This window comes from Seriola aureovittata, chromosome 15 (genome assembly GCF_021018895.1).
Source record: "Seriola aureovittata isolate HTS-2021-v1 ecotype China chromosome 15, ASM2101889v1, whole genome shotgun sequence".
NCBI lineage: Eukaryota > Metazoa > Chordata > Actinopteri > Carangiformes > Carangidae > Seriola > Seriola aureovittata.
Window position 1 is genome coordinate 92,858 of NC_079378.1, and position 59,643 is coordinate 152,500.

General features: G+C 42.6%; 8 protein-coding genes and 1 long non-coding RNA gene across 16 annotated transcripts in view; 7 read left to right on the plus strand and 2 right to left on the minus strand.

Annotated features, from left to right (window-relative positions):
* The first annotated feature begins 689 nt into the window (after window positions 1–689).
* LOC130182635 (uncharacterized) lies at window positions 690–2,828 on the plus strand. Its single transcript, XR_008829733.1, has 3 exons — window positions 690–1,401; window positions 2,039–2,298; window positions 2,731–2,828. It is a non-coding gene; the product is annotated as an uncharacterized LOC130182635 (long non-coding RNA).
* Window positions 2,829–8,046: 5,218 nt separating this feature from the next.
* LOC130182600 (deoxycytidine kinase 2-like) lies at window positions 8,047–12,251 on the plus strand. Its single transcript, XM_056397634.1, has 8 exons — window positions 8,047–8,245; window positions 9,102–9,220; window positions 9,319–9,402; window positions 10,624–10,733; window positions 10,807–10,954; window positions 11,152–11,267; window positions 11,704–11,803; window positions 11,888–12,251. The coding sequence occupies exons 1-8, from the start codon at window positions 8,149–8,151 to the stop codon at window positions 11,912–11,914; spliced, it is 801 nt and encodes a 266-aa protein (XP_056253609.1). The 5' UTR covers window positions 8,047–8,148; the 3' UTR covers window positions 11,915–12,251.
* Window positions 12,252–13,950: 1,699 nt separating this feature from the next.
* Window positions 13,951–21,491, plus strand: oatx (organic anion transporter X). 2 transcript variants are annotated; one of them, XM_056396974.1, is made up of 17 exons: window positions 13,951–14,315; window positions 14,425–14,518; window positions 14,629–14,904; window positions 15,230–15,394; window positions 15,466–15,524; window positions 15,613–15,742; window positions 15,882–15,985; window positions 16,131–16,285; window positions 16,449–16,617; window positions 16,700–16,823; window positions 16,907–17,022; window positions 17,185–17,239; window positions 17,362–17,521; window positions 17,790–17,898; window positions 18,028–18,106; window positions 18,644–18,771; window positions 20,394–21,491. In XM_056396974.1, exons 3-17 carry the CDS (start codon window positions 14,878–14,880, stop codon window positions 20,542–20,544), a joined length of 1,731 nt encoding a protein of 576 aa, XP_056252949.1. In that variant the 5' UTR covers window positions 13,951–14,315; window positions 14,425–14,518; window positions 14,629–14,877; the 3' UTR covers window positions 20,545–21,491. The 2 variants fall into 2 exon arrangements, with proteins under 2 accessions (XP_056252949.1, XP_056252948.1); XM_056396973.1 differs by having other exon boundaries at window positions 13,951–14,311.
* Window positions 21,492–22,261: 770 nt separating this feature from the next.
* pwwp2a (PWWP domain containing 2A) lies at window positions 22,262–28,012 on the plus strand. Its single transcript, XM_056396972.1, has 2 exons — window positions 22,262–23,515; window positions 24,836–28,012. Exons 1-2 carry the CDS (start codon window positions 22,551–22,553, stop codon window positions 26,718–26,720), a joined length of 2,850 nt encoding a protein of 949 aa, XP_056252947.1. The 5' UTR covers window positions 22,262–22,550; the 3' UTR covers window positions 26,721–28,012.
* Window positions 28,013–34,267: 6,255 nt separating this feature from the next.
* slc23a1 (solute carrier family 23 member 1) lies at window positions 34,268–39,252 on the plus strand. The gene is made up of 14 exons (XM_056397874.1): window positions 34,268–34,309; window positions 35,267–35,440; window positions 35,520–35,677; window positions 35,910–35,998; window positions 36,082–36,149; window positions 36,391–36,572; window positions 36,796–36,916; window positions 37,033–37,189; window positions 37,548–37,695; window positions 37,779–37,884; window positions 38,022–38,151; window positions 38,260–38,403; window positions 38,503–38,598; window positions 38,986–39,252. Exons 1-14 carry the CDS (start codon window positions 34,268–34,270, stop codon window positions 39,243–39,245), a joined length of 1,875 nt encoding a protein of 624 aa, XP_056253849.1. The 3' UTR covers window positions 39,246–39,252.
* A 2,283-nt stretch (window positions 39,253–41,535) lies between these two features.
* prob1 (proline-rich basic protein 1) lies at window positions 41,536–46,778 on the minus strand. 2 transcript variants are annotated; one of them, XM_056398087.1, is made up of 6 exons: window positions 45,603–46,778; window positions 45,233–45,407; window positions 44,438–44,846; window positions 43,467–43,571; window positions 43,162–43,369; window positions 41,536–43,059 (listed from the first exon to the last, which is right to left on the minus strand). In XM_056398087.1, exons 3-6 carry the CDS (start codon window positions 44,801–44,803, stop codon window positions 41,540–41,542), a joined length of 2,199 nt encoding a protein of 732 aa, XP_056254062.1. In that variant the 5' UTR covers window positions 44,804–44,846; window positions 45,233–45,407; window positions 45,603–46,778; the 3' UTR covers window positions 41,536–41,539. The 2 variants fall into 2 exon arrangements, with proteins under 2 accessions (XP_056254062.1, XP_056254063.1); XM_056398088.1 differs by lacking the exon at window positions 45,233–45,407.
* A 145-nt stretch (window positions 46,779–46,923) lies between these two features.
* On the plus strand, window positions 46,924–50,050 carry mat2b (methionine adenosyltransferase 2 non-catalytic beta subunit). Of its 3 annotated transcripts, XR_008829758.1 has the most exons (8): window positions 47,108–47,507; window positions 47,784–47,978; window positions 48,228–48,342; window positions 48,499–48,651; window positions 48,727–48,920; window positions 49,152–49,265; window positions 49,451–49,717; window positions 49,762–50,050. XR_008829758.1 is itself a non-coding variant. In XM_056398091.1 (7 exons), the coding sequence occupies exons 1-7, from the start codon at window positions 47,047–47,049 to the stop codon at window positions 49,622–49,624; spliced, it is 975 nt and encodes a 324-aa protein (XP_056254066.1). In that variant the 5' UTR covers window positions 46,924–47,046; the 3' UTR covers window positions 49,625–50,050. The 3 variants fall into 3 exon arrangements, 2 of the variants coding, with proteins under 2 accessions (XP_056254066.1, XP_056254064.1); XM_056398091.1 differs by lacking the exon at window positions 47,108–47,507 and adding an exon at window positions 46,924–47,076 and having other exon boundaries at window positions 49,451–50,050; XM_056398089.1 differs by having other exon boundaries at window positions 49,451–50,050.
* Window positions 50,051–51,665: 1,615 nt separating this feature from the next.
* On the plus strand, window positions 51,666–55,695 carry pfdn1 (prefoldin subunit 1). 2 transcript variants are annotated; one of them, XM_056398077.1, is made up of 4 exons: window positions 51,666–51,820; window positions 52,716–52,882; window positions 54,531–54,615; window positions 55,544–55,695. In XM_056398077.1, exons 1-4 carry the CDS (start codon window positions 51,788–51,790, stop codon window positions 55,625–55,627), a joined length of 369 nt encoding a protein of 122 aa, XP_056254052.1. In that variant the 5' UTR covers window positions 51,666–51,787; the 3' UTR covers window positions 55,628–55,695. The 2 variants fall into 2 exon arrangements, with proteins under 2 accessions (XP_056254052.1, XP_056254053.1); XM_056398078.1 differs by having other exon boundaries at window positions 55,547–55,695.
* Window positions 55,696–55,786: 91 nt separating this feature from the next.
* The window catches only part of ttc1 (tetratricopeptide repeat domain 1), a 4,563-nt gene continuing 706 nt past the window's right edge, over window positions 55,787–59,643 (minus strand). The window contains exons 2-9 of one of the 3 annotated variants that reach the window (XM_056398076.1): window positions 59,138–59,210; window positions 58,191–58,817; window positions 58,046–58,106; window positions 57,842–57,954; window positions 57,692–57,719; window positions 57,076–57,224; window positions 56,639–56,693; window positions 55,787–56,005 (exon numbers count right to left, since the gene is read on the minus strand). In XM_056398076.1, the coding sequence (XP_056254051.1) occupies window positions 55,872–56,005; window positions 56,639–56,693; window positions 57,076–57,224; window positions 57,692–57,719; window positions 57,842–57,954; window positions 58,046–58,106; window positions 58,191–58,808 (1,158 nt within the window). In that variant the 5' untranslated portion in view covers window positions 58,809–58,817; window positions 59,138–59,210 and the 3' untranslated portion in view covers window positions 55,787–55,871. Of the gene's footprint in view, window positions 56,006–56,638; window positions 56,694–57,075; window positions 57,225–57,691; window positions 57,729–57,841; window positions 57,955–58,045; window positions 58,107–58,190; window positions 58,818–59,137; window positions 59,211–59,643 lie in introns of all 3 variants that reach the window. The other 2 variants (XM_056398074.1, XM_056398075.1) reach the window with 2 other exon arrangements.

Genomic DNA, 59,643 nt, shown 5'->3' on the forward strand with positions numbered 1-59,643 from the left:
AGCAACGCATAAAAAGTCATAGTATAGTAAAGTATAAAAAGTCATAAAAACGACATAGTACAGTAAGGTATAAAAAGTCATAAAAAGTCATAGTATATTAAGGTATAAAAAGTCATAAAAAAGTCATAGTATAGTAAGGCATGAAAAAAAAGTATAGCAAGGCATAAAAAGTCATAATATAGTAAGGCATAAAAAGTCATAGTATAGTAAGACATAAAAAGTCATAAAAAAGTCATAGTTTAGTAAGGCATAAAATGTCATAAAAACGACATAGTATAGAAAGACATAAAAGTCATAGTATAGCAAGGCATAAAAAGTCATAGTATAGTAAGACATAAAAAGTCATAAAAAAGTCATATTTTAGTAAGGCATAAAATGTCATAAAAACGACATAGTATAGCAAAGCATAAAAAGTCATAGTATAGTAAGGCTTAAAAAGTCATAGTATGGTAAGGTGTAAACACTCATAGTAAAGTAAGACATAAAAAGTCATAAAAAAGTCATAGTATAGTAAGGCATAAAAAGTCATAGTATGGTAAGGTGTAAACACTCATAGTAAAGTAAGACATAAAAAGTCATAAAAAAAGTCATAGTTTAGTAAGGCATAAAAAGTAATAAAAACGACATAGTATAGTAAGACATAAAAAGTCATAGTATAGTAAGACATAAAAAGTCATAAAAAAGTCATATTTTAGTAAGGCATAAAATGTCATAAAAACGACATAGTATAGTAAGACATAAAAAGTCATAGTATAGTAAGGCTTAAAAAGTCATAAAAAAGTCATAGTATGGTAAGGTGTAAACACTCATAGTAAAGTAAGACATAAAAAGTCATAAAAAAGTCATTGTATAGCAAGGCATAAAAAGTCATAGTATAGTAAGACATAAAAAGTCATAAAAAAGTCATAGTTTAGTAAGGCATAAAAAGTCATAGCATAGTCATAAAAAATTCATAGTATTGTAAGACATAAAAAGTCATAGTATAGCAAGGCATAAAAAGTCATAGTATAGTAAAGAATAAAGTCATAAAAACAACATAGTAAAGTAAGGTATAAAAAGTAATAAAAAGTCATAGTATATTAAAGGGGACATATTATGCTCCTTTTCAACAAGTTTGAATAAGTCTCAGAGGTCCCCATATCTTTGAAGCTTTTTGCTAAAAAATCCACTCCGATCCTATATTTCAGCATGCCTGTAAACCCCTCTTTTTCAGCCCTGTTCATGGGGGATGCCGTACAGGCTTCTGGAACCATGCTCTAATGTTTACGGTGACTGTGACAGGCAACCTGGCGTCGGTAGCGATTTGGTTCAACCACACAACTTTTATCCAGAATCTGAGCCAGAGGGAGAGGCTGCTGAAGAAGTTCAAACTCTACAACTGCAGCAGGACGTTTCTGAATGGTTGGTAACCAATTTTGTGTATTTTGACTTTACATTTTCAGTTTGTAAATGTGTGCTGGCACACAGTTACTAACATGTAGCTAGGTAGCTAATGCTAACTGTTACTGTCTCGTCATTACTGGGAGCTCTTTTGGTAAATAAGCACTATTGTGAATAGTGTAATGTAGTTATCTGTCATGCCTCCTTAGATATACTTTTACAGTCTATGAAAATGTTTGTTGTATTTGGACTGCTACAGGTGTTCAATGTCAGTACTAGTCAGATATTTTAATAGGTGCTGACAAAGTAAATCATGTTTCTCCATGTTTTGAGCAGAGATGCTCATCATGACATCTTCCTTTATGTAGTAAATGTATTTTGTGTATTACAATGAAAGCTGTAAATCAGCATAAACATGTCTGACAGCAACAGTAATCTTTAGTCAAAGACTGAACTGTGCAGTTTTCTACACTACACTGTTGTCAAGCTCCACATTATATGCAATAAGTGACATGTTATAAATTACCTCTGTTATATGCACTTGATATGTAGCCAAGCTTACTTCTTACCCACCTTAGCTCCACTGTCTGTCAGTGTTTGAATTTCACAAGCTTTATATTTTGGTGAATGTTTCCATTTTTCTCTATATTTTGGACAGGTGCTCCTGTGGAAACTGTGCAACCATGCCCACAGAAGCTGTTTGTAATCAAATTTGTTTTGATTACATTACATTAATAATAAACCATAGCATTTACCATTTGCAATTCACTGTAGGTTACCAGACGGCTATGGGAGATTAAGGAAGATTTATCATGTATGGTAGACCGTCCTGGGTTGGAGCCGCTCTGCCTCAATGTGTTCTGCCTGCAACATGTACCGCACTGACTATGGTCCTTTACGGTTGAGAGGAATACACCAGTACGTTTTGCTTCTTTGTTAAAACATAGTTTCAATCTGAATAAAAGATGTTAGACAGTCTTGTTTTACTTCAGTGCACATAATTTTACAATAGTAACAACACACCACAAATAGAGTAACACACCCTCAAATAAATGAGTTCAGCTGCTCTTTGATTTGTAAAGTTCTTCTATCAGCAGATAGTGTGCATATAATATATGAATCATAGGAGTCATTTCTTTAGTAACAATCAAGCATTTATTTACATCAAATGAGGCAGTTATAATCATTGATAATAAAAAAAACTGTAGGATTCACTGGATCCATAAAAAAAAATTGTGAGACACAACATAGATATATGTTTGCAAGACTAAATGCCCTGTCCAGTTGTTTTAGTCAGTACAGGTATCTAGCCTATAGGAGCTTTGTGAGCTGGTGCTTCCTTGGTTGCAGAATCTGGGTCGTCATTCCAGCCTGCGTGGTCCTGCGCATCCATGCCGTGTTTCCTGACGCCACAGGCCGGTACGTGGGTTTTAGACTGGCCCATGATAGAACCGGAACACAGAGCTGGATATGACCTCCTCCTTCTCAGGCCGCTCTAACTGTGCAGTGAGGTCCTCTGGGATGGGGATGGCCAAAGCAGCTTCTGTGTCTGGTCCCAGGTCAACAAAGACTTTTTCAAATATGAGGTCCACCACATTCCCTGTTTGATAAAACACAAAAGATTTTTTTTACATTTTTCACTTTTTTTTTTACAAAACAATGACTGAAAGTCTGTTTCTAAATACCTCCTGATATTTTCTTTACTTTATTTTGTTGTTGATGGAACTTTCATAACATTATATGAGCAATATTTAATACAATGTGTAGAAAACATTTTTTGGTTGAAAAATAAAATAATATAACACCTATAGAATGTCAGCCCAGTCTTAACTGGTTTAGCTCTGCATTCTCCCTTCATGGCTTTTGGAAATTGGACCTTGAACAGTGGTTCACCTTCTTTTGTTTGGGCTTGTGGTCGGTCAGCATTTTCATTGTAGTACGTGGCAGCCAGGTAGAGTCTGGAGGTACAGTAAAGAGAAAATCAAATATGTTAATGATGACAGAAACCTTAGCCTACACACTCTCACAAGTTCTAAGTAACCACAGCTTCATTTACCTTCACAGCATTCCAAGACTGATAAATGACTGTTAGGTTTATCATAAGTAGATGCACTTAAGATGGCTACAGACCTGTACTTCTGATGTGAGGCTGAAGAGTCTTCAAGGATAACTGTGTGCCTACAATGGGTCAGTCTGGCATGCAACATGTCTGGCAGTTTTCAAGTTTTTCATTCCGTTGTTCGGAGTTGATCTGGAGACGTTACTGATCCTCAGCGACTTTGTCTTTGTTAAAAACAAGTAGCTTTGTGTTTGGCGGCTCTCTTCTGTCACTCTGCGAATTTACATTTAAATAAACGGACACATTTTATGATGGAGGCCGAAAGATGAGCTTCCCCTCCTTATAAGACCAGCAGCCGCCACTGAAAAAGTCATAGTATAGTAAGGCATAAAAAGTCATAAAAAAGTCATATTTTAGTAAGGCATAAAATGTCAAAAAAACGACATAGTATAGTAAGGCTTAAAACGTCATAAAAAGTCAAATTATAGTAAGGCATAAAAAGTCATAGTATAGTAAGACATAAAAAGTCATAGTATAAAAGAGAATAAAAAGTCATAAAAAAGTCATAGTATAGCAAGGCATAAAAAATACATAATGTAGTAAGATATAAAAAGTCATAGTACATTAAGGTATGAAAAGTCATAAAAAAGTCATAGTATAATAAGGCATGGAAAGAAATAGTACAGTAAGTCATAAAAAGTCATGAAAAAGTCAAACCATAGGAAGCCATTTGAAGTCATATTATAGTAGGGCATAAAAAGTCATAAAAACAAAAGAATATAGTAAGGTATAAAACATCATAGGCGTAAAGAATAAAAAGTCATAAAAAAGTCATAATATAGTAAGTCATAAAAAAGTCACAATATAGTAAGCCACTTACACTTGGTAAGGCATAAAAATGTATAAAAAAGTGAAGTTGCAAGCCATTTGAAGTCATATTATAGTAGGGCATAAAAAGTAATAAAAACGATATAGTATAGTGAGGCATAAAACATTATAGTATAGTAAGGCATAAAAACTCATATTAATGTCATATTAAAGTAAAGCATCAAAAGCAAAAGTATAGTAAGGCAGAGTAACGACATAGCATAGTAAGGCATATGAAGTCATAGCATACTAAGGCACAAATTCAGTGTAGTGGCACCGCAAAGCACAGTGGATTACACAGGCGCCTGGGGCTGACATATGTTACTCAGCATGACGAGACAAGAACGTAGATACCCAACTTGTGGACTTTCGACAAATTTTTATGTTTCGAGATTACAACACAGAATTTAATGGTGCGCCACGGCAGCATATGATAGACTACCCATGGCGGCCCTTCGGAAGGGAGCTACACAGAAGGGTCTTGCTGACATATGTTACTCAGCGTGACGAGCCGAGTCCGTAGATACCAAACTTTTTGACTTTCCACAAACTTTTATGTTTCGAGGTTACAACACAGACTTTAACAGTGCGCCAAGGGCGGTCTCTCATATGCTGCCGCGAGACACGGTTAAATTCTGTGTTTTAATAATTTATAAAATATTTTCTCAAAAGTCCACAAATTTGGTGTCTACGGACTCGGCTCTTCACGCTGAGTAACATATGTCAGCCCCAGCCTTCTAAGTCGCTCCCTTCGGAAGGGATGCCTCGTTAAACCGCTTGCTGCGACGAAAGATTTTGTCAAAATTCCACAAATTCAAAATACGCTGCTAAAATATATATTTGTAAAAAAAAAAATGTTTGACTCCAGGTGTTGCACTTTAATGTTATTCGACATTTCACAATTTTACTAAGCCTGATATATTGTTCTGAAAAGAAAAAAAAATTAAATGTAACAGTTGTTAATGCCTTTTTAAAAGGTAGGTTTTAAGGTGCTGTTTTATACCCTAATAAATTGTTGGAATTCTGACAGGAACACTTTAGTCAAGAACCTTTTATTGCATGGATGATGTTTCTCTTGCACAATCATACATACATGGTTACAGTTCTACAGTTACATGTACACAACTATATCTGCACAACTGAATTTGCACAGTTAGTCTTTTGGCATGTCTTTGGGGGGCAGAACCTCTCAGAAAACACAGCTCTCTGAAAACAGGGCGTCTTGTAGTGATGGGTCATGCGCACAAGCATCGGCTCTGAGAGCCGGCTCTTTGTAGTGAATCAGAAGAGCCGGCTCGCTTCGAGTGAGAACCGGCTCCCAGTTTTTTGCCCATTCGCTGCTTAGGTTTCACTTTCAGTGCTCAGTCCCAGCTCTGGTTACGACAGAGCTTTGTTATGATTGGCCAGTATGGCGACCAGCATGCGGCATTCACGTGAGAATTAAGGATGTGTAAACAGAGAGGGGGGCGGGGCAGACACACCCCTTGACTCCACTGCAAGTGAAGATTTGTTTGAAATTTTTTTGTTCATTTGTCCAATAAAAAAGTTTAATTGAGGACATTATTAATGTTAGCTTGAGTTTGGTTCTGTTCTGTGGATTTGTTTGAAGTTTATTGTTAATTTGTGCAATAAAAAAGTTTAATTGAAATAAACAAATGTAATAGCGGTTTTGTCACAGAATAAATGCATAGAATTAGGCAATTATAAGATCTCTCATAAAAACACTGAAAGCAAAAGGGTTTTCAACACATAAACCATGATTATTTTGCAAAGTTAAGGTAAAATATAGGCTACAAAAGATCCTAAATAAAGAGCCGTTCAGGATTCGAAAGAGCCGGCTCTTCTTTGGGAGCCGAGTCAAAAGAGCCGAACTATAGATACTATTGATATAATACATTGTGTTCAGTTAATTTTTTCAAGTCCATGTAATTTAGTTTTTATAAGTATATTCAATCAAATCCTTTAAGTATGAGGAAGACATATATATTTAGTTAAGGAAATTAAAAAAAAAAAATTATATTAAACTTAGAATATAGATTAAGTCAACTGAACACATAGTTTTTTAAGTATAGTGTAACTCAAAAAATTTATCAGGATAACTTAAAAGTTCTTATGTAATCAGTTACGACAAAAATTTTGAGTTTTCTTAACTTATTCGGGTTTACAGTGTGTTTTGGGGACCTCTGAGACTTATTCAAACTTGTTGAAAAGGAGCATAATATGTCCCCTTTATAATCATGTTTAAAAACTTCATTAAAAAGTAATCATGTCTAAAATATTTATTCAAAAACAGTCATGTCTAAAACCTTTATTAAAAACTAAACATGTCTAAAATTTCTTGAAAAATAATCATGTTCAAAATCTTTATTAAAAACCAATCATGTCTAAAACCTCTATTAAAAAACAATCATGTTTACAATCTTTATTAAAAAACAATCATGCTTAAAATCTCTATTAAAAATTAATCATGTTTAAAACCTTTATCAAAGAGTAATCATGTTTAAAACCTTTATCTAAAAGTAATAAAAAATAATCATGTTTAAAATCTTTATTAAAAAGCAATTAAGCTTAAAATCTTTATTAAAAAGCAATTATGTTTAATATCTTTATTTAAAAGCATTTATGTTTGGATTTTTTGATAAAAAGCAATCATGTTTAAGAACTTTATTAAAAAGCAATCAATTATTTTAAATAACCTTGAGAAAATAATTATGTTTAAAAACTTTATTAAGAGGGATGTTAGGAGAAAGTGTATAGAAGTTTGGAGACTTGATTGTGAACTGAATTAGGGGGAACTTTAAACAACAGTGGAGACAAACATGATAGGAGATTCAACTGGTAAAAATCAAAATCTTGGAGTGATAAAAATGTACATAATGTGACTAGAATTCTTTATTTTTTGTCTGTGTGTATGTGTATATATATAATTTTGTGAGATATTGTATATTTTGATTAGTCTTGTGTTGCATGTAGATTGCTTTCAGCACTTATATCTTGGCACTTAAGAAAATCTAGGATATTGAGTACTATACCACTCCGAAGAAATACAACTACTTTTTGGATAACTCAAATATACCCCGGAGACACACATAAAAAAAGTCGCTGATGGAGAAAGGACCAAGGCCCAGGATACCATTGATGGAACATACACTGGAGAGAGTGTAATTAGGAGAAGAAAGAGGGTTTAAACAAATAAAAGGCTGCGTGCCCACTACCTGACCGAGAGGTCTGATCTTAAAAACATCTATTTTCTACACCTAACCCAACTCGAGGCTTTAAATTGGCAGTTAACAAACCAATGTGTGACGTCATGAAAGGTTGTCACTTGATTTTAACACTAGAAAGAAAGACAGAGTGGGACCTCTTTGTTTTTACTTTATAAACATCGGAGTAAAGTAAAAAGGAGGAGATCTCACTCTGTCCTTGTTTCTGAGTCAACCCTGAGACCTGTTTAGTCATATTTTAGAAATAAGGGGAAAGTGAAACATCTTTAGTCAAACAGAGTGAGACCTCTTTATTTTAACTTAAGGAACAGCAGAGTGAGAGCTCTTTAGTCAAACATTAGAAACAGCAGAGTGGGACCTTTTTATGTCAAAAACAACGAAAGAGTGAGAGATCTTTATTTTAATTTCAGAAACTGGAGCAGAGTGAGACATCCTCTCATCTGCGTTGTAATAAAATAGCTCTACTCCCGTTTAGTCCCGCCCCCGGAAAAGGAACTCTATTCGCGCGCGGGATTTAAGTGAAGAAGAATCTCGCGGTCTGTCAGGCGGTTTCCCTCCTTGCGGAGAACAAATAAAGATCTGTAAGTATAGATCAATAACTGTTATTAGACTGATTTAATGGCGACACCACTGAAGAGGCGATTCCGTGCCAGTCCGTTGCTGAGCGGCAGCTGCTCACGCAGACAGAAGAAGATCTCCATCGAGGGAAACATTGGTGAGTTCTGGTTCTAACCGGACGGATCAGCGGTGACTTCTCTACCGGCGGGGAGGTTAAAGATCGGAGGGGGTTTAAATCCGTTGGAGAACTCAGAGGTTCAGTGCCTTTGTGGAGCTGATTGGCGCCAAATGAAACACCAAAGACGAGATAATCAATAGCCTAATCAGAATTTGACATTTAATAATCAATAATTGGTGAAGTTTGTAGCTCCATGCAGGGCAGTAAACTTTCCAGATGTCAGTTTAAAGATCCTCCAGTTTAAAGTAAACACACATCAGTGACTATTGATCCATCAACCCTCTGATTAGATTCAGTCATTTTTAAAGGAAAAGGTCTAAATGTTACATATGGTTGAGTTTCTGGTTTTGTTTTTTTCTGACTGTAAACAACGAGTAAATAACATCTGTTGACAATCTCTGATATTTCTGCTGTAATCTGACGTTTTATAGACCAAACAATCTGGAAAATAAATCCTATTTGTCAGTTAACTAATGACTCATTAAGTAAAATGTATCTGAGTTGTGACGCTGTCAAATATTTGGTTTTTGTCCAAAACCCAAAGATCTTCAGTTAAGAATGAGAAGAGTTTTATGATTAATGATTATTGGTTATTAGTTTGTTTGTCTATAAAAAATGTTTGTGTTTGTGTCTCTGTTGGTTCAAAAGGAAATTCTTACAGATCCAGCCTCTCACCTGTCTGTCTCTCTCTCTCTCTCTCTCTGTCTCTCTGTCTGTCTCACCTGTCTGTCTCTCTCTCTCTCTCTCTGTCTCTCTGTCTGTCTCACCTGTCTGTCTCTCTGTCTCTCTCTCTCTCTGTCTGTCTGTCTGTCTGTCTCAACTGTCTGTCTCTCAGCTGCAGGGAAGTCTACGTTTGTGCGTCTCCTCCAGGGGGCGTCGGAGGACTGGGAAGTGATTCCTGAACCTATTGGAAAATGGTGTAACGTCCAGAATGACAGCGACGACATTTACAAGGTGAATAAAACACACCTGCAGTGATGATGTCACACAGTGGCATCGGAATACTTCCTGTCCTTTCAGAATAAAGTGCTGATTTGCCTGCATGTCTCCAGGAGCTGAGTTCCTCTCAGAAGAGTGGAGGGAACCTGCTGCAGATGTTGTACGATAAACCTAGCTGCTGGTCCTACACCTTCCAGGTGAGTTTGTCAGTACCTTTATTTATGTGACAACAACAAACATGAAACAACATGATTCCACTGTACAGCAGATGTTACAGAAACAAAGGGAGGAGCCTCAATTATTTGACTGTAATAAGAAAAGTAATTTAAACGTAGAGGACACTTTAGATAAAACTGTATTTCATTATGTTCAAACAACAAACAAGGATGATACTGTCCAATCACCTTAGGCTTCTGCTGTTGTTTACTCCAACATTACTCCAGTTCTACAGACATATCACTTGATGTCACTGTGGTCTTTGTTTTAATCATTTAATGACACTGAGATATTTAAAACCATCTCTGAATTTTCTCCAGTGAATACAAACTGTGGTTCACTAATATCTTTAGTTTTGTCACTAATATCTTTAGTTTTGTCACTAATATCTTTAGTTTTGTCACTGTTAGGGTTAAATCACTCCTGTGGTCTGTTGTTCATCTATTGTGTAACCGTCTAACTGATAACTGATATCCTCACAAAGATTTAACACTGTTAATAAATACATACATATTTATGACTAAATCCAGTAATTTAATAAATTTAATTAAATCCCTGCTTTGAACAGTTATGCTCAGAGTTTCCCTCCACACTGTAAAGGAAGAACAGACGGGCTCGTCATCACTGAATAGTCCAGACGTCTCTGTAACTGACCCAGTCGTCAGGAACCAGAATCATGTAGTGGTTTCGATGAACTCCTTCAAGACGTTGTCTCTGCTTCTTTTCCTGGTTTTATTTTTAGAAAAAACCTCCTTCATTTGTTGTTAACTAAAATTACCGTTGGACAGTGTTAAACACCAGATCTCAATTTCCTCCTGGGGAGTTCATGTTGTTGCTTCTTCTTCACTGTTTATTTTCTCAACTTTTTAGTGTTCCCGTCTTTCATGTGTCAACTCTCTGTTTAACCAGGAAATGTAAAAATGCCACAAACCTCCTTTATTTCATCCACTGACAGGTTACCTAGGTAACAACAACGTTTAAAGGTTTACAGGTATCATCAGGTGTCATCCATCATGTCACTATTTGTTTCCTCTAAACTCACCTGCTTCTCTTTATCCTATTTACCCCGGTGACTGAAGTTCAGCTGATCCACTGCTGGACTCCCTATATGTCTGTCTCACCTGTCTCTTTCTCGCCTGTGTCTCTCACCTGTCTCTCTCTCACCTGTGTCTATGTCACCTGTCTCTCACCTGTCTCTGCAGAGTTATGCGTGTCTCAGCAGAGTTCGTTCTCAGCTTCAGTCTCCGTCAGTCAAACTTCAGCAGGCTGAAAACCCTGTTCAGTTCTATGAACGCTCTGTTTACTCAGACAGGTAACTACACACCTGGGAGACCTCACACATACATGCAGTACTTTACAACACTAAGTGTGTACTGTGTGTACAGGTACGTGTTTGCGTCCAACCTGTTTGAGTGTGGTAACCTGTCGGACACAGAGTGGGCTGTTTACCAGGACTGGCACACCTGGTTACTGAACCAGTTTGAACCTGAGATCGCCCTCGACGGAATCATCTACCTGAGAGCCCAGCCACAGGTACTACTACTAACTATTACTACTACTAATACTACTACTAACTACTATTACTACTAACTATTACCACTACTACTAATACTACTACTAACTATTACCACTACTCCTAACTATTAGTACTACTACTAATACTATTACTAACAACTACTACTAACTACTATTACTACATGTGTCTGTATTGGTATAATACTGTTTTTCAGCGGTGTATGCAGCGGTTGCTCCGGCGGGGACGGGAGGAGGAACAAGGGATTCCTCTGGAGTATCTTGAGCAGCTACACTTCAGACATGAGGCCTGGCTCTACCACAGGAACCTCAGGTAACAACACACAGCAGTTGTATGTGTAATATATTTTCATTAAAGTCTGTGGCGTTTTCTGAAAAAGTTGACGTTCATTTATTTCTCATCGTCTGAAACAGAAACATGAAGTAAAACCTGAAACCTGTGACTGTTATTTTAAATCATTAGCTTTGCTTCAGAAAATGGATTTGGCTGAAAACAAGCACTTTAATCAACATTTCAGTTCAGGTTTAATTTTATAGTTGATGAACAATGATTTACATTAAAAGTCAAAAGGTTTAACGTCTCAGATGGTTTTACTTCGTGATATATAAATATCAGTTTTCATGGTGATGAACACATGAGTTTGATAAAAGATGAATTAGCAGGTGGAGTTTCAGATAAACTCAAATCTTTTCTGACTTGTGTTTGATCAATAGTATTAAATGTCAGTCACATTTACCTGACTGCTCAGGTTGGACTTTGATTACCTGAATAATCTACCTCTTCTGATTCTGGACGTCGACGACGACTTCAAGAATGATCGTATCAAACAGGAAGCCATCGTCGACAAGGTTCGTTTTTATTGTACTTTTATTTTTCTGTTGTTCATGAGTTTAATTTTTATTATCTGATCTGCAGTCTGTTTCCTCCTGCAGGTCAGAGCCTTTCTCACCATGCTGTAGATTCATCTACCAATCAGAGCTCAGGATGTGAGCGGCAGCTGCATCTGATTGGATGATGCAGTTACACTTTGTAAATGTTTCTCTGAATTTTTAATTTTTGTTTTTGTCCGAGCGTCGACTCAGGGCTCCTGTCAGCTGATGTTTCAGAGCTTCATTGGAAAACCTCAAGTTTGTAGCAGCAGTTTTAATCTTTTTCTTAACTTCATGTTAATTTTTATTTTTTATATTTTGTAGATACATTTTAAAATGAGTCAGTGAAGGCATCGTGTGTGTGTGTGTGTGTGTGTGTGTGTGTGTGAGAGTGAGTGTGTGTATTAAAACTATGTATTTACTTGAATTAGCTCAATATGCTTCAGTCTGGATCATTTTCTCTCATAAACACTTGGTGCTTGTTTTCACTTACTGTCAGTGAAGACACCATGATGCTTTCAGGGACTAACACTTGATGTTTTTCTCTGGCGGTCTCTGTAAATCTGAATGGGTGAATAAATGAAATCAGACCTCACTGTTTGTCTGAAATAATTTTACTTTCTGACTTGGATGTTATTAAACCAAACTTAAATTAGAAATCAACCACTTTAAATCTCCATCACATCAACAAATATCCAACATGTTAGTGAAACAAACACTGTACTACAGAGTACTGTGTGTACTGTAATACTTTGTTCTAACATGAAATAACAAAAGACAATAAAGGTTAAAATTTTGATTTTAAATTTGAAAGATTTCAATAGATCTTCATGATTCAGAGATAAACTGACTCACTGATACCACACAGATACATATGTGTGTCTATTGACCAGCAGGTGACAGTGATCAGTCATCAAGTTCCTAATGATTGTTCAAATAAAAGTGGATAGTTTTTACATAATGTAGAAAGAAACAGATAAAAACTTTGCAGTGGCATCAGGTAGATAAAGGGTTAATAAAACATGGGAACGGTTCATGTCTCAGTCCAGATGTGAATGGAGGACACTGTGTCATCATGCTAACAGCAGCTAACAATGATTGTAGCGTTTAACTTTGTAGAGTTAATGCTCAACATTGAAACATTTAAAGTCAAACTAACAACATGTTGAGTCATGACGAAGTTGTGTAACTGGCTAATCACTGACTGAAGATCACAAACAAAGATCTGAAACATCCTCGTTCAGTCACACCTGGACGACAACAGGTGACACTCAAACTCATCATGTGACACAGACACTTGAACTTTAGTTTGTGAGAGTAACTGAGTTCACTGTGAGCAGTTAGCATGTCACACACACGTATATTAAAATTCATAACTTGTTTATTTTTATTTATTGATTTTTTTATTTGTCTGTGAACTGTGTTTTTACATATATTTGTTTAAGACCATAAACCACAACATTAAAACCCATTACAGCCTGTCAGCTGACAGAGGTGGTGCTTCATATATCTGATAGCATCTGGATCAGCCCTGATATCAGACCGGGGGGGGGGGTAACCATGGGGGCTGGATGGGGGGGGGGGGCGTCTCATCACGTAACGAGCATCTGTGTGTTGAGTTTGTCGTTGTGAACCTGCTGAGACGTTTGTTGACTCAAACTCAGTCGGACGAATTCCAGGAGGGAAAAACTCAGTGAGGAGCGAGGACACGAAAACAAACTCAACTCAGAGCATGGAGAGACAAGGAGGAGGTCTGGAGAAGCCTGGAGAGTCCTGGAGGAGGTCTGGAGAGTCCTGGACAAGGTTTGGAGAGACCAGGAGGAGGTCTGGAGGAGGTCTGGAGAAGCCTGGAGGAGGTCTGGAGGAGGTCTGGAGAAGCCTGGAGAGTCCTGGAGGAGGTCTGGAGGAGGTCTGGAGAAGCCTGGAGAGTCCTGGAGGAGGTCTGGAGGAGGCCTGGAGAAGCCTGGAGAGTCCTGGACAAGGTTTGGAGAGACCTGGAGGAGGTCTGGAGAAGCCTGGGGGGGGGGGTCTGAAGTAGTGTGAAGGAGGCCTGTAGAGTTGTGAAGAATTTTTTTTTATATTTATGTGATGTTTATGTAAGTTTTCATTCTAGGTTTATGATCAATCATTTTTATTTTATTCTTTATTGTTATTTGATTAATCTGCCAATTACTTCAAAAATGACTTTTTTGATTCATTCAGACTGAAACGTTTCTTCTCAGAGAGAGAGGGAGAGAGAGGAAGAGACATCAACCATTAACCAAACAACAAATGATTGTAGATCCAAGAAAAACAGAAGGGGGGAGCATAAAAAAAAGAAAAAGACGACAGGAGAGAGAGAACGAGAGAGTTGGTGCTGACTTTTCTTTTTAAAGTTACTTATTAATGTTTAGTCATTTGTTTTCTGCTGCTCCACCTCTCCGTCCATCCATCCACCTGTTCATCCATCCATCTCTCCACTCCTCCACCTCCAGTCAGCTGCAGACCGTAAGTACGTTTTCACTGATTTACTGTGAAAATCCTCTTTCACTCTGTTTTCATTCAGCTGTAATCCTTTAAGAACTCTCACCAGACTCCATGCAAATATTTCACCTTTTTAGAGTTCACTGTAAAACGCTGCTGCAGCAGTCAGTAGTTCTAGAGATCACAGACAGATTTATGGAGGAACAACCCCACAATCCACAGTGACATGAGGTTTGGATCGTTTTAGTGTTTCAGTTTGACCTTTGACCCAAAAAGTTTTTTAATTGAATCTATGTTTTCAAAGAGAAACTTATTGAATAATTGTATTGTTCTGTTCTCAGGTTTTTTCTGAAGGAACTGAAGCTCAGACCTTGAAAACAAAAGACATCTGTTAATATTATTATCATTATTATTATTGTTGTTATTAAATGAACAGCTGTGTTCGACTGTGGAGCTGAAAACATGAACAAACTGTTTTAGAAAATATTTTCAGTAAAGGTTAGGGTTAGTGGAGTTAAAGTAGAAATATAAAAACGAGATTTTAGAGATCAGAGAGAAAGAGCGAGAGAGAGAGAGAGAGAGAGAGAGAGATGGGCTTCGCCGACCTGCTGGAAGAGGTGAGTTTATTACTGATAATTTTATTACTAGGTCACGTAGTCTGTTAATTTTGTCATGTAATCTGATAACGATGACATGTAAATGTAATTTGATTCCTTCGTCATATGTGATTGCTGGGTCACGTAATCTGATTATTGTGTCATATAATCTGATATAATCTGACTATAGTGTAATATACAGTGTATCACACTGATTACAATGTAAACTCACATCAGATGAACTCACCTGGCCAGGTAGACCAGATGTATGATTCAAGTATGTAACATTGCGTGTGTGTGCGCCCCCCCCCCTTTTTTCTTTTTTTTTTTTTCTTTTTTTGGTGAGGTGGGCGGGTTCGGCAGGTACCAGTGGCTCCATGTGACTCTGATCAGTTTACCTGGTTTGATGATGGCGAGTCAGAACCTGCTGAACAACTTCGTCTCAGGAATTCCTGCCCACCACTGCAGCCTGCGGGCCAATCACAGCTTCTACAACCTGTCTCACCACCAGGTACCCTGTCGCACCACCAGGTAACCTGTCTCACCACCAGGTAACCTGACGGATGTGATTGGTTGTTTCAGGTGCTGAAAGCTTTCATCCCCCTGGACTCTTCAGGAAATAGACTGGACCGCTGCAGGAGGTAACTCTCTTCCTTCTCTCCATGTTTTATTGTATCAGTGAATAAACTTCCTCTGACATCACTTCGTGTTCCACCTGTTGTTATGCAGGTATGTGGAGCCTCAGTGGCAGCTGTTAGCCGCTAACAGCTCAGCTAACATTAGTCAGCTACACACTGAGGGATGTGTGGACGGATGGACGTTTGACCGCTCTGAGTTCCTCGCCACCACCGTCTCCGAGGTAACGAGAAGAAAGCTTGACAGTGAGGTTAATGAATCTTAATTAAGTTAATGAATATTAATGAGGCTAATGAGGTGATGATTCTGTCCCTCTCCCTCTCTCTGAACCTGTCTGTCTCTCTGGACCTGCTGTCTCTCAGTGGGACCTGGTCTGTTCTCTGCGTCCTCTGAAACAGATGATTCAGACCATCTATATGGGTGGAGTCTTAACAGGAGCTATCATCTATGGCGGACTGTCAGACAGGTAAGTATCATCTATTCATAGAAACATTCAGTCCGTGGACCAGTGTGATGTCTTCATGAATGTGTCCATGTTTTAGTTTCACGTCCTCTGTCCCTGTGTGCAGTAAAGTCCAACCAGTTACAATCTGTCTCTCTTTGTCCCTCAGGTTTGGGAGGCGGTCTGTCCTTATTTGGTCTTATCTGCAGCTTGGCGTGCTCGGTTGTAGCTCCGCCCTCTCTCCCACATACTCCGCCTACTGTATTTTTCGGTTTCTGAGTGGGATGGCGGTGTCCGGAGTGATCCTCAACGGAGTCTCACTGAGTACCTGTCCATCTCTACACCTTTCTATCACCTGTCTACCTGTCTATCTCTATATCTGTCTGCGTACCTGTTTATCTGGTTCTGATGGAAACAAACTGATGATGTGTCCTCCGCAGTAGAGTAACTTGTCCGTCTACCTGTCTCTCTACCTGTCTGTCCTTAGAGGTAGAGTGGATCCCGACCAAAGCCAGGACCTTAGTGGGCACGCTCACTTCCTTCTTCTTCACTTTTGGTCAGATGATCCTGGCGGGGCTTGCCTATTGGCTGAGAGACTGGAGGAAGTTGCAGTTGGTCGTCTGTGCTCCTCAGTTCCTGTTCTTTGCCTACAGTTGGTCAGTGGAGACTCTCAACGAATGTCTGTCTGCTCTCTGATTGGTCAGGTGGTTCTTATCTGTCTGCTCTCTGATTGGTCAGGTGGTACTCAGAGTCAGCCCGTTGGTTGGTCCTGAACCGTCGCTCTGAGGACGCGTTGAAGAATTTACACAGAGTTGCTCGAATTAATGGAAAACCAGAGATGATCAACAAGTTAACGCTGGAGGTAACCTGTCTGTCTGACTACCTGTCTGTCTGTCACACGTATGAAGATGTGTGCAACTGTAATCAGGGTCATGTGACTTTCAGGTGCTGAACTCTCACATGAATAAGGAAATTGAGTCAAGTCGTTCGTCGTTCACAGCGTACGACTTGCTGAGGACAAGAGGGATGAGACGCATCTCGATCTGTCTGATCGTTGTGTGGTGAGTCACCTTTACTCACCTGTACTCTGTATTAATGAATTACCTGAATTCATTTCTTTATTCTTTTACTTATATCTATATATTTACACTTTTTCCAAAGTAACAACAAATAAGGTTCAGACATATATTTACCTGTCCACCTTTCTGTCTACCCACCTACAGGTTCTCCACCAGTTTTGCATACTACGGTTTGGCAATGGACCTGCAGAAGTTCGGAGTCAGTCACCTGATTAACGTCAATGCTAAATACTAGAACAGCCTCTGACAACTTCCTGTACACATGGCTTTCCTGTTCCATTTAGTTTAAACTCTTCTCCTGTTGGTTATTGGTTGTTTCAGGTGAGTATCTACCTGATGCAGATCATCTTTGGAGCTGTAGATTTTCCTGCCAAACTGTTGGCTCTGGGCATGCTCACTTACCTCGGGAGGCGGGTCTCTCAAGCTACCTGTCTCTTCCTGTCGGCCTTCATCATCTTTGCCAACATCTTTGTCCCCACAGGTGACAAGTATACACAAATACCCACATAAACAGTACACAGTATTACACTCACACACAAACAATACCACACAATAATATGCACACACAGTTAACAGAAATAGTCACTGATACACACAGGTAACAATACTAAAAACTGTAACACATGAATACACACATTACACACATACACAGGCACACATACACGTATACGTTTGTGTTTGTATATTTTGTGTGTATCCTGTGTCTTTAAACACTGAACCTGATTCTGACCCCCCCGACCCCACCACAGACATGCAGACCATCAGGACCACTTTGGCGTGTCTTGGTAAAGGTTTCACCTCGGCATCTTTCACCACGGTCTACCTGTACACTGGAGAGCTCTACCCCACCGTCATCAGGTGAGACTCACACTTCATATCCTGAACACAGGTACTGTGAAACTGGGCGCTGCTTATTCAAATCCTGAGCAATAACCCATTTCTGCTGCCATTTCTGTTGTGTGTGTGTGTGTGTGTGTGTGTTTTCAGGCAGACAGGAATGGGCTTTGTCTCCACCATGGCGAGAGTCGGCAGCATGGCGGCCCCTGCTGTCCTCATCCTGGACGAGGTGACATCACTCATACGAACCTTATTAAACCTAAGATAACACTCTTTTTAAAACTCTTTATTCATGTACATATAATTCAACCTAACCCTACAATGACAGAGTCACAGAGCTGTGGTTTAGTTACTGAGGTGGAGATCCATCACATCTGAGAGAGGATGAAAAAAAAATACATATGAACTGATCTATATTTAATTATTTAAGTTCTTACACCCTGAATCTGATCTGTGAAATCATACAATTTTCCAATAAAGGAGCTACGTGTGGAATAAAAATAAAAACAATCATTTAAATGGTGTTTACATGAGCCATCAGTAACATATCCGTGTCCGTCTGTTTCAGTCTTGGTCCTAAATGTGTAGTTCTGTCATTTCCACTAATATTTGTGTTGTGACACAGTTTTATTCTTTTACAACAACTGTAAGCGCTTGTACAAACCTCGAACATATATAACATCATGTCTTTGGCATAAAGTTTGGTCTCATAACAAACTGAGAAAACAGAAGATTACTGACCGTACTGATGGACTACATTTCCCAGGTTCTCCCTGCCCTGCCCAGTATTGTGTATGGGGGAGCAGCAGTGTTGGCCGGATGCTTTGCATGCTTCCTGCCAGAGACACTGAACGTCCCACTGCCCGACACCATCGAGGATGTGGAGGAGAAATGGTGAGCTAATGGCTAACGGCTTCATTAGCAATGTTAGCCTCAATAGCTTCATTAATGAAGGACAAGCCAGGGCCCAGTGTACCAGAAGCTTCCTCACTTACTGTCTTAATAAGAAGCAGAAACATGCTCCCTCTTTGCCATATCTATCATAGCCATGCAGACAGCAATGATTTATTTAGCTCTTTGACCTTATGATTGCAGTCCCATTGACTCTTTGTATCTGTGCCTTGAAAAAGTGACTGGCTGGATGCAACAAAACTTTCTACAATTAAGTAAAGACCAGACTGAGATTCTTCTGTTTGGGAACAAGGGTTGGGAACTAAGGCTGTAACTTAGTGAATACCTGGAGTCTAGAGCACTTGAGACTTCAACACATTTTAAAAATCTCAATGTGATTTATTTCCTTTATTTTACCAGGAAGTCCCATATAGATAAAAAAAAATCTCTTTTAGAAGAGAGGCCTGGATCATGGAGGGGTCATCTTAGTTTCAGTGACCACAATAAAGATATAAATAAATCTGCATTTTGGCATCACAAAAACAGCTAGGGTCAGAGACTGTGTCTAACCGAGACTTAGAGAAACTCATTCATGCCTTTATATCTTCCAGAGTCAATTGTCACAACACTCTCCTCATTGGTTCATAAAATAAGACCATTAGACAGATTCAATTTATTCAGATGCTGCTGGTTCTTACTAAAACTGAGAGGAGAGAGATTATTACTTCTGTTCTCAGGCCTTTGCACTGACTTCCAGTCAGATACAGAACTGACTTCAAAGTTTTACTTATTGTCTACAAGAGTGTTTCCATACCAGTGGGCCCCATCCCACTGGTGGGCTGCTAAGGTATTGCAAGTGGGCCATCAAAGAGTACAGTTTTAGTGAAATGAATTATTAATTTGCAATTATTAAGGACTATCATTGTGATAAGCCAATGTTTGATTGATATCATTAAAATAAAAACTGCTCTAAGAAGGCATTAACACCTAATCTATAAGTCACTAAATGATTTGTGCCCTAAATATATTTCTGAAATGTTTCATGTATATAAACAGGTCTCTGAGATCTGCAGGAGCTGGTCGGTTAGTGGAGACCAGAGTTAAAACTAAACAGGGTGAAATGGCTTCCAGCTATTATGCTGCCCCTGCTGGAACCAGATCTCAGTGGATCAAATAAGATTTGCGTAAACCGTAACTGGCTTTAAAAAAAAGCTAAAGGGGCGCCCGGTGGCTGACCTGATGGACTGTGTAAGGCTTAGTCCTAACCACAGCAGCCTAGGTTCAAATCCAACCTGCAGTCCTTTTCCCGACGTCACCCCCCCTCTCTCTCCCTGACTTTCCTGTCACTCTCTCACTGCAACTATCAAATCAAAGGCAGAGATGCCTAAAATAATTAATTAAAAGTGCTTTCTGTGAAGCACATTGAATGATAATGTGCTATACCAATACATTTGCCTTGCCTAGTTGCATTAGCTTTAACATTCCCTACTGACATAGAGCAGAGTGATGCTAATGCCAATTGGTTACTTAGCTAGTTACTCTGCTACTCTTGTTTACCACCTACCTGATCAATAACTGACAAAATAAATATCAGTAACTGATAACTGTTTGCCTTTCTTTTACAGGTCTGCAAGAAGCCCTGCCCCCCGACAGAAAGAGGACGTGTCCTTACAGGAGGGTATGGTCTCCGCCAATGACATCGGCATGGTTTCACAGGGGGACATCGCTTTAAAAGAGCTAAAGGAAACAGAAGGGACCGGCCTCAATGCCCTCTGACCAATCAGATGCTGCCACATCACACAGTCAGAGCCAATAGAGTAATGCACGGGGACACTGACTCCCTGTATCATGTAACAGTCAGACAGCTTTATGTTCTGAATTATTTACACTTTATTACACTACATTACCCATAAGCCTCAGCTGCTGTGGCCATGGAGAAGAGATGTGAATCAGGGCGCAACTTTGTTGTTACAGTTGAGAATTAAACATGTCATCATGGTTACTGAATTCATCCACAGCTGATCCGGAATTTAAAAGTGAACTGATTTAAGTTGCAGATTGTTTTCAGTTTTGTCTCCATGTCATCTTTAGATCTTTAGTCCTGTTGCAGCAAGAGGAAACTTCCTGGACAGACATTTTGTTTTGATTTTGCATTAATTAATCATTGAAAATGATCATGGGAAATGATGGATACATTGTGGACAATTTGATTTTATTTCAACAGTTTTGTTCAACAGCATTCAGAGATAGACTGAAATTCTTAATTCAATTTTTGTGAGAAGCAACTGCATCCTGATCCTTCACAATATTTTTCATATACATTTTTAATATGTCCAATAAAACCGCAAGATCCACCATAGGGGCCACTGCAGTCAACCAATGAACCAATCACATAGCTGGACACAACCACGACCAATCAGACAGCTGGAGTCATGAATTTGTGAAAAGATGTTGAAACTGAAGGAGGAAGGTTCAGAGTAAAAGTTCCTATGTGTTCCAGAGTAATACTGAAACATTTAATATATTGCAAATCAGTCTAAACAAATAAAGTCAGATGTTATTATTTAGCTGATTATTAGATATTATTATTATTGATTAAAATCAAAGCAGGCACAACAGACTTAAGTGTTATAATGACTGAGACGTGTTAAAGAGTTTTGTCATTAATAATGATATATAAATAATCAATAATGGACTCACTAATAAAACTGTGATTATATCAATCAGGTGTCGTTGTTGTCTTTGTCTCAGGCAGTAAGGACATTTGCATTAAGGAGTGGAGCTGAGGTTCACTGATATTAATGAACCTGACATTGACAGAATTGATTGACAGCTTTATATCACATCAGACTCTGTGAGATACAACATGTTGCATTAGAAACTTTACTGACACAACATGAGGAACAACAGAAGTGAGAGACACACAGGTCTGACCGAGCATCAAAGGTTCTGTAAATGATCGTCACTACCACTGGATGTCGCACTTGACCACCAGAAAACATAATAACTATTGTAGCTTCATTTGACCTGAACACAGATTCTTTAATCCGACAGGATTCCTGACAGTGATGAAGCTGTTGCTCTCTTCTTCATCACTGAGCTCAGAATAACATGAAGAGAAATGACTAGACCAACAATGATCCTCACACTGATCAATACATTACATTACATTACATTACACTAATATTTCTACTTCTTCTCTTTCTCTGATCTCTGCAGCAGAAACAGTCTGAAATTCACTTTAACTGTTTTATCTGCATCACATGTTCATAATTACATGTTGATGTTCATCATCAGACAACAGAAGAAATGTAATTATAATTCATGCACCTATTTACAATATAGGCTATCTTCAGTCTGACCTTAATATTTGTTAAAGGATTCATTTATTGTTAGTTGACTCTGAAACAAATAGAGAATATTAACAGAAATAATGTTTTATGTTTTATGTTGAACTTCCTTGTGGTTTATTATATCCTAGATTACTGATCATATATTGTTTTTGTGTGATCAAGAAGATGCAGTTTTAATACATTTTTTTTTTACTCATCAGCTGTTCATTGATCTTTACTGCTTTTGTTTTTGTTTCTTGTAAAGGTAGACGCCCCCTGGCGGCGGTCTGACGCCTCAAAAGACTCTGACGGAATCAGCCACTCAGAGACGACGCTCTGCCTGGTTTAGTTTGATTGACAGAGATACCAGCCAATGACAGTGCGTCTGCGCAGCTGGCAGTGTTGTGGGAAGGTGGGACGAGGCGCCGCTAGGCAGCACAGCGGAAGAAAATGGCGGCCGTGGCTGCAGAGCCCGGAGCTGCGGCGGTTCCGACAACAACGTCAACCGCGGCGACGGACGACGAGGGCCCGCCAGAATCGGGTCCTTGCGGCCTGGGACTCCCAGAAGCCCCGCTGGAGTCCAACAGGCCGCGGGAGTCCGGCATTGCTGTGGAGCTGGTCGCCCCCCGAGTGGAGGATGGTGGGGACGGGGAGGAGCGCCGCCATGTCAGGCCGGAGCTGGAGCCCACGGCGGGAAAAGCGCTCTGTGAAACCGTCGTTAACGACGAAATGATCAACAACTTCCAAGTGGATCGGATCAGCATCGACCGGTTTTCGCCCGGACTGCCGGTGGATCCAGAGGGCGGCGGGAACGTGTCGGTGCAAGCGGTGTACCGCAGCATCCTGCCGGACCCGCAGCCCTCGGCCGTCTTTCTGCACTCCTTCCCGGCTCCACCGCCAGTCACCGAGGCCGGACTGTCTCTGGCCGAACCGGCAGAACCGACTACTAACGTCACGACGGACCGGGCCGAGACAGCGGGCCGAGACCGGGGCTACACGGTCTTGGTCCAACCAGAGCTGAGGCCCGGGCCCGCGGAGGACGCCATATTGGACGGTAATGTGGACCGGCTGTCGGTTCCGGTAAGCCTGGACAGCCTGAACCCGGAGACCGGCTACGCTAAAAACTCCGCTGGGACCGAGGAGTCGGCGGGCCGCGGCTTGCGGGACTCGTCACCGCCCTGTCGGTCCCCGAAGAGGCGGCTGATGACGGACGTCGTGAAGCAGGAGGAGTCCTCCCGGTCCGAGCCCGGACCTGAACCCAGTCTCGGTGGTCCCTCGCTCGCCTCCTATCAGGATCTGAGTCCCGGGTCCGAGGTCCGGGTCTCTCTGGACCATGTCATCGATGACGCGCTGGTGGTGTCCTTCCGGCTGGGAGAGAAGGTTTTCTCCGGGGTGCTGATGGACGTTTCCAAAAGGTAAAACTTTATTAATAACTTTGTCAATGATGTGAAAGTGTTTAATGTTTTTATATGATCATCAGAAACTCACCTGTAGACAGGTAACATAACTGAAGCTCAGCTGATCAGTCCATAATCGATTAACATTTTATCTCAAATTTTCAAACGAAAGCTGCGGCTTTTACTTTTCTATGATGCTTTTATCATCGCAGTAATTAATAACCAGCAGATTAATCAATAATTAAAATGATCATCTTTATTATAACATAATAATGTTCGGTTTTTATCATTTTTTCCGTTGTATTACTTTAAAATAAAACGTTTTTGACCATCAGTCCAAAAGCAGGTGAACATGCGGTCTGAAGAGGTGAAGCAGACCAGGTGAAGCTGATGAAGGCCAACACCTGAAGCACATTGGTCGCTCAATAAAGTTGCTCTATTCAGTGTTTCTGGAGTTTTTACTCCTCAGACCAACAGAACCCCAAAAATAAATAATAACAATAATAATGTTCCAAAAATATTTACTTTCACACAAGACAAACACTGGATGATTCTGGATTTCTTCCACACAAGTTCTTAGGCCTAGTGGTTCGACTTGAACCGACCTGGACTTGGACTGGCCCACATCAGTGTTTCCCCGAGATGCACCTGACACTGGTGTTACACCACTGCTGAGAGAGAGGGCTCAGTTTTGTCTTTAGAAACAATCCCATTAGCACTTGGGCTAAACACCCGGGTCAGTTCACACACCTGTGAGTAAAACATATAGTGAAATGTAGCACTTAGCTGTTAATGACAGAGCAACAATTATAACAGCAAGCGCCTGTAGCTGTCAACAATCAAGGAAGCAAAGCTGATCATGGGAAAACAGTCGAGCAGCTTCACGTGTCGCACAGGAACATTACAGCACACGCTCTTTTTAGCAGTGGATGATACGTCGGATATACTCCATGTATTGCTTTAAGCTTGACGGTGAATTCATTTGGTGTTTCTTTTCGCTCTCCTATGACTGTCTCCCTCTCACAGACGACGCCAGGGAACACAAATCTCTGCATCCTGTTTCACTCTGATTTTATACTGAAAGTCCTGACCAGAAGTTGTGACTCAACTCAGTCGCCTTAACACTACTTCAGACAGATTTTGCAGGGACTAGACTCATCAGTACAGAACTGTAAAGACAGCAGAGTACAGTAAAGTAACAGTATAATTTGTGATCTATTGTTTCATGTGTATCTGAACATAAAAAGGTAAAATTAAAAAGTGATATTTCTGATTCTCGTCTTGTACCCAGCTGTACTTGAGTCTCTAAGGTTCTCATCCTGTGTGTGTTGTGTTCAGGTTCGGACCATACGGGATTCCCATCACGGTGTTTCCAAGACGGGATGACCGGAGTCGACCTCAGATGTCTCTACACTCGGAGCCTGTTACCAACGACAACCCCTCCACCAAACAGGAGGAGGTCACTGTCAGCCCCCCACCCCCACCTCACCCCTGGACCTCCAAACCACCGCCGCTGTTCCAGGAGGGTGCGCCGTACCCCCCTCCTCTTTTCATCAGGGACACCTACAACCAGGCCTTACCTCAGCCACCGCCACGCAAGATAAAACGGCCAAAGCGGCGCTATCGCTGTGAAGAGCCAACCTCCATCATGAACGCCATCAAGCTCCGCCCACGCCAGGTGCTCTGTGACAAGTGCAAAGGTGTGGTGGCATCAGGAGGGCAAAGGGAGGCGCGGCGGGGCACAGTGGATCTGAGGGGCGAGGAGGCGTCTCGTCGGCGGAGGCAAGCTGAGGGACCGATCTCCTCTGAGGTAAAACGGCTGAGGAGCGACGACAGGGGAAGGGGACCCGCCGCTGACAGAAGGTCATCATCAGGGATTTGTGTGTCATCTTCATCATCATCTTCCTCCCGCCGTGTCCTGAAGAGCGTGGCTTCATCTTCATCCTCGTCGTCACCCTCGTCCACCCGGATGCGTCTGAAGCTGAACTCTAAGAAAGGCCTAGCTAAAGGTTCTGCCGGCGATCGCTCCAAAGCGCGGCAGGTTCTCAAGAAGCTGGCGAGGAGCTCGCAGCCGCCGCCACATCGTCGGCCCAAAGACCACAACCAGAACCAGAGTCAGACCCAGAGCCAGGACCGCACCAAGGCTGTGACCCGAGCTGCCGCCTTGCAGAACCACAACCAGAAGGTGCACTTCACCCGCCGCCTGCAGCACCTCACCGGCACCGCAGTCAGCTCAAGCGCCCACACGTCGTTGCCGCCCAGAATGCGCCTCAAACCCCAAAGGTATCGTACCGACGACAGCCAGACCTCCTCCTCCTCCTCCCTGCCCAAACAGATCGCTCGCTCATCGCCTCCCAAACCTGCTTTAAATCCTGTCCCCACATCGGACCCGGTCCCACCCACAGCCCCACCTCTTCCCTCAAACACAGCTCCTCCCCCAGTGCCCACCCCCTCCTTTGCAGTCAGTGTTGTCTTGGAAACACAGGTCCGTCCTGCAGTGGAGGAGGTGACGGATGAGGAAGGGGGAGGAGGTGAAGGGCAGGTAGTGGAGCCTCCTCCTCCTCCCTCCTCCTCTTCCTCCCTGGACTCGTCCCCCTCAGAGTGTAGCTCCACAAAGACCTTTGACCCCCCACCCTCCTTCTCCTCTCCTCTCGCTCCTCCTCCCCCTTCCTCCTCCTCACTAGCGCCTCGGTGTTCCCCCTCTTTCTCCCCCGTCACCCCACCCCCCAGATCTGACAGTAAGGAGACGCAGGCTGGCGATGAGGAGGAGGAGGAGGAGGAAGAGGAGGGGGGTGAACTGAAGAGGCGCCGCAAGTCTTCCACATCCTCCTCCTCCTCCTCGTCTTCGTCGTCTTCCTCTGTCTTCTCCAAGTCAGTGTCCAAATGTTCTCTTCCTGACGGTCGGACCGTGTGCGTCGGCGACATCGTCTGGGCAAAGATCTACGGTTTCCCCTGGTGGCCAGCTCGCGTGCTCGGCATCACGGTTGCGCGTCGAGGCGACACAGGGCTGGCAGTGCGGCAGGAGGCACGAGTTTCCTGGTTTGGCTCTCCCACCACCTCCTTCCTGCCACTTGCCCAGCTGTCGCCCTTCCTAGAGACCTTCCAGTCTCGCTTCGACAGGAAGAGGAAGGGGCCGTACCGCCGCGCAATCGCAGAGGCCGCCAGCGCTGCCAAACAGCTAACGCCTGAAGTCCGAGCGCTACTCACGCAATTCGAGACGTAGCATCTGCCGCTGTTAAATCCCCCCAACCCCACCCGTCTGTCAGAGACTGATGCAGACAGGTGGACAATGTTTCTGTCTCTGTTCTTCCTGTTTGAGGGGGGGTGGAGCTTCTGGGTTACCGGTCAGTGTCCTCAGATCAGGGGTCAGTCAGCGGCAGCGTTTCCACTCGCCATCGAGTTACAGCATCTGTTTCTCATGAACGCGACTCTGATGATGATTGGCTGACAGACCAGACTGTCACACATTTACATCAATGATCATGAATCAACAAACACTAATTAAGACGTTAGAGATCGTCGCTTCGTTTTTTTCCTCGTTCCTGAATCACAGATTGTCCTCGTTCGATAATGTTGAATCAAAATTTTTGTTTTGATTCGACACATTTTTGTAGAAGTGTGTCGAGTTGTTCAGTCCGATTTTTATTGTCCCTCGTCGGCCGGGCGATGGCGGTGTGAAACGCTAATCTGTCACTTCCTGTTTAGAGTCTCCTGGTTCCTCTGGGTTCTACTTGGGAACATCCAGACTGAAAACTTTTATTTTCTTTTTAAAGAAGCTCCGTTTTCCGTTCACAAAGAAATCAAGATAAAAAAAAAACTGTGAAACACAACGTGTTGTCCAAACTGAGGCCGGAGGTCTGAGTCAGAGCGGTCCAGACTCTGGGAGGTTTTTAGTTTCATCATGAATCTTCAAACTTTAATGTTTGATCCCACTGATAGAAAAACAATAAGTGATCAGTGACCTGATTGGTTCTCTGATCTCCCACAATTCAACAGGAACATGGGACAGTTGTAACAGTGAATAGTAATAGATCCGGTCATGTAGTCCTGTTTTCAGACCAGGCTCCTGGAACGTCTTCATCAGCTGTTTATCAATCAGACTGATCTCTTATGAAACGTATTGATCATCACAGTTTGCCTGTCACCTCCTCAGGGTGTTTGTCTCAGTGATTATTAGTGATCTGAAGTTTATTTAAAGACGTTTCGTTTGAAGCTCAGTGGTTTGACTCCCGAGCCTCAGTTTATCAACAGACAGACGGACAGGTAGGACACACTGACTGTTAGACAGGACAGAATGAAGATGATGATGATGAAGGTGGATTTTCCCTCTCTGCTGTTTGTAGTTTCAGCTGTCAGACTCTTTTTACCGTCTGTTTGCAGATCAGAGATTCTGAACTAAAAACTGTTTGAAACACAGACAAAATAATTCAAGTAAAAAATAAAGAATCCGTCTGAGTTGACCTGTGTACATGTTTTTTCTGATGTTTTAAATCTATTAATAAAGTGTCAAACTTCTCTTTGAATCGTCGTCATCATTTAAACTCTTTCTTCTGTGGTGGTTTTACTGTAGGAGTGATGGTGGTGCCTTGCTCAGCAGCACGCTGGCAGCAGACCTCACGCTCAGATATTCTCACCTGCAAACAGATGTTTGGTAAACGGGTCTCCTGAGCTGATTTTACCAGAAATATCAGCAAAAAAAATGGAATACAGGCATGTTCAGAACTCCACTGAGATTTTAACATTTTAGACACATCAGTGGGTGAAAGACTGAAACCTGCAGATGATAAAAAAACCAACATGATCCGAGTCATAAAACATGTTGACGGGACGTGACATGTTGCTAGTTTTAGGTAAAAACACCTCTGATAACCAGAGTGGGAAAATACCAGCAGGTACTGACTAAATACTGGATGATATAATTAGGTACTAGCTTGTGAATACTAGAAGGTGCTGTCTAAATACTTAAGAAATGCACTGGCTTCATATTGGAAAATACAGCGACATATTGACGATCTATAAATAAAAATAACAGAAGGTACTGGCTAAATTCTGAGTTTAGAGTTGGTTGGCCACCTCTGATAACCCTCAAAAAGTGAGAGATACTTTGGTCCAATCCCAGTGCGAGGGAATAATAAGTTCATAGCGTTGTGACATTAAACACGGGGTTTCCAGGGTTATCAGGGGGAGCTGTAAAAAAAAACACAACCAATGGCCATAAAACTCAAGAAATAAGATAGAAGAACAAACAAGCCTGAAAGGAGCTAATGCTAACTTTAGCGCTAGAAGAACAGACAGTATGACAGTATAAACAGAGACTGAGGAGTTATCTGTCCTGTGATCGCATGAGGAATTCCAAATATCCAAACTGGATCAGATCTGATCAATATTATTTTCTTGTTTACAAACAGGAAGCAAGGGGAGAAGTTTCAGATGAATTTAAAGAAATCCACAGAAACAATGTCAGGATGTTTATTTTGTCCTGATACAACAGCCTGTGGACAAATATCATGACAGAAGACAGATCTGGATTATTTATGAATTTTGGATTCATATTATTTCACGTCAACTAGTGAAAACAGAAAATCGAATTGTTTGTTAAACTTCAGTGTCAAAAAACTGAAACATTAATTTTATTTATTTATTTATAAAGATGTTTTATAATATAATATAAAATATGATACATAATTAAAATAGTGCAGCATGTTTGACACAGTGATGATGTAAATGATCTATCCATATCAATCTGATGATGATTGATCATGTGACTGACCTGTTGTTGACATTATCAGTGACACCTGTCTCTCTCTCTACAGTGCTACTCTGAAGAGCTGCTGATGCTGAGAATCCTGTGGTTTGATTGGCTGAGAGGCTGTGGGCGAAGACCGATTGGCAGATGATCGATCACACGGACATAAATAATCAATAATCAATTGAACTGAAGAGTTTATATTTATAAAGACAAGGAAACATATTGATCAGTTTGATTTGATCAGTGTTTCCATGGATACCAGGTTCATGTTGGTGACCACATTTTATTTTGCGTCCTCCAATCAGCAATCAGATCATTAACAATCAATCAGTGATCAATCAGCTGACAGATGAACCTTTTAGTTTTTATTTTGTTCACCTGCAGGTGAGCTCTGGTCTCCATTGAAACAGGGAAACTTGCTGACTGAGAGTCAGAGATCAGTTTTACAGACTTTACTGCTGCACCTGAACACACCGTCTCTGCTCTGAAACCAGACCTGAAGCTCCGCCCCCGTTGACACACCAATCAGGTGCAGTTTGAAACAAGTTTTTATTAAGAGGAGTGAGACAACAGTACAATGATAGGCCAGGACATGTTAGCCTAGCTTAGCACAAAGACTGGAAACAGGTGGAAACTGTTAACCTAGCGTAGCACAAAGACAGTGTGACTAACAGATGGTTTATTGCTTATTGATTAGGTGCAGAAACAGAATCATTCTTGAGCTGACTGTTCACACCTGATGTGGTGTGTTCTGGCCCCTCCCCCAATGGGTTTGGCTAATTATGCTAAGCTATGATCTACGCTGCGGTCCAAAAGTCAAAAATAATCTCATTTGCTAATTTCCCCACTGTGGGACTAATAAAGGAAAATTTTATCTTCTATCTTTGACCTTGATGGAGAACGTCACGAGGTCAAGGAAAGAAATGAAGGAGAGGTCATGAAGATTTTCAGACTTTTTTTGAACCAACTTTATTTATAACATGTGGAGGATAAATCCTCCTTTAACCACAAACACAAAGACACAACATGAAATGCTGAAATAAGAAAACATGAGAGGAAAATAGAGGAAGTTGAGCCATTAAAATAATAATGAAGTGAAAATAATGAAGTGAGGAGGAAGTCAGAAGAAATTATATTCAGACAGTTCAGAGAGTTTCCTGACAGAAAATGAATTGTAGTGTTTTACACCCTGCAGGGTTTTAGTGAAACAACATTTATGTATACACTGTAGTATTTAGTGATGATGAATATGATGATGATGATGATGATGATGACGACTCCAGACTGATTTTAAGAGAAGAAATCTGAAGTTCAGTCCATCACAGTTCTGGATGAAACAGGAGTTTATGTTGTTTATACATTTATGTGGCTCTGCTTTGGTGAAACCACAATGGTGCATCACTTTAAATGTTCTGCAGCAAAGAATTGTGGGACAGCATCTTCTCCTTTCTTCAGCTCTGATCATGGCCGCTGCTCGGATCGTTTCACTTAGTTTGAGACCTGAACTGATTCTGTTTCTGTTTCTCTGTCTTCAGAAAATAAATCTGTTCTCAGATCAGCTGATTTTGAAGTTGAATGGCTTTCAGTGGTGTGACTCCTGATTGGTTGAGTTTTCAACCTTCCCTTCAGTTTGTCTGACGCTTCTCTGATTTTATTTATTTTTATTTTCTCTGGTGAAACGTTCAGGTGTGTAGAGATCCTTCAAATTAGTCGAACAGTTGACGCCAGGAGTCTCAGATAGATGAGGTCTCTGTATTTGACTTTAAAATGGATTCTGCTGTTTTTAGACTTAGTAACTCCAGTTGATTTAAATATATTTGTTTTTAAAAACCCCTTTCAGCAGTAATTCTGAAACAGATTTTAGACTTTAATGTTGGGGAAAAAAAGCGGTAACGTCTCGTCTGTCACTTATTCTAACGTTTCTCAGATGATCAGAGGAAGACGTTTTACACACCTCACCTTCACCAGACTTCATGAAAAAAGATCAATTTAAATAAAAACCAGCAAAAAATAAATACATCAAACTTTCTAATTTTGACTCCTCAGTGTTTCTGAAGTCCTGGTTTGGGATCAACCAATAGAGACAAGAGACCATAACTCAGATTAAACCTGATAGATAATCAATAACCAGCTGCATCTTCATTTTAACAAACAGAAACATGACAAAATGAAAAACCAGGTTCTACAGAGGAAACAAATTCAGAGTTGTCGGCTGGAGCGCATCAGTGGGGCGAGTCCCATAAATGTGACTGAGCGATGAAGTTACGCCATTGGTCGGCCAGCCAAGTGTTAGAGTCTCTCCATTGGTCATTGCTCTTTCAAAATGATTTGCAGCAAACAGCCAGTGTTTCAAACTGTGCATTTGTACCTAGATATTTGGACTTTTAAAAACAGAGCAACCTTTTTACAAATATAAATGACTTTTAGGAAAAACCTCAGATTTGTTCTACCCCTCCCTCCACAGACTCACCTGTCTACACTGGCCACACAGCAGCTGCTGCTCTACTTCCTCTGACTGACCATGTGACAGCGAATCCAGCTGTTACTGATGTGGTTGTTGTCAGACGATGTCAATCAGGATTTAGGAGCAGTGACTGCTGGTTAACATGTCATCTTAATCAGCCACGTTTCAGTCACTGTTTCACACTCCTACCATTGTCATGACAACAGAAACAAAAACATGTCAATGCGAACAGCTTTATTCTGTATTCAGTTGTATTAAAATGCTGTATGTGTGAGCGTGAAACCAGCTGATCCTAGACTGAAACCAGCTGACACTATACTGGAATCAGATGATGCTAGACGGAAACCACCTGACAACAGACTGGAATCAGCTGATCCTAAACGGAAACTAGCTGACTCTAGACTGAAACCAGCTGATATATGGCTGATTGATGATACGACCCAGTCCAACCAGATACCGGATTTACACCCAGTCTTGTTACATTTCTCTTTGTACACCTGAGAGTTGGTTTGAACTGGTCTGGACTGGTGTAAACTGGTTTCTGAGGATTATTTGAAGCTTTGAATTGTCTGTCCTCACACGTTTTTATTTCTGAAAATAATGCAAATATGTGATGATAAAACAGAAGAATTGGTATAATTATTATAATAATAATTATTATTATTAATGTAATATTGTGTTCAAACTACAGTTTATAAATGCAATAAACAGGCTGCATGTTTGAAATAGTTTGGGTTATTTTATTGGGTTATTGATCAGAAATGATCAGAATTACATGGAAGTACTTTTACATTTTAAATAAACAGAATGTTCAGATTTGATTTAATTCTGGAACAAACACGTTTCTCCAGATGTTCACAGAGGAGATTTAGTTTTAGTGGGAGGCTTTAGTTTAAGAAAACAGTTTATAATAAAGATACTTAGGGGATCAAAGTCAACACCAGTGTGGCACAGGGACACCAGGACCTCTGCAGGGGCAGCAGCCAATCAGGTGAGAGGTAAGAGCTAAGAGGTTGATGGAGACAAGATGTGTAGACGAAAGCTGCCTCAATATATCAGTACTCAGTACTACATTATCACGTCAGTACTCAGTACTACATTATCACGTCAGTACTCAGTACTACATCATCACGTCAGTACTCAGTACTACATCATCACGTCAGTACTCAGTACTACATTATCACGTCAGTACTCAGTACTACATTATCACGTCAGTACTCAGTACTACATCATCACGTCAGTACTCAGTACTACATCATCACGTCAGTACTCAGTACTACATCATCACGTCAGTACTCAGTACTACATTATCACGTCAGTACTCAGTACTACATCATCACGTCAGTACTCAGTACTACATTATCACGTCAGTACTCAGTACTACATCATCACGTCAGTACTCAGTACTACATCATCACGTCAGTACTCAGTACTACATCATCACGTCAGTACTCAGTACTACATTATCACGTCAGTACTCAGTACTACATCATCACGTCAGTACTCAGTACTACATCATCACGTCAGTACTCAGTACTACATTATCACGTCAGTACTCAGTACTACATCATCACATCAGTACTCAGTTGGCCTTCCACACCTGTTGATAACACACCTGTCCTCTCACTGCAGGTGTGTAACTGATAAAAGAGAGTGTGGCTGTGCACCTCAGTGATAATCAATAATCAACAATCACTGATCATAAAACCTGTTGTATTGGAGAAAGTGACACACCTGGGCAGGTGAGAAGCTTCTCTTGTCACGTGTGTGTGTGTGTGTGTGTGTGTGTGTGTGTGTGTGTGTGTGTGTGTGTGTGTGTGTGTGTGTGTGTGTGAGGTGGTTAATAATCTGTTACCTGTGGACTTTATCCTCTAACACTAAAACTTGGCTCTCACTCTCTCTTAAGTTTTCCATGCTCGATCACCCAGAATTCAGATGGCTGCAAGTGAAATGGAAGACGATCATAAGGTAAACTGATTATTGATTATTGATTAATTATCGTCCCTAAAACAGTCAGTGAACAGTGAGCAGGTGATGAACAGGTGGACTGTAGAACAGGTGGACAGGTGGTCTGATCTCTGACGGTCTCTTCAGTCTTTGTACTTATTATTATTTTTCTTGATGAAATTATTATTTTTAATGTAAAGATTCAGTTTGAGCGTATTTCTGAGTTTAACCATTAATGTTTCCACTTCACAGGTTTTTCTCAGGTGTGAGCACATTCCATCTTTTCTCAGTTCAAACTGACCTCTGATCAGTCAAAGACAAACTCCACCTGTGTCCTGTGAGACCAGGGACAATCCTGGACAAACTGGGGCCCTAAGCAGAGTTTGTTTCAGCAGAAATCCACCACAAACAGACTTTAGATATTTTGGTCTAAATGTTAATTAGAGAATAAAACGAATGTAATGTGAATGAAAGTACGAGCCTCAAAATTTTTGTTAAATTATTAAATGCAATTAATATTAATATCAATACTATTACTAATATTATAACTATTATTACTACTTTTACTAGTAGTATAAATACTTGTAACTAGACCTGCAGGCAGGTATGAATGGGGTCAAGCCCTCAGCTGTTCGCACTCGCCCGTCGGACTGTGAGTGCAGATGGAGATTCTGGCCACACTGTTATATCACACAAACAAGCTTCTTTTCCTTTCTTTGAACTCCTTTCAGTGATCAGTGGTCTTGTATTAATAATAATAATAATAATACATTTTATTTAAAGGCGCCTTTCTTGGCACTCAAGGACACCGTACACAGTTACACAAATTGAGATTAAAAACATATTAAGAATTAATTAACAACAATAAAAATGAAATATAAAAATAGAAACAATACAAAAGTGACAGTAGACAGTAGCAATGATGGTTGTATTACATGGAGTGAATACAACCTGTGTTGGGAATCCTTTTCAGTTTGTTTATTGTTTATTTATTGATGCGCCCCTACTGGCCAATCAGTGCCAGATCATGTACAGACCTCAGAGTGATGCGAGGAACGACTGTCGAAGCTTTCATGTCTTTTGAACAGATTTTTCCAAACATATGCAACACTTCCTGATTTGACAGCTGCGGCTGATTACTGATTTTTTTAAGTTTGAAATGTTAAATGTGAAGGAATTCAGATTTAGGCCACGCCCACTTTAATCAGTCATTACAGGTATGAGTAATGTCACTCTCCAGCCAATGGCGACAGTACAGCTCCATGACAACTTTGATAGGCTGCAAAGTTTATCCAATATATGACCACTGACTGGTCAGTTTACCTGTTTAACAGGTGAGTGCAGAGCCTGAGCTTCTCTCAGCAGTAGCTGGTGCCATCTCACCTGGACAGAACAGGAGCAGGTATCTCACCAATGATTGGTCAGGTGTTGATAATTACAGCAGGTCCCTTCGCACAGCACCTGTTCTGTGTAGGGAGAGAACAAGACTCTCTAAATCTCTGGACATCACAAGTGGGAGTGTCAAATGGGCTCAGGGGTGTCCAGTTGTGTTCAGGAGTGTTATAAATTGTGTACCTGTATTAACAGGTGTGTCTGTCTGTCTAATCAGAGTCATGATTACCTGGCAGAGGGGCAGAGTCACAAAGCAGACAGTATTGACCTGCCAATGGGAGAAGACAGAAAAGCTACACAGCCAATGGAAGAAAAAGGGGCGGGGTCAGACATGATTTATACCATCGAAGACGTTCCACCTTGGTACCTGTGTGTTTTACTAGGACTTCAGGTAAGACTCAGTTTATATTGGGATTATAATGACAATGGATTGATGATGTCACCTGTCACCTGTTCTAATCTGCCTACAGCATTACCTGACGTGTTTCAGCGGGACTGTAGCTGTCCCATTTCTTCTGGCTGAGTCCATGTGTGTTGGTCAAGACCAGAACACCATCAGTCAGCTGATAGGAACCATTTTCACCACTGTTGGAATCACCACCCTGATCCAGACCACAGTGGGGGTCAGGTGAGTGTGGGGGTCAGGTGGTCTGGACCACGTCATCACTTCCTGTCCCCTGATCCAGAAGTCTCTGGGTCTTTGAATGTGTTTTTGGTTTGATGATGAAATGATGTTCATTTGCATAAAGAGAGTGAAAGGAACAGGTGTGTCTGACACCTGTGTGTGTGTGTGTGTGTGTGTGTGTGTGTGTGTGTGTGTGTGTGTGTGTGTGTGTGTGTGTGTGTGTGTGTGTGCGTAGACTTCCTCTCTTTCAGGCCAGTGCATTTGCTTTCCTGATTCCTGCTCAGGCGATCCTCAGTCTGGACCGCTGGAGTTGTCCCAGTGAGGGTGAGACAGTCCGTCTGTCTGTCTGTCTGCCTGTCTGTTTTTGTCTGTTTGTCCTCCTGATTGTTTTTTGTTTTTCTCTGCAGAGGAGATTTATGGGAACTGGAGTCTTCCTCTGAACACCTCACACATCTGGCATCCCCGCATGAGAGAGGTACATGGTCCTTATTATTTCCACAGTAGGTTTGACTGGTCCAGGTGAGTCCTGAAGCAGCAGACATACCTATCAGGGTCTCACCCTGCTCAGCCTCCCTAGGAAAGCTCTGAGGACCACAGGCAGATCCAGTCTCACCTGGGAATACCTTGATCTTCCAGGATCTGCCAGACCAGAAAGCGTCCATCAGTTGTTCAGAATCCTGCTGGTCTCAGGCCTCATTGTTGTGTGTGTGTCTCAGATCCAGGGCGCCATCCTGGTGTCCAGTGCGGTCGAGCTGGTGATCGGTCTGTGTGGGTTGCCAGGTTTGCTGCTGGAATACATCGGTCCACTCACCATCACTCCAACTGTCTCACTGATTGGCCTGTCTGTCTTCACCACAGCTGGAGACAGAGCCGGTTCTCACTGGGGCGTGTCAGCACTGTGAGACACGCTGTCCGTCTGTCTGTTTGTTCCCCTCTGTCTGCCTTTCTATCTGTCTGTATGTCTGCCTGTCTGTTCATCTGTCTGTCTGTCTGTTCACCTGTTCACCTGTCTGTCTCTTTTAAGCTCCTAATAAATGAAACATATTTCATAGAAACTACACAATGTTTGACAGACAGACAGAGAGACAGACAGGTAAATAGCTTTCCCTCTCTCTCCTCAGGTGTATTTTGCTCATCGTGCTGTTTGCTCAGTACCTGAGAGCGACATCACTTCCTGTTCCTTTTTACAGTCGAAAGAAAGGACTGACATCCACCAGAGTCCAGATCTTCAAGATGTTTCCTGTAAACACACGCGCACACACACACACACACACACACACACACACACACACATACACACACACACACACCTGATGATGAAGTCATGGTCCAGGTGAGTTCGTGTCTGTCTCTCACAGATCATCCTTGCCATCATGTTGGTCTGGCTCGTCTGTTACGTCCTCACTCTGACCGACCTGTTGCCGAGCGACCCTGATCGCTATGGACACAAAGCTCGGACCGACGCTCGAGGTGACATCATGACTTCATCACCCTGGTTCAGGGTACCCTACCCCTGTAAGTCAGCCAATTACAGGCCTCACTGATCTCCATGGGTGTGGTTTTCCCCCATTACAGTTTGGATGACCTCACAACAACTGTCTAATGCCAGCTGTTGTTTTAGTCACAGGTTTTAGTGTCATCATTAGCTTCTGTTTGCTAATGTGAGCTAACAATGTTAGCTTCTCCCACGGTACAATTCTACATTTAGCTAATTGAAAGTTTAGAGCAGGTTCATTCATGTGTTTGTTCTGTTTTCAGTGATGTTTCCACCTTTACACAAACAGGTCAGGGGTCAGAGGTCATGATGATGATGATGATGATGATGATGATTTGTCTTTGACTTCCTGTTCCTGCTCCCTCCGGTGTCTGATAGGTCAGTGGGGGTTGCCAGTGGTTACGGTTGCTGGGGTGTTGGGGATGTTAAGCGCAACCTTGGCAGGAATTGTGGAGTCAATTGGAGATTATTACGCCTGTGCTCGTCTGTCTGGAGCCCCGACCCCTCCGGTCCACGCCATAAACAGGTGAGACAGGAAGTAAACAGGAAGAAAAGCTATGTTACCTGTCAGAGCCCACACACACACCAACAGGTGTTTGTGTGTTTCAGAGGGATCTTCACTGAGGGTGTTTGTTGCATCATCGCTGGACTTCTAGGAACAGGAAATGGCTCCACCTCCTCCAGTCCAAATATAGGCGTTCTTGGCATCACCAAGGTAACTGAGGCCAACGTGTAACAAAGGTAACTAGTCCTGCACCTACTGGTATTGGCCAGAGGCGACTGACTGGTGGGTTACTTGCTGATGCTCCTCAGTTCATTGTGTGGATGTTTGGTTCACTGACCTCTGTGCAGGTGGGCAGCAGACGGGTGGTGCAGTACGGCGCCGGCATTATGTTCCTGTTGGGATCGATCGGGAAGTTTACGGCTCTGTTCGCCTCGCTGCCGGACCCGATCCTCGGAGGGATGTTCTGCACACTGTTCGGTGAGTGTCACTATAGGTGTGTTAGTGACGTCACAATAATCCAGGTGTGTCCCTCAGGTATGATCAGGTGTGTTAGTGACGTCACAATAACCCAGGTGTGTTCATCAGGTATGATCACAGCTGTTGGTCTGTCCAACCTGCAGTTGGTCGATTTGAACTCGTCTAGAAATCTGTTCGTTCTCGGGTTCTCTGTGTTCTTTGGTCTGACGCTGCCGACGTACCTGGACTCACACCCCAATTCCATCCAAACAGGTGAGGTCTGAGGTGTAGATCTGACGGATGTAGATCTGACAGATGTAGATCAGCTCTCTCTCTAGATCCGACAGATGTAGATCTGTTTTGTGTGTTCAGGTCTGGCAGAACTGGATCAGATCCTTACAGTTCTTCTGTCCACTGAGATGTTCGTTGGAGGTTTTTTGGCGTTCTGTCTTGACAACACAATACCTGGTAACACACACACACACACACACACACACACACACAGTCAGTCAGTCAGTCAGTTTGTGTCCATATTAAACAAATGTTCATCAATTAACTTTGGAGGTCTTGGTAGATTCCAGTGTTTCCAGTGATTCTGCTAATCTAAGCTAATCACTTCTGTACCTCATCTCACTGCTGAATAAACACACTGCTGATGATCTGAACATCAGAGAAGGGTTCATAAAATGTGCCACTGTGTCTTTAAGAGACACAGTGAGAGCTGCTCACTCACACACACACACACACACACACACACACACACACACACACACACACACACACACAGCTGTTGCCGTGGGCGACCATGTTGAGTGAGATAAACAAACAGGATGTTTTCTTCTTCTCTGTGTTTAGGTTCCCGACAGGAACGAGGTTTAGTCGAGTGGAGATCTTCCTCCTCCTCCTCTTCCTCCTCCTCCTATGACCTTCCTTTGGGAAAGGGCGTGGTCAGGCGGACTCACTGGCTCAGACGGTTTCCGATCAGCCCCTCTTTCAGAGGTTTCAGGGCATCTGACGACCCACCGACACCTGAGGAGGAGGTGGAGGAGGAGCAAGGAAGAGGGGGAGAGGCAGAGGAAGCTGCTGATGTCCACCTGACCAGCACTAAGGTGTGACTGTGATGTCATTAGTCACACCTGTGAGGTGACTGAACCAAATCAGATCAGCAGGAAGCGCTTCTGTTCAAGTTTTACTTTTTCATTCATAGACATTTGATCACATCAGATGACTGATCGATCAGCTGATTTGATCAATTAGCATGATGTCACAACCTGTTAAAGAGAGGGATGATATACTTCAGCCTCTGTTACCATGGCAACCAGATTAGCACCTACAACAGGAGCGCTCAGTGTTTTCATGGCTTTTATTTATGACATCAAAAAATGTATTTATTACACGTGTGAGAAAAATATCTAAAGTGAAACAGATTTTTATCGTCATGTGTTTGATTCACTGAGGATGAAAAACCTTTGGTCAACAACAACAATACTAATGAAATGTTAGTGATGCATATTATTTGTTTCATCTTAGTTTCCACTAAATATTTAATTCATATGTGAAGTATCAGGGAGTCACAAATGTATGTAACAGGCTAATTAAGTTTTGAATATATTTTAATCACTAATACATATATATGACTGTTAAGATCACATTCACTGAAATAAATGACTGATCTGAAATCAGACCTTTTTTATGTTTTTAAACACCAAGTTAAACACTGAAGATTAATCAGTTGTTCATATAAAACAGAGAATCATCAGCATAAAAACAGACGAAAGCTTCCAGTAAAAACACCAGATAAATATAGTTCTTTTAAATGTATGACATAATTTAATAATAACCATTTATAGTTCTTCTTTCACGGAGTAGTTTAAGCTCAGTATTTATATAGTGTCTGATGTACTGCTCTCCTCACACCTCCATCCTCCGGGGTGGTAACGGGGGGCTGCACCCCCAGATTTACTCAACATCATTTGGGTCTACAGAACTTATTCACATCTGAAGTACAGTATCACCTCTGTCAGGTATTCCACCCTCTATCTGCTGGTTCTGGAGTTTTAAGACCTGGACTGTTTTATTTTATATTTTATTTTTATTCCATCACAGGAGAACCTTATAATCGATGCATCCAATAATTATTTTCTTTAATAATGAATTGATTATTCTGTGAAAATGACATGTGAACATGTTATTTCAAAGGACAAAGATGTTGAGTTTACTTTAGATATTATAATATTCTTATTTTAATATTATAATATTCACATGAGAATCAGATCCAGTGAAGTTTTTACATTTTTGCTCAAAATTACTAAAATATTTTCTGTTGTTAAACTAATTATTATTAATTGATTAATGATCTGATCAGTTCAGCTTGAGAGACCTGGTTGTTTTTTGGTGAAACAATGAAACCGTCACTTGTGACAATACATCTCAGACATATTCAGATAAAACCCAGTTTGTTTCAATGTGTTCTCTGTTCATATTCTTAGATATTTTACCTTCATGTCACATTTTAATAATAAAGATCATGTTAATCTTTTGTCCATGTTTTAATTTGTGCTGTTTGTGTTTAAACTGAATTTTGTATCAAGATGTTTTATTTTAAAATCTGGCTACGCTCATCGTTTAACGTTGTGATTATAGTGTTGTTAAAGATGACGCTGTGCCCATGAGCAACTGTGTCAGAGACAAAATTAAACAGAATATTATCTACAATTCTACTATCAAACAACATAAGAAATTACCTCATAGTGACACGTGCAAATACAAATCAATATCCAATCAATAGCCTATAAACACAAACTGTTCAGCTGTGATAGTTCAATATCTTAGTGTTTTCCAGATGTGATAATCTCTCCAACAAGTTCTCAGTCCTTCAGTCACTACCCAGAGCTCTAGACCATAGGTGAGGATGGGGTCGTAGTTCGTAAATGACAGATTCCTTCTGGCTCCGCCTCCTCTTCACCACGATAGTCCAGTACAATATTGAGTGTTGACACTAACCTGTCAGTCCTGTCTCAGGGTTTTCTTCACAAGTCAGGGTGAGAGGAGGTGCACAGTCAGGTGGGTGTCAGGAGGTAGAGCGGGTCATCCGCTAATTGGAGGGTCGGTGATCCGATTCCCTGCTCCTCTAGTCCACAAACACCCCTGTTGTAACATTGCTGTGTGTGTGTGTGTGTGTGTGTGTGTGTGTGTGTGTGTGTGTGGCAAGCATAAAGCTCTTCAATAAGACGAGAAAAGCAAATGCTGTCCATTAAAACCCAGATCTCAGCCACAGTTAATGTGTGCTAGCTACATGCTAGCAGCTACAAGCTTGTTTGCTGAATTTAATATCTTCTTGCTGTAGACAAAGTGGGTGTTGTGTCTTCTATAGATCACTTGTGATGACATCACACAGAGTTTGATGTCATCATGGCGCTGTATGTGTGAAGTTACCTGATGGTATGTGCAGGGTGAGGGGGAGGCAAGGGGGGGCGTAAAGAGAGGTGAAGGCTATGGTCGGCTGGAACCGCATCACTGAGACAATGCTGGGGTTAGCACTGCTCATCTGTAGCATTGTGGGGGCGGGGTTCATTACAGTGGGGGCGGGGTTAGCACAGCACACAGGGTACACAGTGGTGTTGGGGGTGGGGCCGGCTCCAGGAAGGAACACTTGGATGAACTGACCAGTTTCTGGATCCAGCAGCATCTTCCTCTGAGGCTGTGGGGGCGTGTCCACATAGTAGCACTGCCCACTTTTAGGCTCTACCATCACATTACAGGGGGTGGGGCCACTGAGGAGGGCTCCAGATGGTACAGCAGAACCAGTGAAGTCCACGAGGAAGTTACTACTCACCTGTGCAGGTAAGAAACCCTGAACGCTGCACAGAAACGGCTGCTGCTCCATCACCGTGTCGCCGTGCCCCTCCTGGTCTCCTGTAGTACTGGTCTGCTGAGGGGGGCGGGGCTTAGTAAAGCAGTCCCGCTGGTCCGAAGTGTTTCCAGTCGACCTGTTCTGGTTCTCCTCAGACTGCCTCAGCAGGTGAAGGGTGGGAGCAGGTGGGGGGGGCTGCAACTGGATCTGGATGTAGTTCATGGGGCTGTGGATGTAACTGACCTTCCCCAGGTGAGGGTGCAGGGCGGGGAGGGGTGTAGAAACAGGAGTGGAGGAACTGCTGGGGGGGGGCGGGGGCAGACTGACAGGACACACCCAGGAGGGAGCACCGTTCCTTGGCAGAGAGCGGAGACTGGGTCCCCCGGCGGTGTTTGTGGGAGGAGTGGGGAGGGAGGCCCCAGCCAGGTGACTCGCACCTCTGGTTCTTTCTGATTGACTGACAGGTGGGATGGTGGGCGGGTCAGGTAGCATGGCAGGCCAGGTGACATCATCCACCTTCCTTCTGCTTGTGATTAGTTTGCTGTCTCGTCTCTCCTGTGTCATTGGACGACTCAGTGTGTCACTGTGTTTCCTGTCATGTGATTGGCTGAGAGATGCAGCGACCTTGGCGACGTGCCCCCTGGATGAGTTGGTCTTCTGACCCTTGACCCCCACAGCCTGTTGGTAGGTGGGGGGGGGACTGTCCTCCTGACCGATCACCTTGAAGCTTGTTGGTTTGTAGTTGGCAGGTGTTTTTGCCGTGGAGAATGAGAGGTTGTAGGTGTTTTTCACTAAACTCCTCACATCTCTCACTGTGTGAACGGGAGCTTTACACACTCCTCCACCTGCCCCACCCCCCTCCCTCACTGTCTGCTGGTCTGCAGGTGGGGGAAGGGCAGGTAAGATCTCAGGTTTCTTCTTCAAGTGTGAAGTTTTAGTGTTGCTCTGCTCCACCTGCATCTTCTTGAAGAGGACGCTCTTAATGATGCAAGATGCCATCTTTGTTTTCGTTTCATCCAGAGAGAAAGATTTCTGCAGACGTCTTGGTGCCTCAGAGCTTCCTCCGACCTGAAACCCTGAAATCACAAACAGGATCAGACCAGGACCTGATCAGACACTGAGACCAGAACCTGGTCAATACAGGAAAGGGCGGGATTTCAGACAACAGGTGTTGTTACCTTGGCAGGCCCCTGCAACCAGGCCCCTGTAGACCCTGTAGCTGTCAACATCACTGCTGTTTGTCAGGCGCGTGCAGAAGGAAGCGGGCATACTGTGCTGTCGCAGCAATGGATCAGGGCGGTGATGGACAATTGGACAGAACAGCTCATTAGCTGACGCCTCATTGTTAGCTCCTCCCCCTTCAGCAGGTCCATCCTTCAGTATCACCTGGATAAGTAGACAGGTAAATAGACAGAGAGGTTGGAGAGGTGAACAGGTAGAGAGACAGGTAGAAAACAGACAGGTGAACAGGTCATGGTCCTACCTGCAGTTTCTCCTGGTCATTGATGTTCTCTGTGTCTTTCTTCTTCTTCAGATGTATCTGTCGTTTTGGGACCATCTTCAGACCCTCCCCCTCCTGACCTGCCACCTGGACACGTAACAGGTGAAATCATCAGGTGTATCATCAGTATAGAAAGGAACTAAAAGGTTGGTGCTCGGGTTATAGAGAGACTTTTCTGTGAAGTGTGAGGGCTCGCTGGTTTTTCCTTTAAACACTATCTCTCATGTTGTCAGGACTCTCCTGGATAATGGAACATCTTACAGATTTAAGTTTAGACCTCCAGTTTGAAATATTTACACTTTGTTTCTGAGGAATCAGGTCTAGTCCACCATTTTGGAAAATGGATCAAAATAGTACCCATGAGCCTCGGCCAATTAAAGATTTCAATCAGAGCTGTGGTGAATTGTTAACAAAGCCGCTGAATTCTGTCAAAACTGATCCAGAATCTAGCAGTGAACTGATTCAAGCTTCAGATTGTTTTACTGACGCTGTCATCTTTAGCTTCCACCCACCATTAGCTGCTCACCTGACAGAATTTCAAGCTCTGTGATTGGATGTTTCTTATGGAAATGCACCTTAATTAACTTTTGTCCACAAGCTTGTACCTCTGAACTGAGATATTGTGTAACACAGTTGTTGATCATTTGTTGTGATGATTGAAGAGAAGAGAGATTCCAACGGAGACGGTCACTAATGTTTCGTGAAAGCAACATGAATTGGGACCTTTAGAGCAGGAACCAGGAGAGTCTTAAATACCAGTTCCACTTTATTTGGAAAGTCCACCTCAGAGTTTACAGCGCATTTGTAACATTTCACTAATCTTTGTTGAACTGTCTAATGTCACATATTCAGCTCACAGTGAGGAAACATGGTTTCGTTCAACAGTAAACATGAAGAACATGAAACTGATTAACTCTGACCCTCAATCACATCAATGTGACAATAAAACTCACCTTTGTTTCCACTGTAACGTCGACACACTTGAATGCACACTCTGGATCTGACTCATCGTCTGATGGGAGGATGACAGATGGAGAGAAATGGAGGGAGAGATCCTCCTCCGACCAGTCGCTTATACTGCCCTCTTCCTCTTCCTCCGAGCGACAGGTGGAGGAGAAATCCAGGTAATTAGCCTCTGATTGAGCTGTACAGGTGAACTCAGGGCTCTTCTCTGCAGGAACTAGCGAACACGAGGGAGGGATTCGTGTCTCAGAGTCGTGATATGGCAGCAGGTCAACTTCAGGGCAGTGGTGAGCACTAAGGAAGACCTTCCTCCTTCCTCCTCCTCCTCCTCCTCCTCGGTCCATTCTGCTGTTCATAGTTTGCTGTTTCTCTTTAATCGTCTCTCTGGAGAAAATGTGACTGATGAAAGATGAAGACACAGATGTTAAAACCAGCTGTTTTCTTTAGCCCTGAATAACTCTGTCACCGGGTGACTGAACATCAGTAGAAGAAGACTGCAGTGACTGAGTGCTGTACTTTATTTTCAATGAACAGCTACAACCAATCAGAGAGGGTTTACAGGAAAATACTCATGTCTTATTGGCTGACAGGTCTCTGTCAGTTCTTCAGTTGATGGAGTCACATGTCAAATGTTAACTCACAGTCAGTCTCATACTGAAGAAAACGGGGGTCAGCATAATTTGTACAGATAATAAATTATAAACATATATGATTATAATTTCAGTGTCTTTGTGTTTTCACAGGTAACATTGTGTTGTAATGTTTTCCGGAAAGTTCACTCTCACTTTTAGAAGTTAGAAGTTTTCTTCTTGTAATCACACATGACGAGTGGCTGAATATTCATGTTCATCCAAACGCTTCCTTCTACAGCGTGAAGCAGAAGAACCTGGACTCAGCCACTGGTGGTCGACATGTTGGAGACTTCAATGATGAGACTCACTGCGGTGTCGATGAACCTACCTGTGTTTAGGTGTGACAGTCAGCCAATATAAACCTGGCTTCACTAATCCTTAATCTGGACTCTGATCCAGTTTCGTTCTGAATTTTTTTCTAAAGTTAAAAACCTAAATTTCACAGCTGAAAATTAACATTGAAGAAAATTTTCAGAATAAATCAATAAATTGAACCAGTGATAGATTCTTAACAAATTCTTACCTCCAACGATTTCACTGAATGATGATCTGATCAGGACCAGAGCCACCTGTCAAAGATACAGGTTCAGACTTCTTATAGAGATGATTCCTGGTTCTGGTTCCTTTAATCTAAGGTTGGTTGGTTAGAGTCCAGGACCAGGTTCAATCCAGGTCTTTGGTCCAGTTGAAGGATTTGGTCTCTTGTATTTTAGGTTTAAAGTCAAACTTTAAAGGGACGTTTCATGGTTGTCAGTTTACCCAGAATTCTTCTGTTTTCTGTTCCATGAGAACCGGTTTGGAGGAAGTTCTGGTCCCAGAGTGGTCTGTGTGCTCTTGTTTCTTTCAGTTTAAACTCAGATCAACACAAGCTCAGTGTCAGAGCGATTGACGCTGACTGAGAGAGAGAGAGAGAGAGAGAGATTCAGATAAACTGAGAGAGAGAGGGTGGTAGAGGAAGGATGAGTGTTGCTGACAGACTGCAGGTCCAGAGAGAGAGAGGGGATGGTCGAGAGACATAGAGGAAAACAGAGAGAGAGAGAGTTGGTGTCAGGCTGCAGCTTTCTATTTTAGGAGGTGATTGACAGACGAGGCTGCAGGCCAGGACCAGGACCAGGACCCCTTCCTGGAACCAGACCAGGCAGGGGATCTCGCCGAGAAGACTCTGGTAGGTGGGTCCTGACCCATGAGGCCCGGTCGGGTACAGTCCAAAAGACCTACATGGAGCTGCTGCCACAGGGGCTCCCCACCTGCTGGGATAGGCTCTGGGGGTACTGGGGGCTAACCCTAACCCTACTCCTGGAGGAAGGTCCTGGTCTGAACCATACTGGAGTATAAGGGGTTGATAAGTAGACCTGGTACCATAACACTTGAGGCCAAACAGGATCTTTGCTGACTGGTAGGAGAACTGGATCTCATCTGGTCTGGTTCTGTCTGTGCAGGTTAAAACATTTCAGTCTCATTGTCATTAAAGACAGGTTGTTGCTGATTGTTGTCATGACATCACATACTGATGCTGTTGCCATAGCAACAACATCAGTCTGTTGTCTGTTCAATGAAGGAATCTGTGATGCAGTTTATATTTAGAGCTGAGTGTGTCACAGTAACACACTGCAGAGGAATGTGTGATAACATGGTATGTGTGTGTGTGTGTGTGTGTGTGTGTGTGTGTCGGTGCGTGTGTGTGGATGGGGGTGGACTAATGACGAATAAAAATTATACTGTAAGTAACTATAAATCAAAGAAAAAACATAAAAACTATAAAAATGAGCATTAATAACAAACAGCAGGGGCAGCAACACGCCGCTGTTAAACGGTGTCTGACAAACCACAGAAGAAGAAGAGGAGTGACTGAGCTGTCTGTTACAGCGGGAAGTGTTCCCCTGGTTTCTACAGGTTTCTACTGGTTTCTGGAGATTGTTGCTGGACTCTCCGGGTCTGTTCTGGTCTGAGAGCTGGTCCCGGATCAGATGCCTGGGTTTGAGTTCAGAGTTCCGGAGGTGAATTTTCAGATTGTGTCTTTATGTCGGTGTTGGTGTTGTGAGGAATAATGTGACCGCGTTGAACCAGGTCTCAGATCAGACACGATCCGGGTTAGACCCGGTCTCAGATCAGACCCGGTCCAGGTTAGACTTGGACTCTGCAGTCTGATACTCATCTGGACTCATCTCTAGTCCGTGTTTCTTCCGTGAAGCCCGTTAGCTTGCATGCTAACAGTTAGCATCACTGCGACAGCTGCTTTACGGCAAACACCTGATCAATGCGGAAGAGACAGGAAAGTGCGCATCAGAAAAAGGGAGCCGAGCGGAGTGATCGATAACAATCAATAACAGATATCAGAAACATAACTGATCAGAGCAGGAGAGACATGAGCCGCGCAGGCGCAGAACTGAGGATCATGTTCAGCCCGGGGCGCGTGCAACTGGTTCAGGTAAAAACTGATCACAGTTAACGGAGCTAACGGCTAACGGCAGGACCTGGAGAGTCCTGGAAAGTTTGTGAATCTTGTGATTTAAAAAGGTCAAAGACTCTGAGTCAGGTATTGATCAGTATATGATTGATTGATTGATTGATCACATTTTTGCCTTTAAAAACTGACATTACTTATAATTTTATTTATAAAGTGTTATTTTATTAACAAGGTGATGTCATGAGTGATTGTGTGTGTGTGTGTGTGTGTGTGTGTGTGTGTGTGTGTATACTCCAGGAGGAGGTGGTGGTCCCGGGTCTTAAGGTCCTGGTTACCGGGGCAACAGGTCTTTTAGGTCGAGCAGTCTGCAGAGAGTTTCAGAACAATGGCTGGTTGGTCACTGGGACTGGGTACAGGAGGGCTAGGCCCCGCCTCCTCCGCTGTGACCTCACAGACGAGGACGCTGTCAGAGGATTACTGCAGGAGTACAAGGTATACACAGTGTATTACACATTATACTACACACTGTACTGCAGACTGTACTACACATTTCTGTTTTTATGAAAGTGTAATAATCCTCCTGGTTCCTGATGAAACTGGAAAGATTAGACCAACGGACTGTGGGGGACAGATTAGATTGACGGACTGTGGGGGACAGATTAGAACACCGCACCACCCCTGTCATTAATGATGAACATATTTAAATAAAGTTAATTTGAATGAAGCGTCTCTGTGTCTCAGCCTGATGTGATCATCCACTGCGCAGCAGAGAGACGTCCAGATGTTGTGGAGAGACACACTGATGCAGCTGTGAATCTCAACGTGCACGCCACGAGCACGCTCGCCAAGGAGGCAGGTGAGTGATCACATGATGCTGTCATCACAGTTGTCAAATGGCTGTCACAGCAACAGAGGAGGATTTACTGCTGCTGGTTCAGTCAGTAACAAGTTTGTGTGTGTGTGTGTGTGTGTGTGTGTGTGTGTGTGTGTGTGTGTGTGCGTGTGTGTGCAGCTGTGGGCGGGGCCTTCCTCCTCTACATCAGCACTGACTACGTGTTTGATGGGAGGAATCCTCCGTACGGAGAAGACGACAGTCCGAACCCTCTGAATGTCTACGGACGCAGCAAACTGGAGGGAGAGAGGGAGACACTGCGCCACTGTCCGGGTACCTGTCTGTCTGACCACCTGTCTGTCTGGCTCACGACCTGTCTTTCTGGCTGACCACCTGTCTGTCTCTCAGGGGCGGTGGTGCTGCGAGTGCCCGTTCTGTTCGGGGAGGTGGAGTCGGTGACGGAGAGCGCCGTCACGTCTCTGTGGTTGAAGGTTCAGGAGGCGACGGAGAGCAGCACCCTGGATCACTGTCAGCAGAGGTTTCCCACCGATGCCAGGGATGTCGCCGCCGTCTGCAGGAAGCTGTCGGAGAGAGCGAGACAGGTGAGAGAGAGAGAGAGACAGTAAGGTGATAGAGAGAGAGAGACAGGTGAGAGAGAGAGAGAGACAGAGAGATAGATGGGTGAGTGGGGGGCGGTCTGTCTTTCTCTTACCTTTCACCTGTCTATCTCTCCGCCTGTCGGTCTCTCTGTCTCCTGTCTGCCTCTTCTCTTTCCCTGTCTCTCCACCTGTATGTCTCTCACCTGTCCGTCTATCCACCTGTCTGTCTCAAAGGACCCGTCCATCAGAGGAGTCTTCCACTTCTCGGCAAAGGAGCAGATGACTAAATATGAAATGGCCGTCGCCATCGCTCAGGCCTTCAAGCTTCCGTCCGACCACCTGATCCCTGTAAATAACATTCATCAATAATCAATACGTATCCATCATATAACCAATCAATGTTTTAAATGATATATGTGTAGATGTATATGAATAATTAACTAATCTAGTATCTGTATAAAGTACCTGTAGTTTGGTTTTGATACTTGTAGTAAATGCAGTATTTGTGGTATTAATACTGCGTTCCTCGGCAGCTGACAGAGCAGCCAGCGGCATCAGCTCCTCGTCCAATCAACAGTCGGTTGAACTGTTCTCGTCTGGAGCTGCTGAACCTGAGTGTTGAACCGCGACCTTTCACCTCTGCCATCACCGACTGTCTGTGGCCCTTCACCCCGGACAAACGCTGGAGACAGACCGTCTTCCACTGACAGACAGGAGGACAGAGAGACGGGTAGAGAGAGACAGGTGGAGACAGACAGGAGGACAAACAGGTAGAGACAGACAGGTGGACAGAGAGACAGGTAGAGAGACAGACATGAGGACAGACAGGTGGACAGACAGACAGGTAGAGACAGACAGATAGACAGATATATACAGCGTGAGATGATGAATCTTGAACCCTGAGTTTCGTCTGCAGGTTCAGTTAGTGAGACCAAACATTATAAGAAACGTGTGTGTGTGTGTGTGTGTGTGTGTGTGTGTGTGTGTGTGTGTGTGTGGGTGGTAACTTGTGTATTTATTTTTAATTGTTCTTTGTTGTAATGTGAGCAGCAGTTGAGCAGCTGCTGGTTTCTAATGTGACGTCTATTGTGATTCTACTGTTGATGTTGTTCACATTAAACATCTGGAACTGAGTCTGACCTCACACTTCCTGTTTACATGATGACTTAAACCTGAGGTCTGTACCACGAAGCAGGATGTGAGGTCATCAGGTAACTTCAGGTTTAACTCTGGGTTTTCAGTCCTACGACGGTGGTTCACTTGTTACCGGGGTAAATCACCATGGTAACTGACGCTGAACTCCTGACCTGCTCCGGCGCAGGTTAACTTCAGAGGATCCAATCAAAACCTGTCAACAGCCAAACTACTGACCAATCAGATCACTGGAAAAACTGAGTCATCATTCCTACAGGATCCTTACAGGCACAAAAGAGTTTACAATAAAGTGATCGACATTAACGAGCAGAAGATATAAAGTATAAATCAGAGGAATAGTTTTCCTGTGTCCACTCTGTGCATTTTTTAGAAGCTTTTAAAAGCAGAGTTTTGTCACGCTAAATAAATATATATAATAACTATTATAGTTTCTTTTTATTAGATCAAATATTTTTAATTGACAAGATTAACAACTCCGCCTCTTTCACATGAACACGCTTGTACCTGGACAGGTAAACCCAGGGTTAACCGTGCCAGGTGATAACCTGAACTACGAAGCAGGTTATCATGACTGTCAATGTTAGGTTCAGTTAAACCAAATAACTAAAAGTTATCCTGGGTCAGTTTAACTCACGTGAAAGAGGCGGAGGTATTAATTATAAACAACATAATCAGAACCATGAATGAAGGTCTGAATATGAGAAGAAACGCTGGCACCTGCAGGTAAGTTCAGTTATAACCACGTCTAACACTGATATTCAACAAGGTGGAATGTAAAAAATATGATCACGACTGGAATAAAAAATCTCTAGAAATAATTTCTAATTATCAAAGTCAGACTGAGGATAAACTGTAAATAAGAACATGAATTTCTTCTCTTCTTTCGTCCAAAGAAACAAACAGCAAACTGAACATGTTAATGTCGAAGAGTTTCTGCTGCAGTGAGAAAGAAAAGAGAAGTAGTTGATGTCTGAAGAAATGTTCATTAATAATCATAACTATTGATCAGTGTGAGGATCACTGTTGGTCTAGTTGTCATTTCTCATGGGATTCTGAGCTCACTGATGAAGAAGAAAAAAACAGCTTCATCACTGTCAGGAATCCTGTGGGTAAAACCATCCACTGATCAATACTAATACCTGCTGCTCGTTATTATCGATCTGACTCTGTTTTTCCAGTGATCTGATTGGTCAGAAGTTTGGCTGTTGACAGGTCCTGATCTAATCCTGTAAATTAACCTGCGCCGGAGCAGGTCAGGAGTTCAGCGTCAGTTACCATGGTGATTTATCCCGATAATAAGTGAACAATCGTCGTAGGACTGAAAACCCAGAGTTAAACCTGAAGTTACCTGGTGACCTCACATCCTGGTTCAGTCCAGACCTCAGGTCCTGGTTAAAACTTTTGTGGGAGGGAAACGAGCAGAGGAGAAGGAACTGGACTTTTTTTTTTTTAATTAATGACATTACATTTTCAGAGTAAGGCACAAAAGAAGTAGCCCAACATTATTAAATAAAAACAAAGACAGACATCAAATATGCACAGTGCCAGGGGTTGATCATAAACAGAGTTTGACACGATCAAATACAGGACCGAGGAGGACTGAGTCCAGGACGAGGCGCTGATCAACGTCACCTGCCAGGAAATTCACACAAGAAGAAGATCGTGCCTGCACATGCGCAGTCTGTACACGTGGACACGGTCCAGTGTTGGTGAAAATGGCTGCGCCCATAGACCTGGAGCTGAAGAAGGTACAGTCTGATTAAACATGTCTCTGGTTCTCACCTGTCCTCTGTCTTTAACCGAAGCTGCGAGGAGCTACGTGTTAGCCAGAGGAGCTACGTGTTAGCCAGAGGAGCTACGTGTTAGCCAGAGGAGCTAAGTGTTAGCCAGAGGAGCTACGTGTTAGCCAGAGGAGCTACGTGTTAGCCAGAGGAGCTAAGTGTTAGCCAGAGGAGCTACGTGTTAGCCAGAGGAGCTACGTGTTAGCCAGAGGAGCTAAGTGTTAGCCAGAGGAGCTACGTGTTAGCCAGAGGAGCTACGTGTTAGCCAGAGGAGCTAAGTGTTAGCCAGAGGAGCTACGTGTTAGCCAGAGGAGCTAAGTGTTAGCCTGAGGAGCGTCGCTGTTTCCCTGCATGAATCAGCAGGATCTGAGGTTATTGAGGTAACTTCAGGTTCAACTCTGGGTAGTCGTGGTCACGACCATGGTTCACTTGTTAGCGGTGTAAATCAGCATGGTAACACACCTCACCTGCCCCTGAACAGGTTATGTTCGAGATAACCGATGAACGCCTATTAAAGCTCCGACCACAGACCAATCAATTCCCTTAGATCAATGAATCCGGTCAGTTTAACAAATCAGATTAAAGGTGTGTTAGTTCACTCTGATCATCTGCGTTTTTCATTTTACCTGCGCCACACCCGAACGCCTCGTCTGCAGGAAACAATTCTCAGGTGATGGTGACCTGAATGTTGATGCTAGGATCAGTGACAACAAACAAACAGATTTACCTGTGTCAGTTCCTGACTAGTGTGTGAGGGCTGTCCAGGTGTTTTTTAAACAGAGTGAGACCTCTGTGTTGCAGGAGCTGCAGGTGGAAGTTGTCCAGGTGTTTCTGATCAAAGTGATACCTCCTGTCTCCTCAGGCATTCTCGGAGCTGCAGGTGAAGATGATCGACACGCAGCAGAAGGTCAAGCTGGCCGACCTGCAGATCGATCAGCTGACCCGAGTCCAGAAACACGCTAAGCTAACTCACGCTGAGATCACCACGCTGCCCGACAACACGCGACTCTACGAGGGAGTCGGACGCATGTGAGTCTCCACGACAGCCAGTATCTTTGTTCACTTGGATAGGTGATGCAGACAGAAAGTGTGGCATCACAGTGACATCACAGAGGACATGAATGTGAAGTAAATTAAGGTAAAATCGTACCAAACGAACTGAGACAGGTGAGGTTGACAGGTGAGATGACGTTACATTTTCTTCTCCTGGTCACATCTTGCTGGCAGCAGACTGACCAGGACTCCAGGATGTCTCTCTCTCCAGCTCCTCCTGGGGGACGGAGGCGTCCCTGGTCCTGATGGGATAAGTAGTCCCTCCAGTGAGTTCTAGGTGTCCCCTGGTCTCCTCCCAGGTGACCCCTAGACTAATTCAGGTCTAAGGCTAATGTTGCCATGGTAACAATCAGTGACACCTGGGCTGACCAACAACAAAAAACAAGAATGGCTCATATTTGTGGTTTGCTGACATTGTTATGAAGAGAGCAAAGAGAAGAGAGAGAGTTTTTAGACCAAATCCTCTCGTTTCCCGGGGAGAAATTTCAAGGTATTTTTGGTGCAAAACAACTGAACACCTGTGACAGTGGAATTGGTAGTTGTATAAAATAGTCACATGTGCAGGGTTTTTTCTTGCATAGAAAATTGGGAGGCGGCCGCCCCCGACAAAATTCTAGTACTTGTTTGAGACTCGTAGTGGAAGATTCAAGCAGTTGAAGTTATTGACTTGTGTTTGTGCAATAAAAAATATCCAAGAAAAAAAAAATTGGGTTAGGGTTGTTTGTGAGAAAATATTTTACAGATGTGCAACTCCCATTGCATGAATTCACCTTCTGATTTCCAGATGTGCAAATCTTGTCCATGACACTACAACATTATTTGATACAGTAGTGTGAATGTGTTTTGACCCACATTCACTGCAGCAACTGTGGCGAAAATGTGAGTGTGTGAGTTTCTTAATTTGTGATTTGTAAAACAGGGTTTGTGCAGCTGGGTGTAACTGTTGTTGTCTAACCCTACAGCATCTTTTCTCTGTGACCTCAGATTTACTGATACGCATGTGTGACTCTTTTGTACTAATTCCACTGTCACAGGTGCTCAGTTGTTTTGTACCATAAATATCTTCATAGAGATCGGTCTCCACCTGGGGCTTGTGAGTATCCCCCCACCCACCAGATGCCCGTCACCCTGGGCAACTCCAGGAAAGGAGGGTGTTCTCGCTCCACCTCCCTCACCAGCTCGGGCTCCTCCCATCAGAGAAAACGTTCCACATCCTTAGAACCAGTGTACAACACCGGGGGTCAGCACGCCCAGGTCCCCCCTCCCTCCTTCACCTGCCCTCCAGTCTACACTCCACCCTATTAACACAATACATGATTATTTATTAATGATCTGTGAAGATGAAATGAAACTTAACTTTATCAGATTTCTGAGGTTTTCACTTGAACAGAAAATTAAGCCGTTTGTTTAAACCAGACAACTGATAAATAAACCTGAGAGTTGAGACGTGACACCATTGTTAAATATTCAGGTGTAATCATGTGATCCAGGTGGAGCTGATGAGAAAGAGAAGTCACCTGGTCAGCAGGTGTTCTCTCAGTCTACACTGACACAGTTTAACCAGGAGGTGATGACGAGTGAAAACTGGTTCACTGACTGACGTGTGTGTTTGTGTGTTTTTCAGGTTCATTCTTCAGTCAAAGGAGGAGATCAATAATCAGTTGATGGATAAACAGAAAACAGCTGACGAGAAGATCAAAGAGCTCGAGGTACAAAAATCCACACTGACACCTGCTCACCTGGTGCAGGTGTCACAGGTGTGAGAGACTGTGACTTTAGTGGAAACTGATTCTGACAAATTCACATGTGACTTTATTTTAACTGGTTTATCCACACCAAGTTCTGCTGCTCATCCAGGACCTGGTTAATGATTGATTCATATTCATGATTAATGATCAATATTAGTGATTAATGTAAATGATTAGTGATTAATTAAGCATTATCACACGAGGGAGTGATGTTTTTTTTATATATACTGTATATATATATATATATATATACAGTATATATATCAGCTCAGCTGTGACTCTGATATTCAGAACATCTCTCCCTCAGTGTGATGTTCTACCAGCGCCATGTTAGTTCAATGAGCAACAACAGATTATGATCTGTTTGTTTATTTCATCATTTACTAGTAGTTCAACTGGGCTGGTGCTGGACTGTTGCTAAGCAACACATAAACATTTCCTGACCTGCACAGTGACACTAGCTGCTGCCTCAGGTGTTTCTGAAGGATCCACCTTCTTCCTTCTTCCTCTCCTGACGACCAGACATCGTTTCATTCAAACGTTATTTCTGAAATATTTTCATCTTTGTTTGTTACAGTCTGAGATCGATAACGAGGTTAATGTGACTCTGATTAACGTTGATAGAACAGCTGTGAAGAGGAGTGATACGTGGAGTTAAAGGTCCCAGTGCTGCTGTTCTCTATATCAGCCTCATGGAATCACTCTCGTCCAATCAGATCACTTGGTTGGGACTAACTGCTGTATAATGATCAATATTAGTGATTTAATATTAGTGGGAATAAAGAAGCTGAAATCAACAGCAACCGTTTTACCTTTTAATGGTTTAAGACGGGAAAACACGCCTGCAGTGTGTGTCTGTGCCCTCACTGTGCATATTTGTTATTTCCAGCAGAAGAAGGTGTACCTTGAACGCAGCGTGAAAGAAGCTGAAGACAACATCAGAGAGATGCTGCTGTCCAGAAGAGCTCAGTGATCAATAATCAATAGTCATAGTGACTTCCTGTTGCTTGTGTATGTTCATATTAAAATGTTGTATCTTCACCCAGTGTCTGTGTCCCTACTTTATTAAACAAACTAATCAATAACCAGCTTGATGACTGGTTTGTCAACAGGTGAGTGAAGACGCAGCACAAACAGGAAGCTCATCAAACTTTATTTAACTCTGAAACACACACAGGTTTGTCCACATGTTGCTGTGATATCAGTCTGTGGTGATGTCATCTATTGTTGTTTGGTTTCTGGACAAAGTTGATGGAGTACGATCCGGTGTCCTGATCCTGGTTCACCTGGAAGTTGTTGGTGGAGAGTCCGAACGGCCTCAGGACCATGTTCCCCAGGTCCTTCAGCTTACCTGTGCAACATGATACACGTTACATGTTACTTTGGTTTCATCTTACCGTTGGCCTCACCTATAACTTTCTGACTTTTTACTCTAATGACTTTTTTTTGATATCTTATGCCGCCTTATGACTTCTTATATTTTATGAACTATACTATGACATTTTATGCCTTATTATACTGTCACTTTTTTATTTTATATATATATATATATTATGCCTTACTACACTATGAAGTTTTCTTTTTTCATGCCTTACATTGCTGACATTTTATGCCTTACTATGTTATGACGGTTTTTTATATTTTATGTACTCTGATGTTTTATGCCTTCTTATACTGACTTTTTAATTACATTTTATGCGTTACATTACTATGTTTTATTCCATACTAATCTATGACGTTTTCTTGATGTTTTATACCATTTTATACTATATTATTACTTCTCATGACGTTTTATGCCGTACTATACTACTTTTTTTTTCCTTTTATGCCTTTCTATACTATGTTTTTTTGATGTTTTATGCCTCACTATACTACGACTCTTTATGCCTTAATCATACATATTGATTATATATATTGATTATCTGAAATAATGATTAGTTAATGAACCAAGACAGAAACAAAGGGTGGTGTGGTCAGTACGTACTGATCATTTCCTCCTTCAACTTCTCATTTCTCTCCTGTATCTGCTGAGGCAACCTCTGAAAGACAGACGGGTAGACAGAGAGACAGGTACAGAGAGAGAGTAAAGTAGATAGACGGGTAGAGAGACAGACAGACAGACAGATCAGTGGTCATGTGGTCTTAATGTTTCAGGATGAGTTTCAGTCTTTGATCAGTTGGATGAATCAGCTGATGGGGAGGCTGTGGCTCAGCAGGTAGATTAGGCTGAGTGAGTTGTCCACTAACTAGAAGGTTGGTGGTTCAATTCCCAGCTTCTCCAGCCTTATTTCTGGGCAAGATACTGAGCCCCACATTGCTGTATATGAGTGTGATGTATGAATGTGTGTGTAAATAGGTGAATGTGGCAAGTATTGTAAAGGGTTAGGGGGTCCCATTCGTCCAAGCTGTCAGTGAACTCACCATACAGGCCTGCCTAGCGCTGGTCTGGTTCGGGTCTCGGTCCAGAACCTTCTTGTAGTCCTCCAGAGCCTCATCCAGCTTCTCTGTTTGCTCGTAAAGCTCTGCCCTCCTCAGCAACGCCCGCACATAGTCTGGATTCAGCTCTATCGCTATGGAAACCAGAAATAATATAGCGATACAAGCATCGGTCAGTGACCCACTGTTGTACAGGTGCGCAGTGATGTCATCACTCCCTTGAGGTTTAACTTCTACCATACAGACAAGTCGAAAAAAATCAAAAACTGATTTCAATATGAGATTCAACAATATATCAACTCTAGATTCAACTAGTGACAACAGAGAGGCCCCGCCCCTCTCAAGCCCCACCCCCCTCTACTGTCACCAGCGTCAAGGAACAAAGCTGCTTAAACACCTCCACAGATGTTCAGAGGCTTCAACAGCTCAGACATCATCCCAGAGATCTGACAGCTCCTCACTCTAATACATCGCTATTATTATTATTGAAAATGATTGTTATCATTACTATTTTTTTTTTTTTTGTTTGTTTGTTTTGTGCTCCAGTCTCTGTTCACTTTCCCACTTCCGTGTCCATGTATGAAATGAAACAATCACTCACCTCTAGTGCAGTCTGAGATCGCCTGATCCTTCAGGTCCTGACAGAGAGACACTGTTAGCATCCTGCTAATATCACTGTTAGCAGTCTGTTAATATTAACATGTCAACTGCTTGTTATTAGCATGTTGTTAGCATGTTAGCGTGTTGTTACCAGGTGCAGTCTTGCGGCGGCTCTGTTGGAAAACAGGACGGCTCTCTCTCTGCTGAAACAGACTGGACATAAAACCAAAGCCTCTGTGTAGCTGTGCTCCGCCTCCAACCAGTCTGCAGGAACACATTTATACTGGTTAACAGACTGGTTTACTAACTGGTTAAGATACTGGTTAATACTGATATAATATTGGTGTAAACTCACCTCCAGCTTTAAACTGCCTGTTTCCTTTTTCCTTCAGAGTTAAACTCTGCTGCTGTCGACTCTGAAACAGACAGAAGATACAGAGAACTCTGAACTCTGTTCACCTGCTGACATTTCACCAGGTAGAGAGGTGAACAGGTGTTACCTCCTTCTCTTCCCCTGTCAGCTCCTTCTCCACCTCCCTCAGGTAGTCATCATCAAACTCCACTGCCTGATTATTCTCCTCCTTCATCTCTGATTCTGAATCTTCCTGCAGCCTGTCGCCCTGCTCCTCCTCCTGCAGCCTGTCGCCCTGCTCCTCCTCCTGCAGCCTGTCGCCCTGCTCCTCCTCCTGCAGCCTGTCGCCCTGCTCCTCCTCCTGCAGCCTGTCGCCCTGCGCCTCCTCCTGCAGCCTGTCGCCCTGCTCCTCCTCCTGCAGCCTGTCGCCCTGCGCCTCCTCCTGCAGCCTGTCGCCCTGCGCCTCCTCCTGCAGCCTGTCGCCCTGCTCCTCCTCCTGATGTAGTCCTCCTCCTCCTCCTCCTATCTCAGTCTCTGTGTCATCTTTTCTGTCAGTTAGTCTCTTAGTTTTTATGTGACAATATTTTGACCCCTCTGCTTCCTGTCGGGTCCCCTCCTCCTCCTCCTCCTCCTCCTCATCGTCCCCTCTGGGGTCTGGAGGCTCCAGAGTCTCCTGGCAGTCGTAGAAGTCCTCCTCTTTCTCCTCATGCTCTCTGCGTATTCCAGGTGCTCCACTGCATCTCTGTTCATCTCCTTGGCTGCTCATATTGAAGCTCTGCAAAACCGAACCAATAATATTGATCAAGATAAGCCCCAAGTCTTTAGGAGAGTCAGAGACTTTAGTCGACAGTTCATGTCAAAGACTTGAGACTTGGTAGTTGGGACAAAGAACATTGAAATTTCACGATTCTCAATACCACAGCAAAAAACAGACAGACAGACACATGCACACACGCCTACTTCCACAGAGTCAGTGTACAGCAGCAGCAGCAGTTTAACCTGACTAACACGGCAACAGAGTAGTAGTGTGAAAACATACATTTAAAAAGAGCAGGTTCACATCACTATGGAAACAACAGAGTGGGAGATACAGACCTCTAATCACGTGATGATCTGTAAGATTAGCATTATCTTCTTCATGTGCACAGTCTCCTCTTCACGCATCACACTGAGACAACAGACAGACAACTGGACCACGTCAGTGACAACCAACGACACAGCTGATTAATAAACAGCAGAACGTCCATTTACTTCTGATTTGGTCTCTATGTGTTCTCACAGTTCGTCCTGTACTGATGTAAACCTGCTCAAATTAAAGCTGAGACTCTTTATATGGATCTACGACTTACTGTCCAAAACTTATGGCCTGGACTGTGACGATACACAAGAGAAATAAAGCTGCTGTTACTAGTGCAGTCGGTCTCTATCAGACATACTCACATCTCACACTGTAACCATTCAATCAATACATTCTAGCAATCACACCTAATCTGTCAATTCATTGATTAGCTGATCTACAGAAAATTAATCAGCAACTATTATAAGAATCAGTTTGTTTCAGTCATTTTTAAACCAGTCACGTGTGAGTCGGCCGTTTGTCT

Coding starts and splice junctions, on each gene's coding strand:
- LOC130182600 (XM_056397634.1), top strand. CDS start 8,149: ATGGCGACACCACTGAAGAGGCGATTCCGTGCCAGTCCGTTGCTGAGC. Junction 9,403..10,623: donor GCTGGTCCTACACCTTCCAG/GTGAGTTTGTCA, acceptor CTGTCTCTGCAG/AGTTATGCGTGTCTCAGCAG. Junction 11,268..11,703: donor CTCTACCACAGGAACCTCAG/GTAACAACACAC, acceptor CTGACTGCTCAG/GTTGGACTTTGATTACCTGA.
- oatx (XM_056396974.1), top strand. CDS start 14,878: ATGGGCTTCGCCGACCTGCTGGAAGAG. Junction 16,286..16,448: donor CCTCAACGGAGTCTCACTGA/GTACCTGTCCAT, acceptor GTCTGTCCTTAG/AGGTAGAGTGGATCCCGACC. Junction 16,824..16,906: donor TCAACAAGTTAACGCTGGAG/GTAACCTGTCTG, acceptor TGTGACTTTCAG/GTGCTGAACTCTCACATGAA.
- pwwp2a (XM_056396972.1), top strand. CDS start 22,551: ATGGCGGCCGTGGCTGCAGAGCCCGGAGCTGCGGCGGTTCCGACAACA. Junction 23,516..24,835: donor CTGATGGACGTTTCCAAAAG/GTAAAACTTTAT, acceptor TGTTGTGTTCAG/GTTCGGACCATACGGGATTC.
- slc23a1 (XM_056397874.1), top strand. CDS start 34,268: ATGGGGTCAAGCCCTCAGCTGTTCGCACTCGCCCGTCGGACT. Junction 34,310..35,266: donor TCGCACTCGCCCGTCGGACT/GTGAGTGCAGAT, acceptor CTGTCTAATCAG/AGTCATGATTACCTGGCAGA. Junction 38,599..38,985: donor TCTTGACAACACAATACCTG/GTAACACACACA, acceptor CTCTGTGTTTAG/GTTCCCGACAGGAACGAGGT.
- prob1 (XM_056398088.1), bottom strand. CDS start 44,803: ATGAACAGCAGAATGGACCGAGGAGGAGGAGGAGGAGGAGGAAGGAGG. Junction 43,370..43,466: donor ATGACCAGGAGAAACTGCAG/GTAGGACCATGA, acceptor CTACTTATCCAG/GTGATACTGAAGGATGGACC. Junction 43,060..43,161: donor GGTTGCAGGGGCCTGCCAAG/GTAACAACACCT, acceptor TTGTGATTTCAG/GGTTTCAGGTCGGAGGAAGC.
- mat2b (XM_056398089.1), top strand. CDS start 47,445: ATGAGCCGCGCAGGCGCAGAACTGAGGATCATGTTCAGCCCGGGGCGC. Junction 47,979..48,227: donor GATTACTGCAGGAGTACAAG/GTATACACAGTG, acceptor TCTGTGTCTCAG/CCTGATGTGATCATCCACTG. Junction 48,652..48,726: donor GACACTGCGCCACTGTCCGG/GTACCTGTCTGT, acceptor TCTGTCTCTCAG/GGGCGGTGGTGCTGCGAGTG.
- pfdn1 (XM_056398077.1), top strand. CDS start 51,788: ATGGCTGCGCCCATAGACCTGGAGCTGAAGAAG. Junction 51,821..52,715: donor TAGACCTGGAGCTGAAGAAG/GTACAGTCTGAT, acceptor CTGTCTCCTCAG/GCATTCTCGGAGCTGCAGGT. Junction 52,883..54,530: donor TACGAGGGAGTCGGACGCAT/GTGAGTCTCCAC, acceptor TGTGTTTTTCAG/GTTCATTCTTCAGTCAAAGG.